This window comes from Mustela nivalis (assembly GCF_964662115.1).
Source record: "Mustela nivalis genome assembly, chromosome: 11".
NCBI lineage: Eukaryota > Metazoa > Chordata > Mammalia > Carnivora > Mustelidae > Mustela > Mustela nivalis.
The window spans coordinates 70,595,163-70,659,592 of NC_139030.1; the positions used below are offsets into that span (position 1 = coordinate 70,595,163).

At 50.2% G+C, this 64,430-nt stretch overlaps 1 protein-coding gene and 1 long non-coding RNA gene across 2 annotated transcripts; one reads left to right on the forward strand and one right to left on the reverse strand.

Moving 5' to 3' along the window:
- Positions 1-6,326: 6,326 nt before the first annotated feature.
- On the reverse strand, positions 6,327-49,602 carry RAMP1 (receptor activity modifying protein 1). The gene is made up of 3 exons (XM_082691054.1): positions 49,446-49,602; positions 32,985-33,123; positions 6,327-6,913 (listed from the first exon to the last, which is right to left on the reverse strand). The coding sequence occupies exons 1-3, from the start codon at positions 49,495-49,497 to the stop codon at positions 6,658-6,660; spliced, it is 447 nt and encodes a 148-aa protein (XP_082547180.1). The 5' UTR covers positions 49,498-49,602; the 3' UTR covers positions 6,327-6,657.
- LOC309844350 lies at positions 24,821-28,387 on the forward strand. The gene is made up of 4 exons (XR_014300626.1): positions 24,821-24,884; positions 26,724-26,928; positions 28,090-28,189; positions 28,275-28,387. It is a non-coding gene; the product is annotated as an uncharacterized lncRNA (long non-coding RNA).
- Positions 49,603-64,430: the final 14,828 nt, after the last annotated feature.

A 64,430-nucleotide genomic window follows, 5' to 3' on the forward strand; every position in this document is an offset into this window, starting at 1 on the left:
TGTTGCTGCATGTGGGTGTTACCCTTGCACCCCGGGCTCACTGGACCTGAGCATTCAGTGCCCTCGGGGGGGGGGGGGTGCTGCAGCTCCTGTTCCCCCTCCCACCCCAGAACGGATCCCCAGAGACTTTTGGTGGGGAGTGGCAGGGAGCTTCATGCCCCTCTGCTGACCAGGCCACCATGCTGTGCGCAGCAGCCTTGGGATGTCCTCCAAGGCGACCTTGGCAGGTACACGTTTCGCACACAGCTCTCTGATGGCGCTCTGGCTCCCCGCCAGCCCCTCCCTGGAGGGTGGGCTACCAAGAACAGGGATTCCAGGAACTGTTCTCAGGCCCCTGGAAACTCATTTTCCTTTAAATGTCAACTGCCTCTTCAGTAACCCTCAGAGAGGTCCCCATGCCCAGGGATGTGGGACAGAAGGGGCTGAGAGCCAGTGCTGCCTGAGGTAAACACGGAGGCCTCCTTGGCCTCAGGAAGTTGGGGCTGGGGGCCGGGATGGGCTGCCAGAGGCCTCCTCTTACCACACACAGGTGCACACCCTGCTCCCCCTCCACCCCCTGACACAGACACACATACACACATGCAGACCTGGTCCTTGGCTTTAAAAGGCAGACCCGAAGCTGCCATTACAGGTGGACTGAGACCGTCCATAGGAACAATGGCCCACACCCTAGCTTTGGGAACAAAGCATTTTTCTCAGGAGCTCCTGGGACACCCGGCCTTGCTCTGTGTTCTGATTGGTTGGGCTTTGGAGATGCTTTCGTGTCATATCATTATCAGTTCCCAAAATTGTCCCATCTTGGAGAAGTCAGGGAGAACCGAGGCCCTTGAGTTTGCCGAGTGTCCTGGATTGAACACTGGTTCCCCAATTTGTGTTCACCTGGAACCTCAGAAGTTGACCGTATTTGGAAATAGAGTCTTTGCAGATATAATTTGTTAACTTCAAATGAAGTCATAGTGGATTCAGGTGGACTCCATCTAACATGACTGGTGTCCTTAGTAAGAAGAGAAGATGGAGACAGAGAGAAGGCAGCTGGGACTAGTGGGCACAGCTATGAGCTAAGGAATGCCAAGGAAGGCCCACAAAGACCAGAAGCAGGAAGAGGTAGGAAAGATCCTCCTCAAGGGCTTCAGAGAAAGCACGGCCTGCCAGCACCTCGATGTCAGGACTCCTAGTATCCAGAACACTGGGAGAATAAATTCTGTGACTTAAGCCATCTGGTTTGGGTTCATTTGTTAAAGGCAGCCTTAAGAAATGAATAATGAGGGGCGCCTGGGTGGCTCAGTGGGTTAAGCCGCTGCCTTCGGCTCAGGTCATGATCTCAGGGTCTTGGGATCGAGTCCCGCATCGGGCTCTCTGCTCAGAGGGAGCCTGCTTCCTCCTCTCTGTCTGCCTCTCTGTCTACTTGTGATTTCTCTCTGTCAAATGGATAAATAAAATCTTAAAAAAAAAAAAGAAATGAATAATGAAAGCCTTTTGTTTTTTATTCATTTGCTTATTTATAATAAGGTCTCAATCATACTAACAATATAAAAAGTCTGCCTCTAGTCATGCAATTTAAGCACCTTATTTGCTGGCATTTGGTTTCTTGCCCTCTGCCCTTGGCCATGAATGCAGACTGGACAGGAAGTGCGCTGGCCAGGGTAGAGCTCTGCCTCCATCCAGCCACGCACCTGCTCACTGGTGACCTGCTGAGGAAACCTGAATGCTCTCTCGGGTTCCTTCCTAGCAGAACTATTTCACAGGAAGGAAACTCAGAGATCAGGTGCGCGTATACGCAAATGTACTTATAAACACACATTGCAAAGTCAAACCTAAATATTGAAAAATTATCCACCGGAGCTAAGCTATGCAATCAGCATAAATGTCCGTTGGCCGATGAAAAGTTAGCATGTGATATAAGCACACAATGGAATATCATCCATCTTTAAAAAAAAAAAAAAAGGGAATTCTCTCCACGGGGCAGCATGAAAGATAAACTTGGAAGAGATTGTGCTAAATGAAATAAGCCACCTGTATGATATATCTGAAGTTGTCCACTTCGAAGAAGCAGAGAGTAGAATGGTGGATGGTGGGCGGGGGTGGGGGCTGAGGGAGGGGGAACAGGGGGAGGAGAGAGGGGAGGTGCTAATGGATGGGCCGAAGGTGCCAGTGAAGCAAGCTGATGGGCTCCGGAGTTTTGCGGCTCGACCCCCGACCTACAGAGCACATTGTATCGTACTCTCAAAAATGTCTTAGGAGGGTAGACCTTATGTTAAGTATTCTTACGACGGTAAAAAGGAAACTAGCAAAAAGAACTTTGTCTTTAAAGTCAACACCCGGGCGCCTGGTGGCTCAGATGGTTAAGCATCTGCCTGCTACTGCCCCTCGGAACAATTTGTTACTTAAACTATAACCCCTGGAGGATTTTACTAGTTGCCAAGCACATTTAGATGTGGCCTTAAGAAAAACCTATACTGGCAACAGATCTTTGGGGAGAAGGACGATGTACGACCGCGAAGCTGGGCAGCGGGGGATGCCTGGCTCGCTCAGGGTGGAACGCCGCCCCTTCACAGAAGCCGGGCAGCCGGGAACGCCCGGTCAGCTCAGGGTGGAACGAAATACCACCTGCTTCCCTTTTTCGTGATTGCTCCTTTCTCTTCCCAGAAGCGCCCGTTGTTAGATGAGTCCTTCGAATGTGCTTGTTTAACTATAAACTTTATCCTCCTTCTTGCTTGTCCGCAAGACAGGTGACTAACGTTTGACCTTCATTGGTACTTCTGTTGGCTATTGTTTCTATCCAATAAAAGTGAGACTGTGGAGTTGCTCGTGGCAGCAGTCTTTTCGACTGTTGTCCCCTATTCCCAGTCTCTTGCAGCTGACTTTTTTGTGCCTAATTCTCCCGTTGCCGACTGGAAACGGCATCTGCCTTTGGCTCCCGTCATGATCCTAGGGCCCTGGGATCGAGTCCCGCATCGGGCTCCCTGCTCAGCGTGGAGCCTGCTTCTCCCTCTGCCTCTGCCTCGTTCTCAGTCTCTCGTGAATAAATAAATAAGTAAATACATAAAAATCTTTAAAGTCAACACCCAACTTTCGTGTACTTTAATACACGTTTCATGAAACCATCAAGATACTTAAAAATGATCCTTCTGTTCTCTTCCATTAGCTTGGATGGCTTTAAAGTGATCACACTGTTCAGTGGTGGTACTGTGAAGTGTTTCTGTCCTAACAACTGTAAACGAGGGCGCTGCCCCAGGGCCCCTGCTGCCACCAAAACCCTGTGGCCTTATCTCAGGGCAAAACATCAGGGGCTGCTCCCCAAATCTGGGCGGGTGAGGTCAAGGGAGGCCTGCTTTCCCAGGAGTCCTTTTGGCCGGTGTGCTGGCCCAGGGACCCTCTGACCCCAGGGTTCTGCCCAGCCTTCTCAGAGCACCTCCCCCACAGGGCTTCCCTCCCTGGCCTTTGCCCTGATGCCTGCAGGCACCCGGACCAGGACACATCCCGAGCTACCTCAGTACCCTTGAGGGGACACCCTGCCCTCATCCCCATTTCATGGATGAGGACATGGAGGCACAGAGGGGGCAGGAGCAGCGAGGAAGGGGGCTCACTTCTGAGGCTGAGCTCGGCCTCTTCTGCTAGGTTTATTGTAATTACTTCTTCACAGCTATGATGACAGGAAACACATTTTTTGAAGGTTTAAAAATAGGCACACAGTTATTTTTCCAGAACACCCAACATTCTGAACTTTATGAGATGTGGTAAAATCTCTGAGCAGACCTTTTAGATTCATCTGCTCTGAGAACACATTCTTACACATACAACGGGCCTCTTGACTTTTCAGTGACCGGTTCTCTTTAGTTTCCTGTTCCTGTGACGACGGCTTGTGAGGGGCTTCCTGTTAAGACGTGAGCATCAAGGGTCTGCTGTCCCATGAAAGGTTACTCTCCTCGGTCAAAGCCGAAAGATCTTATTAATCTGCAGCAACCGGCACCAGCAGAAGAGAGCATCCGCCTAGAAGAGGCGTGAGGCAGCGTTTCCACCAAGCGCAATCCCACAGCAGCCCCCTACTGCCCGGACCCAACAAACCTGCGTCTGACTCTCCCATGAAGCCACAGAAACTGGACTTATTCCTCCTGGAATGTCACCATGTTTGTTAGCACGCACACACACACACTGCGCATACCTCCCACACACCACATACCTACACCTCACACACCACACACAACATATACCTCACACACACCACACATACCTACATTTCACACGCTACACACCATACACACTATACACACCACACACACATCACATACCCTGTATGTACCACACTACCTACCTTACAACTCATACACCTCACACACACCTACACCTCACACACATCATACACCTTACACATACCACATACGCATATACATCACACACCTTATATATACCACACCACACATGCCACACACCCACACCCACCACACATATGCCCACATACACCCACCACACATACCTCACATGCACACTCACATCACACATTATCAGACAACCCACAGCACACACACTACACACATACCACACACCTCACACACATTACACACCTCACATATACCAACCCCCTCACTCCCCACCTACACATACCATGCACCCCTCACACCACATCCTCCCACACCACATACATCGCACACATAATCCCCACACACCTCACATACACCCACGCACTCACATCACACATACCACACACATACCTCATGCCAGCAAAGCACTTAGGAAGAAGAGGGGGTGCCTGTCCTTGAAGATGCCACAGCCCTAAAGCTGATTCTGGAAGGATTCCTCACTCAGCCCCGGTGAGGCAGTGGGGCTACATGGGGCGCTAATCACCTACAGGGGCCTGAGGATGATGGGGCTGCCCTGGAAGCTGGGGGCCTGGGTCCCTGTCACCAGGAGTATGATCTTGGACAAGAGGGACTCCTTGAAAGTTGCCTCTGGATCAGCACTGATGGGAGCAGGACCTGCAGGCTCGTAAGACCAGTGCCTTTAGTGGATACACACGTAACTAATGACAGGACAAATGACTAGCGAGGTCAGGCTGGGGGCTGTCCTCTTACCTCTGGTTCCTGTCACCTTTGCTCTCGGTGACGGTGTTTATGAAGACCTCCTCCAGCCCATGACACCCCCTCCTCGCCACCTCCTGCTCCTGAGGTCTCGCCCGTAGCCAAGACCCATGGACACTTGGAGCCCCAAGCTCTTCATCCACCAGCTTCCTTGCCTATAGCCTGAACCATAACCCACTCATACCATGGCTTCCTCGGGGAGGAGGCAGAGATGAAGGGACACAAAGGCCCATTTCCTTCCAGCTCGTGTGACCCCAAGTGTACAACATGTGAAGACAGAGGGAGCTGGGGCCTAACACTGCAGCCTGACCAGCCCCTCCCCGAGGTCCTCATATGTGGACATGGGGTCCCTGTTGGTTCCTGAGGTGATTATCCTGCAGTTAGGATCACTTGGGCTCCTTTCCTAGAAGGCAAGACCATGCTGGCTACCCACGGTTCAGCGCAGAAGCTTGAGAATCTCCATGAGGGGAACCATCTGCAAACCAGAAGCTTGCCTGTGCTGGGACAGCAGGTGCCCAGGAAGAGGCTAAGGGAGTCCAGTTGGGCACTAGGCTGCTGAGTGGGGTGGTGGGTGACCCCACGTGGTTGTGGGCCATTGTGCTGGACATTCTAGAGGTAAGGGCGTTGGGCCCGTGTTTGGGTGGGCTGGCCTGCAGGGCAGAGGGAGACGCTGAGGCTGAGGTGTGTGTGTGTGACATCCCATCAGTCATCCTGAGAAGGGGCAGGTCCTGGGCCAGGAGGCCCTGGAGGGCAGGGCAGGCTGGGGGCTGCAGGAGCCTCAGAGGACAGGTCAGAGCTTAGAAGACATTGGCGAGGAACAGCATGGAATCTCCCTTGGCAGATTCAGAAACTTCTGGAAGGAAGCTGTAAGCACGGGTTAGAAAGAATTGTGAATGGGAGAGCAGCAGCTGCCTGAAAACAGCCGGCAAAGCCCTTGGGGACAGAATGGAGGTGGGTACCTGGACCTGAGTGCTGGTGAGGCGTCTCTGAGGAGGGTCCTCAGCTTGGCTATGAACCGCAGTCCTCAGGGCTAGTGGTTCCAGCTCCTGTGGTGAGGGTGAGGGAGCACGGGGGCATCAGGGTCCCTCAGAAGCCTCTTTGGGGCACACAGTTCCTCAGCTGCCCATCATACCCCCACAGGGCCCTGGGATGGTCTCTTCACACAGAGGCAGAGGGAATCTGAAGGGGCTGGTGTTTCTCCAACCTTCTTCCCTCAGGGATCCATCCCCAGAAATAATAATGCTGCCCACATTTGAGGACATCCTTTTAATCACAAACTGCTTATCCAGAGTCTGGCTTGAGGTTGGGACACTGGGAGACAGAACTTGGGACCCTCCCCAGGTACAGTGATGGTAACACTCCTGCTCCCTCCTAGCACTGGGGATCCCTACCACGGTCGCTTTGACCTCCAGCCTTTCTGTGTTAATGCCTGTACTGCAACCACCCTGAAATTCTTCTTACTCTTTCTGGAGAGAAGTGAGGGGGATCGGGGGGCCTGCACTGACATTAGGGCCCCAGAAGCTCTCCCCAGGCCAGGCTGGGCCTCCCCACCTTCCCCGCCTGGCCCCCCAGGGCTGCGCGTCTACACGATGCCCTCCGGATGCTTGCTCCTCCAAACCACCAGCGCTATCACCAGCAGGGTCACCAGGATGGGCACCACGATGAAGGGACAGAGGATGTTTCGGGGCGGGTCCCGCACAGCCCTGCCAGACACAGGGCAGTTTTTGAAGTAGTGCTGGTGGATGGCCACGAAGAACATGTCCACAGCCGCGTTTGGCCAGAAGCAGTTCAGCTGGGCCGCCACATTCCTGGTGCAGTCTGTGAGCTCACTGTAGCTCCTGCAGATGGGAAAGCAGCTTATCAGCTCCTGAGTGGGCTGAGGGCCATGGGAGGACCCAGTCGCCCACCATGGTGAGCACTCCCGGAAGTCCAGGCCCAGAGGCAGCAGCCCTGGCTGTAGGAGAGGGGGGCCCCAGATGGGGGCTCCCCAGATGTCCTGCACGTGGCCAGGTCCTGGAAGGTGAGCGGGGTCTTAGGGCCATCCCTCCCTGCTTCCGGGGTGCCAGGGACTAGGATGCCACATGTAAGGGCAGCCTGAAAGGTAGGCCAGTCAGGCCCACTCAGACAGCAGCCTGGGTCAAAAGCCATCTGCACACAAATCCGCAGCTTCTCCAGCCTCTCCCCATGCCCGCCCCTCGGCTTGGAAGGCAGGGGCCTCATCTCCCAGCCCCCATCTTCCTACTCTCACTGGCATCTCCCACAGGGTCCATCACCCTTCGTTGTACAGAGAGACGTATGTATCATGTGTAAGCGCCCTGAGGACAGGGCCGGCCTGCTTTGCACACCTGTAACCCCAGAGCCTGGAAGAGCACTCAGCACATGCCCATCACCAGGCAGTTGTTACTTTCTTTCTTTCTTTTTTTATTGTGGTAAAATTTAAATAACACAATTTCATTTTACTATTTTAACCATTTGTTAAGTGCACAGTAAGGGGCTGTAAGTACATGCACGCTGTCATGTAGCCATCAGCACCATTTCCAGACCTTTCTCACCTTCCCTAACAGAAACTCTGTCCCCATGAAACATTGACTTCCCGTTCCCCCTTCCCACCCACCAAGCAGCTTTTTATCTCTGACTGTGACCGCTCTAGGGACCTTGGGTAAGTGGAATCATAAGGTATTTGTCTTTTTGTGATGGGTTTATTTCCCCAAGCAAAGCGTCCCCAAGGTTCATCATGTGGTAGCAGGTGTCAGACTCCTTCCTTTTCAAGGCTAAATCATGTTCTGCTTGCACCTACTTCATTTTGTTTATCCATTATCAATGGACAACCTGGGCTGCTTCCACGTTTAGTGACTGGGAGGAACACAGCTGCTACAAACACGGGTGGGCAAACATATCTTGAACACCGTGCTTTCAATTCTTTTGGGTATACTCCCAAGTGTGTAACTGCTGGATACGGTGGGTCTACATTTAACACTTTGGGTAAATTAAGTGAAGAGTCAATATGGGTGGAAAGGAAGATGTAGTTTCCAGAAGGGAAACCATTCTGGGCAAACATCTCTTGAACACTGTGCTTTCAATTCTTTTGGGTGTACTCCCAAGTGTGTAACTGCTGGATACGGTGGGTCTACATTTAACACTTTGGGTAAATTACTTTTTAATAAGTGAAGAGTCAATATGGGGGGAAAGGAAGATGTAGTTTCCAGAAGGGAAACCACTTCTGCTTCTGCTTATCAGGTAGAAAGCTGCAAAGTGTGTTGCTCTTACTTGAATGATAACAAAACAAACAAACAAACAAAAAAAGCCAAAGAGACTAAGAAATGGTATGTTTTCTGGAATCTGTCAGAGATCTGAGACTGCAAAGCAGTGAAGTAACTTATTTCAAGCCAGAACTGTCCCACCTGGGGCCACGCGTGGGAAAGAGACACAGCCGCCATACCAGATGCGAGAAGAAATCCACTTGTAAAAAACTGTCAAAGGCCAACTGTGGACTCGAAGGTCGGTTTGGAATTTCTGGGGCCCCAGACACACTGACTCATCACGTCTTCCCATGAGGCGCCAAAGGGCGTTCCTGAGGACTGGGGCAGGCAGGAGACTGGCTGTCACACTTGGCCAGGCACACTACATTTCTTGAATACTTCTCATGTAAGAATTGCCAGCCTTAGACCCCTGGAGGAACAGGAGGGAACAGACCCATAGCCCTTCTGACATTCCCAGGCCCTTCTCTCCCTGGGAGCAAAAGCCTGAAGCTGCTGAGGGAGGGATGGTACAGCCTGTCAGCCCTGGACACAAGAAAGATGCACAGTGGCTGAGGGAAGGATGGGGAAAAGACTGTCTTCCCTTGGGAGAGCAGCAGGAACCCATCCTGGGCCTAGGATCCTGGGTGATACCAAACAGAGGTCTTCTGCCGCTGGGAGGGAGGCAGGACTCTCCCTGCCAAGGCCCCACAGATACAGGGCAGGGTTTGGCCACCATGGGAGAGGCCCAAAGGCAGGGGCCTGTCTGAACTGAGGCTCTGCTCCCTCATATGGGCATAACACAGACTAATAAGCAGTAACCATCTGCCGCCCAGACAAGGTGGGGAGAGACCCACTGTGTGTGGCCCGGGCATGCAGGGTGGGATGTTGCACTAAGGACATGTCACCAGGCCCGACTCTGAGCCCAAGGCTGCAGCAGCCTGTTGCTAGAGGTGTAGAGGGCTGTGGTGTTCTGAAACTCTCTGTGGCAACCACAAGCCCTAAGCCCAGCCCAGTTCCTGACAAGACTGACTCAAAACCCCACCCGAACAGCCTGGCAGGAGCAGCTTACTCATTTCCAGGTAGAAACAGTAGTTGCCTCAGTCTCGGCTTTCCTATACATGAATGTTCAGTATTCAATACAGAATCACGAACTTTCATTCCAAAGAACAGAAACCAAGCAACCCCTTGTCAAGAGATACATCAATCCACAGAATCAGACTCTGAGATATCATAACTATCATGCAGTTTTCCTCAAAAGGAAAACTATGATAAAGGGTCTAAGTGGGGAAGGTAGCCAACAGACACAAACAGAGAAGTTCAGCAGAGATGCAAGGTGTAGAAAACAAACAAACAAACAAACAAACACAGCATCAGAGAGAATTCCTTTGGTGGACTCATCAACAGACCTGACATCTGAGGAGTGAACTGCTGAATCTGAAGGTAGGTCAGAAATTACTAAACAGAAACACAAAGAGAAAAAATAGAGCATGTCTGTGGCGAATTAATAACACTGCCAATGATATCAACTCCAGTTTGTAATCTGAGTCCCAGAAGGAGGAGAAGAAATGGGGCAGAGGGGCCCCTGGGTGGCTCAGTTGGTTAAGCATCTGCCTTCAGCTCAGGTCAGAGATCCCAGGGTCCTGGGATCAAGACCCACATTGGGCTCCCTGCTCAACAGGGAGCCTGCTCCTGCCTCTCCCTCTGCCCCTACCCCTGCTTGTGCTCTCTCAAATAAATAATACAATCTTAAAAAAAAAAGAAAGAAAGAAATAGGACGGGAAAAGTTTTTAAGAGATAATGGCTGAAAAATTTTCAAAATTAGTGACATATCAAATTGCAAATCCAAGAAGTCAGAGAGCCCCAAATAGAGCAAAAACCAAAGTGACAGCAACAGCCAATAAACAGCCATATAGACACATCAATTTCAAACTAGCAGCTGAAAACCAAAGATAAAGGGAAAAAAAATCCAAAAGAAAAAAATCCTAGAGCCTGTCAAGAAAAAATACACCTATGGAGGAGCAATGACAGGATGTCAGCAGACTTCTGACCTGAGTCTGTGCAGGCCAGGGGACAATGGGGTGACAAAGTGTTGGGAGTGGCAGTGGGAACACACCTCTGTCTGCCCAGAATTCCACACTCAGCAAAAATAGCTTCCACATACGAAGTTGAACTGAAGACTGAGAGAATTCACTGCCGGCAGATCTGGGTTATAAGAAACGTTTGAGATTTTCAGTCAGAGGAACATAGCAAGATGAAGAGCTCTGTGAAAAGTAAAAATGAGGATCTTTAAAAGATATATTTCTGATCTTCCTGATTTTTGATGTAGAAAGTGAGTAAAGGGAACAGAGACCACAGAGGAACTACTCAAGGAGGCTTGAAAAGGCTGCATGGAAAAGGTGTCTCCAGCCTTGAGCACCCCTCTATGTAGCTCCTTTTAGACTTGAAATCGCTAAGTCACTGTTTTGTCTTCCCTGGCTGTTCTCTGGGTCACTGCTGCGAGCGCACAGGGACCATGGGGCCCCCTCAGTCCATGTGGGAGGGCGGGGTGTGGAGGCCCCAGGAGGGGGAGAGTGGGCTGAGGCGGCAGCAGCAGACCTGCAGGGGTCTGCAGGTCTGCAGCCACCAGGGTGTGCGGTTTTCCCAAGTGAGCAAGGACTCATGTTTCAAGTAAAAACAGAAGTGGGAAGATTGGCAGGAAATCCTGACAGGCTGGGTCTCACTGGGTGAGGGAAGAAACCAGCATGCATCCAGTGGCTGGCCCGGGGCAACGCTGAATGTGTCACATATTGTAAAAGCCCCAAGTCCAGCCTTCTGGGCTGGCTGTTGGTCAGCTACAGGGTTACATGTTATAAGCGCTGGTTTAAATGACTGCCTTGTCCCCTGCCTCAGGCCCAGAAGACCCATCCAGTCAGCAGGACCAGTGACAATCCATCCTAAACATTGTTCCCCATTTTCTGTGCCTAAAGGAAAGGAGATGGGATGTCCCTACAAAGAGGGGTTGGGGTTGCCATGTCTGGGCTGGCCAACCAGGATGGGGAAGAGCTCCCAACCTAAGAGACAAGACTCGTCAGACCCCACACTGAGGCCATGCGGAGGGTGAGCCTCTGGTGGGCTATTCTGGGATCAGGCGCTTTCTCCTTGAAATGTTATCCCTCCAGTCTGCAAAGCCACCCCTGTCTAAAAATATCTCTAACATGCAGTTGGCCATCCACATCCTGTTTATTTATATAGAAGTGACAGCTGAAACTTTCAATAAATATTTTGAGCCCTGTCAGCAAGGGTGTGATAAGAGAATTCCCCTCAGAGCGCAGACATTCTTCTCTTCAGCAGAACATAGTACTGACTGAAGGGCCCAAAATAATCATGAAAAATATTCTTGCCTTAACCCTCTATTTTCAGTTCTCACGTAACAGAACAATTACTTTTTTTTTTTTTTTTTTTTTGTCTGAGTCTTTCTATTCTGGGCCCTTAAGCAAACTTTGCTTGGCATGTTTCTGAACACTATGTTGGGAGCTTCCCATATACTTGGGTCCCAAGTCAAGGGTGCCATGACTCATGGGTGTTTACTTATTGACAAGAAGGCCAATGCCCACGGATGCCCCAGACAAGTGGTGTACTCTGGGGACACTTGTGGTTGGTGTTTTCCCCAGCTAGTCCTGACCAGCCCTGATGTGTGGGGTATCTGAGTTTGAGCCCTGACACCCCACAGACCTGAATTCAAATCCCATCTCCATGACTTATCATGCGTGATCTTGGGGATCTCATGACCCCTATCAGAGTGAGCCCTGGCCTCCTTCTATTCTTTTTTTTTTTTTTTTAAGATTTTATTTATATATTTGACAGAGAGAGATCACAAGTAGGCATAGAGGCAGGCACAGAGAGAGAGGAGGAAGCAGGCTCCCTGCTGAGCAGAGAGCCCGATGCGGGACTCGATCCCAGGACCCCGAGATCATGACCTGAGCCGAAGGCAGCGGCTTAACTCACTGAGCCACCCAGGTGCCCCTCCTTCTATTCTAATGAGGAGACTACCTGTCAGGGTTACAGGGCAGATCAAGTTAAATGAGGTCAAGGGCCCAACATACAGCAGGTGCCCAATAAATGCATGTTACTTCATCGCTTCCTCCCAGACAATTGGCGTGTGACTCCTGAAGTACACGCTTCTTGTTCCATCAGCTTGAGCAAACGCTGACCAGACAACACGTGTCTCAGCCTCCAAAATCGGAGGAGGAAGTGCTTTTGGACTTAGGTTTAGCTCATCTGCCTCAGTATTTGCCTCCACCTGTCCAGGATCATGTATTGTGCAGGGTTTCCAGTGGCTCTGCAACCCCCACCCCCGTGGGGAGGGGAGGTGGTGGCCTGGCAGCCCGATTGAGGTTGGCCTGAGAGCCTGTCAGAGTGCCAGATGACACGGGGCAGGGAGGCTTTCAGGGAGTGGGAGAAGCCTGTGCGTGGGTGTGAGACACAGAGCCAGATACCCGTGACGCCCCTGGTGAGACAGCTCTTCTGGAAATCCAACAACTAATACGCATCTGTGAAGAATTTTAACCTCACTGTTTAGGGAAAAAAAAAAAAAAGTGACTCCTAGATTTAAAAATAAGACTGCACTGACGACAGTGTAGTGGAATGAGGGGAACACATACATCATCACTAATCAATAAAATGACATTTTTCTGGAAGGCAATTTGGCAGTACGTGTCAATGACCTCAGAACTGGGGATACCCTCTGACCCAAGAATTCTGATTCTGGGAATTATCCTAAAATAATACCATAAAATGTAGACACATGTCATGTAACGAGATGTTCACTGCAACTTTCTGATTGTGAAAAACAGCCAACAGTTGGACAGGGGTGAAGGAGATTGCTTCTAAAAGCTTCCCCTGTGCTCCTTCTCCTGGGGGCTCCCAGCTCCACCAACGGTCTCCACGGCCAGCTCCAGCCGCAGCCTTTCAGGAAGGCCACCAGAGGGCGCTCCTCCTAGGCACCTCCTCTTCATGGTCTCTCCTGGGGATGCTTCTCCTGACAGCCACCTCCTCCCTTGAGCCTCTCCCCTCTGTCAGCAGCCTGACCTGTCCCCACCGAGAGGCTCCCCTGTCCTTGCTACCTACCCCGTGCTGGGAGGGGTGTCCATACTCTGCAGGCTCCTTGGCTCGTGGGCCAGCTGTGATGCTCCACACCTGCATGTGAAACTCACTTCTGTCCTCATCCAGCTGTCAACACAGCTGACTTCCAGGCTATCCCTGCCTCAGCCCCATCTCCCACCACCTGAGAAACCTTGCCCAGCTCCTGAGCCGTCATGGGCTTCTCCTTACCTCCTCCAGAGGTGTCCCCCCTCTTCCTGTGTGGCTCTATCTCTAGGCCCAGGAGTAGGCAGAAGTGACTTGTCTTCATGGGTTATTACCCACCCTCAACCATGTCCTGTCCTTCTCACTGGCTACATGCTAGCTTGGCTGGCTAACATTTCTGTCTCAGGATATTTGCACATGCTGCTTGAAAGGTCTTTGCTTTCTGCATGGAAGGCTCCTAATCCCATCTTCCCAAGGCCAACCTTTTCTCATCCCTCAATGGAAGGGCGCCAAGAGCGACATTCCCACTGTGACAGTGTTCGGAGAGCTTCCTGGTGTACAGACAGCCTACAGGAGGTGTCAGAAGCACAAGATGGAGTTGACCACACCTTCAAGTCGGAGACTTTAACTCCCTTTCAGGGCTGAGCAGATTAAAATCTATATAATGTGAACAAACCACATTCACTGAAGTATTGTGATGTGCCTGGTCGGCAGAGAATCAATCACCTTTTCAAAGGTCACAGATTCTACTGCAGCAGGAAAGAACAATAACAGAAGCCCACAGCAGAAACCGTACATCAGTAGTCTTTGACTACAATATTCAAAAGTAGAAATTAGTAATAAAATGATAAGTTAAAAAAAAATCAACTGTCCAGAAATTAAAGATGACTCCTATAATCTTGAGGTCTGAGGAGAACTTGACAATTCATTTCGCACTATTAAGAAGACAATGGCAATACTATTTGTAAAAGTTAAGGGGATGAAAAAAAAAGTTAGGGGATGGCCCACAAACAATCCTGAGAAAAATCCGCTCTCCTAAACTTACTTACTAAACAAAAACATTTGAAAATACACAAAGAAAGTCTCCAAATCAAGACAGTTTAAAAAAGAACAGCAAAGTAAATTATTCCAAAGGATAAATCATTTAAATGCACTACTAATTGTTAGAAACAAATAATTAGGGATATTTTAAAAAATAGTAAAATGAATCAGCAAATTAAAATGCTGATTCTTTAGAAAAATAGTTGCAGTGAAACCAGCCATATTTCTAAATCCTATAATGTAGAAGAAAAGTAGGGGTGGGGCGCCTGGGGGGCTTAGCTGGTGAAGCATCTGCCTTCCGCTCAGGTCATGATCTCAGGGTCCTGGGATGGAGTCCCACATGCACTGGGCTCCCTGCTCAGCAGAGAACCTGCTTCTGCCTCTCCCTCAGCCGCTTCTCCTGCTTGTGCTTTCTCTGACAAATAAAAATAAATAAAATTAAAAAGAAATAAAGTAATTCTCTATTAACATTCCCATGTATCTCTCATATTTTTAAAAAGATTTTTAAAAATTATATTTATTCATTTGAGAGAGAGAACAAACAAGAGTACAAACAGGGGGAGGGTCAGAGGCAGAGGGAGAAGCAGGCTTCCTGCTGAGCAGGGAGCCCAATTCGGGGCTTGATCCCAGGACCCCAGGATCATGACCTGAGCCAAAGGCAGACGCTTAAATGACGGAGCCATCCAGGTGCCCCTCACTGATTTCTGATTTCTGATTAAAAAGAAACAACCTTGTAAAACCACAAAGAGTTTCTTTTCTTAATGTGATAAAAACTTCTCCCACAGCAAGGGCACATCCCATTCATTACTGGAACCCTGGGGGCATTTTCATCACAGGCCAGGGGGACTTCATCTTCAAGTGGTCATGTCTTCTCCCTTGTGGTTTCCGCTTCTGGGGTCAGGGCTCCGACCCACAACTGGATCGTCACGCGCAGCCTTTCCTAGGCAGGACGGGGCTGGCCACCCCTGGGGCTACTTCCTCTGGTGATGCAAAACCACACAGCGTCAGGCCTGGAGTGAGCGTGCCAGGCTGGCTCATTGCTACAAAGGGCCTCGGACCCTAGGGAGACCGGGGTCCCCCCCAGGTGGCTAACTGAGCCCACGTGGTCTCTATCTCTGTGGGCCCCCACACAAGGGGACTCAGGAGCTGGCCCTCTTGCCCGGAGGTAGCACAGGATGGGACATCTTTTGTTTTTCTTGATGCTGGGGGATGTCAAAGGAAGTCTGTGACCAGGCCCAGGGACAGGAGGCCTTGAGCATCTCTGCAGCCCAGGGCTGAGCCACAGCGCTCAGACAAGAAGGCTTTGGCGTTACTGTGACCATTGCATGCAAACACGTACTGGAAAAATGCATCTTTCCAAGGTTCCTCCCATGGTGGATCTCCTTATTTTGTAGAACGGGGACCCTGGACATCCTGGCTGACCCGTGGGCCCAGGGAGCTTGGCCCACGACTCGCAGCATTCACGGGCACAGACTCAAGGTCTCTACCAACACTCGGGCCACAAAGAACCGAAACAGCTCGACAGGCTTCATACAAAACCCTGTGAGCGGCGGAGGTAACTTCACATCATGTCAGCTCCCTGGTCAACCGTACCTCCCTGACCCCTGGGCCCTGGCCGAGGGAGGTGGGCAAGTGCCATTGCCTCAGAAAATGAAGAACATGAACAGAACAAAGAATAAACCGCCTCGGGAGGGTCCCAGGGAAGAGGGAGGCCCATGGAGACCGGCTGGCATTTTCACGCTGGCGAGGAGGCGACAGTCCCGAGAACCACTTGCCCCCCACCCGGGGTGTGCGTCAGCTGATAAATAGCAGAAGGGGGTCAGGGAAGAGCTGGAAAGACCTCACCCTGCGAGGCCACTGTGGAACACAGATGTGGGACAGCCCTCTGTGGCCTCCTCGAGCCAGTGCTCCCCCTTCCCACCCTGCTGGGCCTTTGGCTTCCCATCTCCTGGCCCGAAGCCAGTCTGGGCTCCCATCCCCAGAGACATTCCACAGGGGAAAACTGCAAGGCAGCGGTCTAGGGTCACCCCACTTCAGTCCCTGGGTGTTGGCTCAGAAAGATGCTGCCTGGGGGAGGGCAGTACCCTTTCACGCAGTACAGATGAGGTCCTGAGGGCCCTGCCCCTGGAAGTGACCCCCACACCCCCCATCCCAACGGCATGTGGGCGGTAGACACTGGGAGCCTGAACCTGGCCCCTCTCCCACGTTCTGCTTTCTGCCTGCTTCTTAAGACGCACGTACACACGACCTGCTCCATGACCCCATCCCGTGAAGAAAGGATTTCACGGTTCCTTTCCTGCAGAGGACTGGCTTCCCCCAACCCGGCTTCCACTGCAGGGTGGCAGAACAGGCCTGTGGCTCTCCTCCTGAAGCCCCCCGAGCCCCCTGCCTGTGTTCTTCTATTTCCTCTCAAGACAGGACTCAGGCCTGGTGCTTTTGGTATGCGTGCCCTGGCTGAGTGCCCTGGCCCCGTGGCGCCCCTCTCCCGCATCCCCCATACTATCCCCTGCAACCAATTGCAGTTGCCTGTCTGCTATCTGCCTCCCCACCGGACTGGGACGCTGGGAGATGGGGTGGCTCCTCTCAGGTCCCCGTGGAATCCTGGTCCCTGGGTGGGGGCACAGTAGGGCTCAGCGCACAAGGCTGATATGCTTATGACTCTGGGGCCCCCCAAAGGAACCACCTGGAGCCCTTGGTCCCCAAACCTAGGCCAGGAGGGAGAGGTGGTAGAGGGCACTGTCCCTTCCCACCTGGGCTGTCCTGGAGCTCCTTGCCTGGATACAGGGCCCGTAGGCAGGCCCAAGGCCCCTAGACCCATGTCTCAGAAGCACAGACCTGCAGTCCCTACACACAGAACTGTGTGTTCCTGTGCCAGCCCCAGAGCCCACCCTTGGGCCTGGAACCAGGAGCACACTTCAGGGGAGCAACAGGGGACTCCCTGGGAACATTTTTCAGCTCTGCAACCAGGCTGGTTGGCACCACCTGGAAGCAGTGGGTGGGGATCACATGGGAGCCGTGCGGTGCATGGGGCCCTGTGTGGAATGGGGAAGAGCGCCCCCTCCTCCAGGCAGGCCATGTGGCTTCAGCCTCCACCTTGGCTAGCCGCCCTGTGAAGGATCCAACCCACCAAGCTGCAGTGTGTCCTTGGACAAGCGACTCGGTGTCTCTGGGCTGTGGTTTCTCCATCTGAGAAGACCATCACAGGGCTGAGCTGGAGACCAGGAAGCCAATGTACCCAGAGGCCCTCATACCCCCCCAACCCATGGTGGAAGCTCCAGTCAAGGTGACCGCTGTCTGTTGAGAGGACCCCAGTGTTTTCTGTGTTTCTGGAAGATTTAATCAGAGTTTGGTGGACAATACAGCTTTGCTCTCATACCAGACAGCTCTAAGCCCAGCCCTGGTTTCCTGAGCTTGGCCCCCATCAGGCCAGAGTATGGCTTGAGCACCCTCCTCTCAGGGTCTGCAAACAGAGCAGCAGTCTGCAAACACTGGTGGGTAGGACAGGTAGGCCTAAAGGGCCTGGGGCACCACAGGGTACTGTGCTGGGAGATCAGGCTGTGGGGACCCGAGGCCACAGAGTCACAGAAGGTGGTAGAGCAGCTCTCCAGCCGCCCTGCTGGGGTTGGGCTGTGGGTTCCTGCTGGGAGCACGTGCTGCCTGGCCCTGGGGTCAGGCCAAGCCCAGTCTTTGTCCCCTGGGCGAGGGACACCCTGAAGCTAAGGAGGTCACAGGGAGCTGTGGGCATACAGAATGGGGACCCACTTAGGTTGGGGTGTCAACCACACACCTCCCCGCAGCTGAGGGCAACAGTCCCCACCCAGGACTGCAGATGCCCTGGCTCTCTGCCTTCCACAGGCTAGGAGATCCTAGGACACATTCCCACAGAATATGGGAAGTTACTCCTTGAACCAGCATTCTGAGCCTCTTCTTACAAAGTGGGCTGCGGGGGTGGCCTGTGTGGGTGACCCTGGGTGGCAGTGAAGGGGGCGCCCAGGGGTCAAACCCATGTCTGATTGGCTCCTCCATGCATGTAGCTTCCTCCTCTGCTTGGCCTCAGAAGCCCCTTTTGGGGAGGAGGCGCCCAGCTGGGGCCTGGCCTCATTTGTCTCCCTCCGCAACTCCTGCCCCGTGGCTCTGCGCCAGACAGCTTCTGGAGCCTCTGCTCACACTGGGAGGAAGCAGAGGTTTCTAAATCCATTCTTGGCCCTGTGCACAGTCTGTGCTGGCAGCAGACACAGCGCCCAGGATGCTGCCCAACCGGGCTCCCCACGGAGAGGGCCTGCTGGGCGGGCGAGGGCACAATGCCTTTTCTGAGAACAGGTTGGGGCAGGAACCAGGCTCCTGGGGTCTGGAGCTCAGGGCGATGAAACTGCACTTGTAAAATCCAGCAGGCGTCTGAGAAGCTAGGGAACTGTGACTGATCACCAAGCTGTGCCTGCTGTCACCCAGGCGTCGGTGTGAGCCCCCTCCCACCCTTGTCCTTGCTGGGACTCCTGTGGAGATCCGGGACCCCCATGCAGACACCAGGTCTAGGAAGGTGAAGCCACCACTCCCACCCTTGCTGGGATGTGGGTGTGCATGAGTCTGTGTCCCAGGATTAGGTGGACAGTGGGGCGCTATGTTTGGACACTGACACCCCAGGACATTATCCTTGTGAAGCTACGCAGGTCATGGGAGGGAAGGGCTTTTCCCTGGAGCCCATCCTTGTCCCACTGCTCTCTGTCCCACTGCCCGTCCCGCCCTGGAGCCCCTTTGTCTCTGTGATGCCACTTTCAGCTGGGACCCCACTCCGCCCACCCCCGCAGGGACACCTGTCCTGCCCTCCCGCCATGTCCCACCACTTGTGGCCTACTCGTCCAAGTGGCCCCTGCCACCTGTGCCGTCACTGTCCCAGTCTTACTGCGTTCAGAGTTTGGGGTGACACCAAATACAGGGGGAAGGGCAGGGCCATGGAACATTCCACACCACGGTATCCAGCCTGGCGGTGAGACTGAGCGCTGAGCTGTTGTGCTTTCAGCTGTCAGGGGGACGTAGCAGCTCCCAGCTAACAGCAAGTTGGGGAAACCCGCTCTGAGCTGGACACTCCCTGCACACATGGCACCTGGCCACTGGGGACCCCATAGCTGTTGGGGAGCCTCCGTCTCTGGCCTGGAATTCCTGTGAGGCCAGGCACCAACTGTCTCCCCAGAACCGGCCTGGAGGGAGTGTGCCTGAGGGAAGGAAGGAACAATCCTCTCCCTCCTGACTCTGCTGAGACCTGCCAGCACCGAGACCCTCACCCGTGGACCCTCTATCTACTCCTGGGGCTCACCCTGAGGGAGAAAGAGGGGTTTCCCAGCAGTCACCGTGTGGCAGGTGCTGAAGCCTAAACCAGTGGGGGGTGCAGCCCCAGGAGGGGGTGAAGGTCCTGCCCCTGGCTCCCCACCAGCCACAGCATGGACCCACCCCTGTGGGGTCCACAGCAGAGGCTAGCACTTAAATATCTGGTTCTGAACTCCTTCATGGTACCCGAGTGCCCTCACCTAACTCTTTAAGGAGGAACCACAACTGGGACTGGGTAAGAGCAGCCACCAGCGGCCCCTGGCCTGCCAACGCTCTGTCCCACCTCCTGGTGAGTGTGTGCTCTTCCAAGCCAGGAGGCTGAGGCTGCCCACAGTGAGACAGAAGCTTCCAGCCATCTGCCATGCTTCTCTGTGATTAGGAATCAGCCTGGGACAAGTGTGCACCTGGAGCAGCCCCAGCAGCCCAGGAGGACAAGAACACAGAGACATCAAGGTCACAAGGACCTGCAGGCCCACCTAGCTTTCTGGAGGGGGTCCTGAAGCCCCCCGGTGGCACCAGGACAAGCTGGTCCTGGTCCAAGGAGGGGAGTCAGGCGTTGGTCTGAGGATCAGTCCAGGGCCCGAGGGTCTATGTTGGACGCTGCCCAAAGGCTCCCCGAAGGCAGTCCCTAAACAGTCATGGGGCTCAGGGCCTGCCTCCTGCCTACCCTATGGCTTCACAGTCCCTTCGCAGTCCTTGCCTCTAGCAACTTGCAAGCAACCCCTCTCCCCCAACCCTGGAAAGCAGAGGTCGTGCTTACAAGATAAGAAACCATCTCTTTGCCTTCTCTGATGACATGATAAAAACCCAGAGACAATGGAACGCCCGCTACACCAACTTCAGAAAACAGGGCTGTTCATCACACTGTATTACCTGCCAAGCTGTCATTCCTGGAGAAAGGCAGCTTTTAAAGCGCCCTAGAAAATTTTTGCTTTTGAGAACGTATTAATCATACAGTTTATTCCTAGGATTTACTTCGAATAATTGCCAGAATCTAAAAGGCACATGTGAAAGGGAACGATGAGTTAAAAATAGTAAGACATGCTTGAGTTAACAGCCTATTTGCAAAGATGAGTAGCCACGAGCCGGATCAGACCAAGGGTTATTACTGACAAAAGTCAGAACCATGCAGGGTGAAAAATAAAAACAAAATAGAGAAGAGAAAGACAAAGAAAATACTAGAACATTAACCCAAATCAATGAGGAGAGAGAGAGAGAGAGAGACAAAGCAAAAGTCCAGGAATCCAAAAACCCAGAGACTCTGGGGAGGCAGGGGAGTCTTCCATGGTGCGGTGGCTGGGGGGAAAGGCCAGCGTATGCGGTCTGACCCTGTAAGAAAACGAACACAGGAATCAGAGCATCTGTGTTTCACATTTCACAGCTGGTTGAGTGAAAAGAAGTTTTCCAACAGTCAGCCTCATCAGAAAGATAAAAGAAAAGACATCACGTTTCAACAATGGGAAGAAAAAAATAAATCAGCGTAACATAAAAAATCAAGACAAAAAAAGGAGCACCTGAAGGCTGAACAGAAAGGACAAATACAAGGTCATTTCTCAGTTATGAGGCTCACGGCTCTCCCTGCGGAAGCACAAAATCCAGCAATATGCTGTTCGCAAGACACACCAGAAGAGGAAGAGGAGGTGTGAGTAAGCTTCAAGGGGCTGCAGAGTGGGGTTTCAGGGCTAATGCCAGGCCGAGATTAACACAGGCAAAAACCATCCCACGTGGCAAGAGTCGTAACCTTACGTCACAGTCGATGTCAGCAGCATAATCGTGCAGCATCTACATGCTATAGTAACAGAGCAGGATCTATGCATGCACACCTGCCGGGAGAACAATGCAGAAAAACCATGCCAGTTTGGCCAGGACTGAAGAATCCACTGCTCATTATCAAACACACAGAAAGTTTAGGAACACGGGAAGGAGCTGAGTAGCACAACAGTGCGGCGTCCGTTGCTGTTTCAGTGGGAATGAAACGAGCAGAATATGGTTCATTTTCAAGGACTGCCGGTGTGTATACAGAAGGTCGTCATGTGCAGGATCTCAAGGAAAATCTCAACAAAAATATGGAAGCAGAAACTATTTGCTCTCTGTTCTCTTATTCTGTCAAGAGAAGAAGAGAGTAAGAACCAAACAGAAATACAACATTTGAGAATGAAAATGTACTTGTCTACAGAAAAAACTGATACGACGAAAACGCAGACATCTCAAAACCAGCAGAAAGTGGTAAAGAAGGTCCAGAAGGAGAAACCACATGGCCTCATTAGGTTCAAAGAAGGTGAGGAAAAAATGATGATGCAATAAGGATCAAAATTCTATCTCGTGAAAGAAGCAAAAAAAAATTTGGGGGTGGGGGGAAGCGAAAAAGAGGGAAAAGCTAACGATGAAAGTTAAAGCCAAAAAATTTTAAAAGACACTGCGATCTAAAATCCAGCCCATTTTCTAAAGACCTTTAAGAATGGGCACAATGGGGTGCCTGGGTGGCTCAGTGGGTTAAACCGCTGCCTTCGGCTCAGTTCATGATCTCAGCGTCCTGGGATCGAGTCCCGCATCGGGCTCTCTGCTCAGCAGGGAGCCTGCTTCCCTCCCTCTCTCTCTCTGCCTCCCTCTCTGTCTACTTGTGATTTCTCTCTGTCAAATAAATAAATAAAATCTTTAAAAAAAAAAAAAAGTATGGGCACAATGAATAAAAAAATGGGCCTTGTCATCTGCCTCTGCTGACCCAGGTGGCCTCTATACAGAGAACACAAAGGGCGGGAAAAACACAAAGATTAGACAAAATTTTGAATACAGAAGATCTGAAACATTTAAGGGGATGATATGTGTCATTATGTTTTAGGGAGGAATGTGAAGAATACTGACCCAATAAACACTGATGAAATAACAAGCATGAAACAAAAAACAGCCCAAATCGAGCAACAGTGAAACTAGAAAAAGAAATCCTCCCCACCCTGCAATGTGGATCTGATGGTTTTAGTGAAGAATTCATTCACATTTGCAAGGGATGAATAATTACCACGTCAGATAAATTATTTCCCCCTGTTGACCCCAATAGTCAGCTGAGCACATATATTCCATGAGGCAACTATGACCCTAATCCTAGAACTTCCGGGAAACTTGTATGGAGGGAAATGAGGAGATGGTAAAGAAGTGAATACTTTTATACTCATTTTCCTGGGGAGGAAACAGAGGCCTATGGAGGGTAGGCAGGGACGGAATCAGCGGGGTTCCTGAACGGCAGGTCCCATTTGAGTTCTGCGCTCAGTCCACTGTGCGAGTTCTGTACTAACTGCTGAGACAACATCTGAAGGTAACAGCCAATGAGGCCAAGTAGGCCTGCCGCCATTCTTCAGGACTCGGGGGCCAAAGACGCTCGCTGTGGGAAGATCCCTGCTAGCAGATGGCTCTTCTGTAGTGGACTGCTTGGTGATGTCCATCTCAATTAGAATCTCAGTATGACCTCTGATGGAACTTGGCAGAATGGTTTTTTTTTCCCCCCCAAGATTTTGTTTATTTATTTGACAGACAGAGATCACAAGTAGGCAGAGAAGTAGGCAGAGAGAGAGGGGGAAGCAGACTCCCCACTGAGCAGAGAGCCCGATGTGGGGCTCGATCCCAGGACCTTGGGATCATGACCTGAGCTGAAGGCAGAGGCTTTAACCCACTGAGCCACCCAGGTGCCCAAGCAGAATGGTTTTTCACTCTTTTGGAAAACAGGCAGAACATATATCAAAGAAAGCAAAACGTAATATGAAATGCAATGAGAACGTACACACTAAAAGCAAATGAGATCGTCTAAACTGTAGAAAATATTACAGAGCACGGTGATGAGAAGTGAGGGTATGGCCCCAAGCCATAAATAAAAATCAACTGATGTGATCTTAATCCACACACGAATGTCTTATGTTTTAAGCTAAGCATTACCAAACAGAGGTAAGAAATACTATTTAACAAATGATGTTAGCATCATCGAAGTAGGAAGGAAATAAATTTTAATTCAGGTCTTAATGTAAACTACTCACTGTGTTAGGAAGGAGAAATGTTATTTCAAAACACGTGACAACTAAATAGAAACAGAACATAACATTGTGGCCATAGGACTCCCTCCAAATTTCGACAACTGGATTTCCAGAACAGATAGGACAGTGGCCAAGTCACAGACCTCTGAGGAGTGAGTCAGGGCACACACGTAAGCGGAATAATTAATATATCACACACGGGACACAAACAGCACCGCAGTAAACACAAGGGACATGTGAAGAGAAAACGTTTAGAACAAAACAACAACTAGCTAACTTCTACCAGGTTCAGGAGTCTGTAAAATAAGGTTAATAAAAGTCCCAGGGACTCAGAAGATAAAGTAGCTAAAGTCATGCTCAAATACTTTGAGCTTGAGAAGAAACAAACTGCAGAGAACTTCAGAAGAACAGTTCCGGCAGCCGAAGGCAGGCACAGCAGACGAGAGGCGGCTCATTTGAAACCTGCAAAACCAGGATCTCTACAAACTCAATTCTCAGGGACATGTGAGGAAATAAATAGTTTCGTGTGTTGCTGGTAATAAAAATTCGTAGAATTCTTTAAAAGGGCAGCTGGGAGGGCAGCTCTTTCTGTCCACGAGTCCCATGCTTTAATAAAACCACCTCTTTGCACCAAAAGAAAAGAAATGAAATGAAATAAATAAAATAAAATGGCAACTGGGCAAAACTTATCAAGAACCACAGAATGGGGGCTCCTGGGTGGCTCAGTCCACTAAGCATCTGCCTCCGGCTCAGGTCATGATCCCAGGGTCCTGGAATTGAGTCCCACATCAGGTTCCTTGCTTAGTGGGGAGCCTGCTTCTCCCTCTGCCTCTGCTGCTTCCCCTGCTTGTGCTCCCTCTCTCTCAAATAAATACATAGAATCTTTTAAAAAACCTACAGAATGTTCATGGCACAGGCTGTAGTAAGTCCATTTGCAAGGATTCTTAAAGAAATTAGTCAAAAAAAGAAGTAAGGCTGTATGTAGAGAAGCTCTCAGAGCTGCATCATTTACAATGCAAAAACCTGGAAATGGCCCAGCATAACAGGATTGTGAAAATCCGGATGTTAACTCGGCCTTCCTGCTACGGAGTCAGGCTGCGTCCAGCTGGCCCCCGGCAGCGAAGGTAAACCCCCCTCTTACTACTCGGAAGGAGTGTATTTTTAAGAAAATGGGTTCTCTGGCTTTTGTTTTTGTTTTTTTGGCTGAGAGAAATGGGAATGCAGACCTAAAAGGCACCTGAATGTGTCCCACAGGGCACCCTGTAAGACAGTGTCCAGGGCTGAAGTCCTGTGAGCCACTGGGGGAGAAAGTTGTCTTCATAATAAGCGTGGGGAAGGTGGTCGCCACCCTATGCCACAGCTCCCCGGGGCCCTGACAGTCGATGGAATGTTGCTGGGCCCAACCGTGCTCAAAAGACGGCCACCAACAGAATGATGGATGGACAGAGGGGTCCTGGGAGACCCTGGGGGCAGGACCAGGGCTGGGCTGAAGGTTATCAGTGGTGGGAGGGGGCAGCTGCTGCAAACCGCCCCCCCCCACCACACCTACTAGTCCTCCCCACTTCGTGCTCCCTGCCCCTCCCAGGTGCGCACAGCCCTGGGGGGCCTACCCTAGAGCAGGCTCAGGGGAGATCTTTGTGAGCGAGCCTGCACCCCTCCCTGACAGCAAACTCCTGTGCTCACAACCTGGAAGTCTCTGAGGCCTTCCTGGGGCGGGGGGGCGCGGTGTGCGGGGAGTCACACAGCAGCATCTCCAAGGCGGGAGCAGAAGGCACATTGCCACAAGTCCCCATCACTAGGATCTGCCCCACCTGCCTGCTCCTGTGACCCCAGCCAGGATCTGCTCAGTGTTGCTCCATAGCTGACCTCCCACACTGTGACTTCATCCCCAGACCAAGGAGGTGGGGAAGAGGGCAGTGCATCCCGTAATGGAAACAGATATCAAAGCAGGCTTGGTGCTACGGTGCTACGTGGTCACCGCCGTGTCTCGGAAGCATCCGTGCCCGCTGTTGCCACCAGTGGACAGGAAGGAGGGTCAAGGATGAGGTGGTGGCCCAGGGACATGGAGGAATAAGGGCCGGTGGTCCTCCTCCATGGCTCCCAGCGTCCCCCCGCCACATGGGACTGCTCGGTTTCTGGCCTCTGTAGACACGTTTTGGGAGCTTTCTCAAGGACGGAGTGGGGTTCTTCCTCCCCACTCCCTGAAAGCTTCCAGTCCAGCAGGTAGCCATCCATAGACCCTCTGTGATCACCTGAGAACCGCCCCCACCCCCCCACCCCCCCACCCACCCCGCCGGAGCAGGCACACAGATGAGGCAACCCCAGCCCGACATGCTACTGCTGCCCCTGAGGGCTTCCCACCCCCAACATGCAGACAGCAGCTCTGCCTGCTGGGGCACAGCCAGAGGGCTACCTTGTGGGGGAGCAAAGACCCACTGGTGGGGGCAGGGTGGGGCCAGGAGCCACCGTCGGAGGCTCTCCCCAAGGGGTCCTTAGACTCTTTCCCACATCTGTCTGCCCAGGGCTGACTCTAGGTGCACACTGGGGGAAAGTGGATTTCCAGAACCTTCTGCTCCCCCCCCCCCCGCTTGCCTGTGAACACAGATCTGGGTGCACAAAGCCTGAGAAGACAGCCTTCCTCAGCCTGCCCTGCTGCTCCATGGTTGGTCCCATTGCCCCAGCCTCCATCTGCTACCACAGGTCGGCTGTGGCGGAGCTCCTGACACAGGGTGGATGGGCCTAACCGGCCGTGACCTTGCCGCCTGCATGGATACCCCACTCACGACAGCGCCCCCCCCCTTGCTGCTGTGGGGTCCTGGTGGTGCGTGTGGTACACTTCTCTTCAAGATGCCACCTTGGTGCTGACTTTCTAGAAGCTGGATTCTAGAGGGTGGAGGAAAAGGGCCCCCCTTTTCTCTGCCTGCCCACCGAACTCTGATTCCCACAATGCCTCTCTGTCACAGCTTCGGCCTAACAAACTCCAAAGGTGGCTGCTGGGAGCTCCGGGTCCAGCTCAGGGGTCCTTCCTCTCTGCGGACCCCAGCAATGGAAGAACACCCACCCTCCATGGCTGCACACCTGGAGCACTGGAGGGGGAGCCTAGACGCGTGGAGAGCTGTGGAGGACCACCGCAGACACCCTCACCCAAGGGCACCCACCCTGGCGCTGGTAGGCGGTGTCCACACCTTTTCCCACGGGGCTGGAGCCCTGCAATGAGGCCCTGGGGCTGGGGCGCAGGAGGAAATGGCCTCAGGAGAAGGAGTCTGGCTCCAAAGGCAGGCTGGGTCACTTTCCTGGGACAGCCCCTCTCCTCCCTGAAGGCCTCCAGAGGTCAGGATCCCTGTGCGCCTGGGCTCTGCAGACACTAGAAGGACTCCCCCCAAGCCAGGTGGGCAGAGGGGCAGGGGGTGGACACCTGTGCTAGGGCCTGCCAATGAGCAGGGGGGCCGAGCCTTCGTGAGCATGGCGCAGGTTCCGGAGGCGGAGGCCTTACAGACCCACCATGGCGCTGAAGCCAGCCCTGGAGCCAGCCACGCTCGCAGCCTGGTGGGACGTCCCCATGGGGACAGGCGTCCCATTCCAGGTGGCCCGCAGGCTCCAGAGAATGGCGTGGAGCACCCTGGATGTGTTCCAACCCGAGGTCTCGGCCACATAGCCGGGTGCAGCCAGAGTCCCTGGAGGACACAGCCACTGCCCTGGGGAGACCTCTGCACCTGGAGAAAGATGCCTCCCTTTCAGTTCCTGTTGGGATTCTTAAGAAGAGCAGCTGCTCCGGCCTGCTGCCCCGCCAGAACTCCCTGACTTGACTCTGAAGGGAGACACAGAAGAAGAAAGGCTCCTTGTGCAGCAAAGAGTAGATCCCGAGGGGGGCCAAGGTGCCCTGTTCTGGCCTGCAGTCCCTGGGGAATGGGAGCTTGGGGTCTATGCTCCTGAATGAGGACACAGCACGGCAGCCTGTCCCCTAGAGCCCCGCTCTCTGTCCTTCCCTTGACACACCAGGCTGCCCCCCACTCCCCAGGGTGGGAGAGCCCTCCTCGGAATGGTGCTCTTTGGTCCGGGCTGGAGGGCTCTCCACACCCTGCACAGGGTCCGCACACGGTAAGGGACTGCAGGGAGGCAGACCAGGCCGCCTGCTCTGGGATACCGTGTTAGGGAGCTGCTGGGCACTGAGCCGGACCCGGTCAGCAGTGACAAACCTAGAAGCTTCCAGACAGAGACAGGAGGGGTGCCTTGACTGGTGTGAAGGTGAAGTTGGGTTCTCTGGCGGCTGGTCATGGAAGGTGGTGACCCACTCCCTGGGGACCCCTCTGACATCTTCCCCTGTCCAAGGTGACACCTGGGAGCCAGTGACGGGAGGGGAAGGCAGCAGCAGCAGCACCTCCTGAAGCCCCCCAGCACTTTCCATGTTGGGGAGGAGATCCATATACAGGTAAATCAAACTGCTTGAGTTCCTCACATTCGAGATTCTTCTCCTTATCTGTTCTGCTCTTTCTCTCCCCCCCAAAAACCCGCAGGAACATCTCTGGAGATGAGAATTTCTGATGACACATTTTCCCATGTTCTCTGTAGCTCCCTCAATTAGATTATACTCCCAGTTAATACATTAAATGACCTTTCATTTCCACTAGCATGCCAGGCCTGCTGTTTAACAAGCTAACCCCTGGGGAATCATGGGCTGGGCTTGGATCCTGGGGGGTGGGGTGGGGGAGGGGGCAGGGCAGTCTGTCCTGCTGAGCACATTTGCCCTGAGGAGACCTGGGACCAGGACAGGTCAGAAACCTGGGGAATCTGAGAAATCCAAGGCATCCCTAGACAAGAAAGGACTCAGGAGCAGCCCCCAAGTCACCCTCAGATGAAGAGAAGGGTCAGGGTCCAAGGCCATGGACTGATTGAAATGCAGAACCATGCTGGACAGCTAAGGTCCCAGGATAAGCTCCCTTACAACTCTTGAAATGCAAAAACAAAAAGACCCACAGTCCCAGGGCAGGTCATTGTCCTCTTGCTGGAACACGGCCCAAATGCTCTTGTTAGCCCTCTGCTTTCTCTCCAGATCTCTCTCTCTGAGCAGTGATGCACGCTGCTGCTGAGAAGTACTTTGGAAAGAACCCAATGTTTCCATCCAGTGTCCTAAGGGAAGCAGGGCAAATGAGCCCCCTCTCAGTCTGCCGCGACGCAGGAGGTGGCACTGCGAGCCTGGGAGCCAGAGGGCCAGAGGGCATGAGCAGGCCCCCATGTGCCCCACAGAGGATTTTCTCCCCATCTCCTCCAGAGCATGCATCCTAAGGAAGGCTGGCGGGCTCCCATTTGTCACTTGGAAGGAGGGGAAGTTCCCTCTGCCATGCGGCTGTTTTAAATCCTCTGACTTCAGAGTATGATCCAGAACGTCCCTCGGCCATGTTGAAGCCACCTGCAGGCCCAGCCCAGTTGCTAGGACAGCCATCACCCCGAGCAGCAGGCATCGGGGGTCCTCTGGCCTTGAACTCCCTTTGGATTTCTCCACCCGCAGCATTAGCCTGGGGGCTCGATCCCAGGCTCCAGTGAGTTCCCAGGTCTGCTCTCAAGGCACTGCCTGCACCCCAGCAACAGGCCCTGGCTGCACTTGGTTCAGGGAGGGGGTCTGTCCCAGTACCTGCACCCTTTGTCAGACCCCTGCCCTGTCTGCTATCCCCTGGCTCCACTGCCCCTACTGCTCCAGGAGACTCCGGAAAGTCTGCTTTTGGCCCGAGTACCAGGCTTGGTAGCCCACTGCAAGCGGGCCCCACCAGGCCCCCTGGACATTGGCAGAAGCCGAGATGGCCACTGAAGGCCATCAACCACCTCCCTGGGGCGTCTCCACACTCCCCAGAGAATCAGGAGGGGGCCATCTTGTACCCCTGGGGAATGTCATGAGTTGAGACTCTGGACCCAAAGAGACCTTGTGAGCTGTGCCCCTGGGCAGATAAGGCAGGGATTATGACTGTCCTACCACCTTCTGAAGTTGCTGCTTACTTACTTGAGATGATGGAGTCTGAGGGATTGGCACAATGCTGAGCTCACAGTAGGTGCTTAATAAGTGCTAGCTATAATAACGAACTCTTTTCTTGAAATGGTGTGAGTGATAAGTAAGCCTTCGGTAGGCAGTGAAGACCGACTGTCCTGGAGGAGAATTCAGGCTGTAGATGGAGGTAATAGGAGAAGGCTTGAAACACGGAGTGTTGATGAAGGTGTGGGCAAAGCGTGGAGGGAGATGACACAGGACAAAGGGCCATCACAACCCGCGGTGGGCAGAGATGGGTTCAGGAATGAACAGGACAACCGGGCAGCTCGTGCGGAAGAAGACAGAGCGTGCTTCCTGGCGTGCCTTCCATCAGAATGAAGCGCAGAGGCACCAGTGTCAGAGATGTGTCCCCCAAACCACACGGACTTGAGAGGAAAGCAGGGGTGGATCCTCTGGAACCCTGGTGTGGGGAGAGGCCATGCAGCTGTGACTCGGATCCGGGGGGATGACACGCTGATGTGCATGGTTACGTGAAAACGTAACCCTTTCTGCCATTCCTGTGGCAGCAGGAATGGCAAAAAGGGAGTCAAAAGACAGTGCTTGAGTTGGGAGAGCACTTCTCAGGCGCGGCAGACAAGGGTCTGAATTCACCTCTATGGGGGCACCCAGCTGGTGTGTTCAGTGGACAGGGCCGTGACTCTTGGTCTCGGGATTGTGAGTTCTAGCCCCATGTAGAGGGTAGAGATTACTTAAAAATAAAATCTTAGGGAAAAAAAAAAAAAAACTCTTTAAAAAGGATCAGAAACCTGACAGAAAAGGGGGAAAGACACAAACATTCACAGAAAAGAGAACAGAAGAGGAACTTGTCACTGGAGAAACCCAAAACATACCAGGGAGACACTGTTTCTGACTGAGCAGGCAGCAAAGACTCAAGCCTGACAGTGGGGTGTGTGGGCGGGTGGTGGGAAATGGCTCCTTCATGCTGCGGGTGGGGCTGCCCACTCCTGGTCCTCCTGGAGGGCAAGAAGGTGTGCTCAGCACGGCATGCTCCCACCTCACACCTGGGAGCCCTGCACCCAGGGCATCACAGCAGGGACACAGATCCCACAACATGAGCATGACTATGCACATACACAGGTCATTCCCTTCAACATTCCCTGAAATTCGGAAATACTGGGAAAACCAAATCCGTCCTGCTGGGAAAGTGCTTGGAAAATTATGCACAGAGCAACGTTATTCAGCTGCAAAACTGCATGCTGCAGCTCTCTATGCACTGATTAGAATGGGTTTCCAGCATAGACCGGTAGGTGAAAACAAAATGCCAAAGAATATCTGTATAAAGGGCTAGTATCCAAAACATACAAAGAACTTATGAAGCTCAATACCCAGAAAACAAATAGCCCAATCAAGAAATGGACAACAGACATGAAAAGACATTTCTCCAAAGACATACACATGGCCAACAGACCCATGAAAAAATGCTCAATATCACTGGGCATCAGGGAAATATAAATTAAAAGTACACTGAGATACCACCTCACACCCATCAGAATAGCTAAAATTAGCAACTTGGGAAGCCACAGATGTTGGTGAGGATGCGGAGAAAGGGAACCCCCTTACACTGTTACTGGGAATGCAAGGTGGTGCAGCCACTCTGGAAAAGAGTATGGAGTTTCCTCAAAAAGTTGAAAATAGAGCTACCCTATTACCTGGCAATTTATAAAAAAAAAATTATTTATTTATTTGACAGACAGGGATCACAAGTAGGCAGAGAGGCAGGCAGGGAGAGAGGAAGAAGCAGGCTCTCTGCTCAGCAGAGAGCCTGATGCGGGGCTTGATCCCAGGACCCTGGGATCATGACCTGAGCCGAAGGCAGAGGCTTAACCCACTGACCCATCCTTGCACCACTGACCCAGCAATTGTAATACTAGGTATTTAACCAAAGGGTACAAAAATGCTGATCTGAAGGGGTCCCTGCACCCCAATGTTTATAGCAGAATGTCCACAATAGCCAAATTACGGAAAGAGCCCAGACATCAATCGACAGATGAATGGATAAAGAAGAGGTAGTGTGCATATGCATGCACACACACACATACATGCACACACACACACATACACACACACACTGGAATATTACTCAGCCTTCAAGATGAATGAAATCTTGCCATTTACAATGACATGGATGGAGCTAGAGAGTATTATGCTGAGTGAAATAAATCAACTGGTGAAAGACAAATACTATATGGTCTCATTCATATGTGGAATTTAAGAAACAAAACAGAATGAGTGTAGAGGAAGGGAAGGAAAAATAAGATAAGAGAAAAACAGAGAGGGAGGGAAACCACAAGAGCCTCTTAACTATAGGAAACAAACTGAGGGTTGCTGGAGGGGAGAGACGCTAGGGTGATGGGGTCACTGGGGCACGGGCATTCAGGAGGGCACGGGATGTGATGAGCACTGGCTGTTATATGCAACTGATAAATCCCTGACCTCTACCTCTGAAGCTATTAATATGGAATATGTTAACTTAATTGAATTTAAAGATTTAAAAATTTAAAAAGGCTTAAAAATATCTATTGTATAGATTTAAAGATATCTATTGTATAGCACCAGAAATAATCTGTAGTATAAGATAAGGACATAGCATAGCAAAGTTAAAGAATATCTTTATTTATTTATGATGGCCAGGTCTCTGTGTCAGCCTGCCGGCCAGCAATACTACCTATACATGCCTACCCTACAGATTTTGGACTTTCCAGAACCCCAAGCCGTATAAACCAATTCCTTGAAGGAAATACTGATGTGATACCAACAGCCTTCCCCTACACTGACCACGGGGACCAAGGGAACCAGCAGAGACACCCCTCTAAGTGGGGGCATCTGTCACGGAGACTCAGCCCTGTGGGCACTAGACCATCCCCCACCTACCTGCACTGGGATGGGCCACACGCGTCTCACAGGAACATGGCCCACACGGAACCTTCCAGCCACAGAGGCGTGGCTGGACATGGCCCGGCATCCCCCCTGCCCCCAGGCCATCATGGACATAGCCTCCTCTATCCACACTCACTTGCTCCTGGCATCCTCCTTCACCCTAAGACTGTCCCCGCCCGTGGCCATGTTCTGTCACCCCAGACCATGGAGTAGAACCCCTCACGGTGGCCTTGAGTGGACTCCTCACACCAGGCCTAGGGCCCCCACCCCAGCCATGCCCACCCCCAAACAGGGGACACACGAGACTCACCTGATGGTCTTGCCCCAGTCACACCACAGCGTCTTCCCGATGGCGTCCATGCTCACCTGGAACTGGCTGAGGCAGAGCTCCTGGAGGAGAGGGCCGTAGCTGGCGTCCTGACAGGCTGTGGCCATAAGTAGGGGGTACACTGCAACGAGAGTGTCCAGGGACCATCAGCCGACCCCCACCCACCCTCCCTCCTCTACCTCTCCTGTGCACCCACGAGAGGCCTGGCCCAGAGCCCACTTCCCCCTGATCTGTGGAGAGGAAGCCTGGGGCTCACTGATCCAGCACAACTCAGCCAAAGCCCTGCTTGCTGCCTGCGGGCCAGACGGCGCCTCCCAGAGCTCCGAGTGCACAGGGCCAGGGGATCGCAACTCCCCTCGCAGCCACTGACCGCCAGGCGCAGGAAGCCCAGCAGCCCAGTAGGGTCTGACACTCAGGCACCACTCCATCCTCACTCCAACCCCCGACACAGCCCCCAGCACCCCCCCTTCACATGTGGGGAAACTAAGGACCCCTGGGATTGCAAACAGTCTCCTCCCCCTGGATGCCACCAGGCCTCTGGCCGATTTGGGCCAGAACATGGGGTCCAGGCTCTGGCTCTCAGTCCCAGGGACAGCCCACCTGCCTTGAGGAGCCCCAGCTCATGACGCTGAGGTCTGGATACTTACTGGCTACAAAGCACACCCACAAACAGATGTGAAACCTGCTCTATCCCCCAACTTGATATATACGAGCTCAAAAAGGTAAGGAAGGCACTGCACAAACCAAAATTCACTCCCTTCCCCCCTAAGCCCAAAACTGGCTCAGGTGGCTGCTGGCAGGTGAGGAAGGTTTCCCCCTGGGTCCCCACCCCTAGGCCTCCCTGCTCTTCCTTTTCAGGCTGGACATCAGCCTCCTCTGCCTGTCTACAGGACCAGGTAGGGCCAGGGGCAGTGGGGGTCCTTCACAATCCCTCCTCAAGGCCTGGCCCACCTACTGCCCCTCAGGCTATCTTGGCTCTCTGCCCACAGGACCCCTACCCTCATGGCCTTTCCAGATTCCTGGATGAGGCCTGGAGCTGGGAAGCCAGGGCTACCCCAGGAATTCTTGGACTCCACGCCGGGCCTCATGGGCATGTGTGGACACCCAGCTGCTCCTTGCAGCTCTTGGGTCTGGGAAGCCCACAAGGCAGTAGGTGGGATGGCCCACCCAAGGGGAGGGTGGTGGCCCTCCAGGCACTCAGACTATGCTGGGAGCTCTGGGGTCTGACTCTGAAACACGGCCTAGAAGGTGGTGTGTATGTGAGTGGGCTTGTCCCACAGCCCCTCAGACTCTTGCCCACCCCCCCCATGTGACTCCATCTTCCAGGAGCAAAATGCGGAGGAACTGGTACTCCAGCCCCTACAATACATGAGCCTACTCAAAGCTCTCTACATGTACTCAGATCGTGCAGGCAGGTCCTACTGTGATCATGAACTTACTAGATGGGGAAACAGAGGCTTTGGGGTGCAGAAGTGGGCCTAAGTTCCCAGCCCAGAAAAGGTATAGGCTTGACTGAATTTGTCTCACCGGCCTTAGGCCCCTCACTCAACCAATTCCCGGTCCCAAGAGGCTGAGGGCTAGACAAGGAGCTGGGCAGTGCAGTGGAGGGCCTGACCTATCTTTTGCTGCAGACCTGGGGAGAGGGCAGACGATGAAGGGGCAGGCTGTGAAGTGCCATTCTAGAATGCAACTCCTGGGGGCTCGATGGCTAGTTACTGGAGGGCAAGTGGGTAGGTGGATGGGTAGATAAGTAGGTGCACAGAAGGGAGGGTGCATGGGTGGGTGGGTGGATGAAAGAATGGAGGGATGGATGACTGGATGGATGGATGGATGGATGACTGGATGATGGATGGATGGATGGATGATGGATGACTGGAGGGATGGATGGATGGATGACTGGATGATGGATGGATGGATGACTGGATGGATGGATGGATGGATGGAGGGATGGATGGATGACTAGAGGGATGGATGACTGGATGGATGGATGGATGGATGGAGGGATGGATGGATGACTAGAGGGATGGATGACTGGATGGATGGATGGATGGATGACTGGATGGATGACTAGATGGATGGATGGATGGATAGATGGATGGATGGATGGATGACTAGAGGAATGGATGACTGGATGGATGGATGGGTGGATGACTGGAGGGATGGATGGGTAGATGACAGAGGGATGGATAAATGGATGACTGGATGGATGGGTAGATGGATGGATGGGTGGAAGGATGTATAGATGACCGGATGGATGGATGACTGGATGGAAGATCTGTTGGATGATTAGATGGATGGATGGAGGGAAGGAGAGAAGGAGGGGCGGATGGATAGATGGATGATTAGATGGATGGATGGATGACTAGATTAGATGGATGGATGGATGGATGGGTGGATGGAAAGATAGGTAGGTAAATGGATGGGTGAGTGGGAGGATGAATGAATTCCACACATGGCAGACCAGGGCTCTGACCCAGCCCATAACCATGCCAGAATGGAGTGTTGAATGGGAAGCCAAAGCCCTTGATGGGGTGGAGGTGACGACTGGCTCACAAGGTAAGGTGCCAAATCAGGAGAGGAAGAGATAAAGTACAGTCTCGGTTACAGGTAACAGAGCCGACTGGCAGGCTTCAACATAAGGGCAGCCTGACACTGAGGACCTGGAGGGCAGGCCAGCCAGAGGCCACCTGCAGGGGAGCACTGACCGCAAAGCTCTGAAGTTGCTCTCAGGTGTATCCTCCCTGTGCCCTCCCAGAGCCCCCGGAGAGGGAGGTGGTGCGGGACTGATGGAGGCTAGGCAGCAGGCCCATGTCTGACCCTGTGTTTCTGGAAGACAGGCCAAGATGTCACAAATGGGCAAGAGCTGTCCCCTCAGGAACATGGCAGCTCTCAGGAAGGGGACAGGTGACCATCCCCAAGCATGCAACCACACGCTGTGCCTCACAGTCAGAGAAGGACTGCAGTCCGAGGGAACTGATAGCCTGGGGCTTCCAGAAAGAGATAGAGGGAAACCCAGCAGTGGCTGGGGGCTCTGTGGGCTTTCAGAGGATTTACATGAAGGCCCCAAGGCCCACCGATCCCACCGGGACATGAGATGAGCTTGGGAGAAAAAACGAATTCGTTGAACTAAGGAAGGGACACAGTCCCGGCGGCACACACCTGCATAGGGCGGCTGAAGCCACCACAGTGAAATCTCATAGCAACGAAAGAAAAAGAGAAACCCAGACAAAACACACAGCAAGCCCCATGACACACGGAGGTAGAGGGGAGGTCCAGCCTTCCCTGTGCCCACCGCACTGCAGGGCGTCCCCGGGGGATGGGTCCCACTGAGGCTGGCAGGGCACCTGGAAGGCTCCTGGGCTTTTGGCCTGAGAAGCTAGGGAGAAGGCGCAGGTGGGGAGGGCAGAGAAGAAAGGCTGGCATGTGGGGAAAGCTTCTTGGAGGGTCTCCTGAGGTGAGGACCCACAGGCGGGCGAGGTGACCCATCCCTCGACATCGTGGAGGGAGCACCCTCCTCCCCCATCCCAGAGAGTGCAGCAGAGGAGGCTGGCAGGGCAGAGCACATCCCTGGGGCCCTTCAGGATCTCTTGGGGGCCTGGGAGCCAGAAGGCTCCCCTGGCCTCAGGGGCCACATACCCACCCTCATTCTTGCTACTTCCCGACAGCCCAGGTGTGTGTCCCATGGAGCCCACATGGGCACGGGGCGGCGGGGGGTGCGCCCCAAGGACCAGCTGTGGCTGACCCCTAGTGTTGTCCGGGCAGGCTCAGGGAAGGAGTGACTTGAAAGTCTGTCTGCTGTGGACAGGCGCAGTGCTGGGGCTCACAGGGAGCTCGGGGGTGGGGGAGGGCTCAGACACCTACTCATGGGAGGAGTCCCAAGTTGCCCATCCCAACTTCCTTCCAAGGGTCACCCCTCTGTTCGTCCCCACTGCCTCTCTGCCCCAAGCACGTGCCTGTCTCCCTGCTAAGAACAGCCTTCCCCAGACAACCCCAGGCCTGAATGTGGCTTTTCTGTGGCCATCACCTCCTCCTCCTCCGAGGGTCCCAGCCACTTACCCCAGAGCCCCCCACCCCCCATCCACGTCCTCAGCCTCACTCAGGGGCTAGAGTGGTTTCCTCTTCTCAGAGCAACGTTGGCCGCCTCTCCTCCACCAGCCTTTCCAACATGCGTGCGTACCCTCCCTGGCACGCAGCTGCTCTGCACGTTCCTATCATCCCATGTTGCATCACTGACCCCAGCAGAATATCACAGACGTTCTGCGTGGGAGTGGAGCGAGGGCGCTTCCCACTGTTGGCTCCTCTCCTGCTCTGGAATGGTCAGACTCAGGGTGGATGAGGACGATCGTGCCTATCAGTCAGGATGCTCTGGCAACAGAAAACCACGTGGGCTCATGTGAGCACCAAAAGACTCTAGGGGCTCACAGCAGGAGAAACAGAGACCATCCCAGGGGGTACAGGGTGCCACCTCCCCCGCGGGGCGTCCGCAGCCGAGAGTACAGTGCAGGGACACGTCCTCAGCCTACAGACCCTCTTGTTGTGGTGTCCCTGCCTGGGTACATTCAGGCCCATCTCCTATTGTCCCCTGGGCTACAGAGAACAGCCCTCCAGTCCCACCTCCCCTGGCCGGCCCTGTCTGGTTGGTCCAACAGTGATGCCAGACTCCAGTGGGCACTACCCCCACTGCACAAGCCTCCCCATGGCCTTGACCCTGGCTGGCCTCTGAGCTAGTCCCCTGGATGCTGCTGCTCCCCACCTCTCTGTGAGACACCTGCTGCCTCCCCAGGTTAGGATCCGGCTCTCTGGGCTCAAAGACCCCTCCCCACACGCCCTTTGCTCTTGTCCTGGGGGAGCCCTGAGCCTTGGGTTATTCCACAGCGGGGACCAGCTGGGGTGGGCTGTCTGGGAGAATCTGGAAACTAGGTTCATTTTTTAGGTACTGGAGAACGGCGCTTAATGTTTTTCTTAAACCAGCCTGGTGGGATTTCTTTCATTGGAATGACAGTACCTAATGGTTTTAAAACTGACTCGAACTACCAAAAGTTTTAAAACCAGCTGTGTGGGCCAAATGGGTCCCATTCCTGCCCGGCTGGCAGCGTCATCCCTCGAACGTAAGTTGGGTCTTTAAAAGGCCACATGTGGGGGCCGTGAGCAGCCTGTGTTCCATCCTCGGCATGTTCGCGCAGGAACTTTCCTTGGCATGGGCGTTATTTAGGAATTAGGTGTCCTTTTAGGGAGAGTTCAAAGCAACAGCTCCCTCTCTCCACAGCAGAAAAACACCGGACAGGAGGCCGCACAGAGGCTGCAGACCTCTCAGGGCAAAGGGACCAGGGGCCACAAAGATGGGGCGGGCGGGTTCCTGGCAGGGAGCAGGACCATCCCGTGGAGTCCCTTGGTTTGGGTTTTCAAATGAGCAATGAGCGACCCAGAAGTGTGAACCCGATGGGTCCTGTTTTATGGGTCCTTGGTCTGTGCCTGCTCGCCTGGCAGGAAGGGTCTATCTGCAGACAGAGAAGCCTAGACCCTACACTGTCCTGAACCCTGGGGTCCGGGACAGTGGGGGTGATGGGGGGTTGCTGGGCTGTGGGAAGGGGAACAGCTGGGGGCCAAGTCGAGCTCCCCATGTCAAGTTGAGGTACCCATGAGCTGGGGGAGGGGTCTCCAGAGATCTCAGATAGAGACGGCCTGGCCTGGAGCGTGGACAGGCTCCCTCACCCCTCGGACTGTGAAGTGGGAACCTCCTGTTCCAGGTGGGCCACCGGGACTGTGTTCCATAGGATGTGCTGTTCCCAGAAGCCCTCCTACCTCAGAACAAGCAGCCCACCTCTGCGGGCTACTTTCAACACGAGCCACACTTAGCAACTCATGGGACACTCGAGGCTGGACCCTGGTGGCCAGCATGGGTAATGGGGAGGGACATGGGGAGGGGCAGGAGGGGGAGATGACAAAGGCCAGGACACTTTCAGGGGTGAGGGGGATATATGCTCAGTCTTGGGTCCACGAAGGTGTTAACAAATGCCAGAACCGTCCAAACTGTGAATGTTAAATACAATCCGTTTATTCTGCGTCCGTCAGACTTCAGTGATGCTGCTTTACATAATAAACGCAAAGGAAATGCCAGGATCTCTGAGCCGTGTGGTTCTAGAAGATCTTGGTTTTTTTCCCTCATGCTCCTTTATATTTTCCACAGGTTAAACAAGCATATAACTGATGAAATGTGATCTCTTTGCTCTCTGCAGATCTGCCAAGAGCTGTCAGAAAAGCTCTCGCTCAGCCGGTTCTCGGGGTGGCTATGAATCATTTCTTGCTCACAGGCCCAGTGGGGAGAGAGCCGCCCGCTTCCAGGACTCCCCTGATTCTATCCCCCAGGGAGCCATATCCCCAGGAAGAGACATGCCTGGGCTGTCACCGAGTGCCCCAGGACACGACGTACCCAGAATTTGGTTTGAACATGTTGCCCTCAACTGTCCTCAGCCTTTTTGGGAAAATAAAAACAAAACAACAACAAACTGAAAAGATTAGAATTCTTGTGTGCCTGGTAAAAAGTCCTACTCAGCCCTCAAGGCCCCAGGAGCTATCACATCCTTGGGCCTGCCCAGCACACAGCCCTGCTCTGACCCCATCATAACTGCCAGCAAGAGCCTGTCCTGAGCCGCCGACTGCAGGACCCTGGGGCCTGCATCTCACCCGGACATAGCGCCTGCCCCCCAGGCTTCTCGCAGTATGGGGCCTGACAGCACCAGAAGTGAAGGAGTGTGGGGAGGCGTCTCGATCCTGCCCTGTGACAACCCCCTTCACTTCTCAGGACTCTTCTGCCTTCTGGAAAGCCCCACGTGGGTCGGGCCTCACCCTTTCCTCAGCCAGGGTCTCCTGAGATGGTTTTCCCTTCTCTCCTCTGAGATACTCTTCCTCCTGTCTCTCCCAGTGCTCCGTGACACCATGTCATGGGCAGGCATCTTGGGACACCTATGTCTCTGTCTGGAGGCCCCATCTGTGTTCTTTTTGGAAGCAAGCTGGGTGTCAACAGATAAAATGTAGATCTGGCTCTAGGTTGGTCCCCCCCAGCTCTGGAGGACTCCCTGCTTCCCCTCCCACCACTGCCTGCCGGGGATGTCCGCCCTAGGGTGACAACCCACCTCACGTGGCCTGAGTCTGTCCTAAGCCCTCCACAGGCATTCGCTGACTCAGTCCTCACAAGCATCTGGTCAGGACCACATTATTATTCTCTTATTTTACAGAGTGGGTCAGAGGGGCCCAGAGAGGTTCAGTGACCTGCCCAGACATACACAGCCCAGGAGTGGAGGAGCCAGCTCTTGGCACGCTCATCTCAGAACACACGGGAGAGACAGTGAGGGTGACTCCCTCAGCGCCAGAGACTGCAGCCCCGAGGCCTGTGGATGACTGACATCCACTGAGACCCCCGACGGGAGGCACCTTGGGGCCATTTTCCCCACGGGGGGTCGAGAGGGGTTTTGCTCCAGAGGTGGGAGGCCCATGCGACGGATGGCCATGTGGCCAGGCGACACCAAAGCCTGGCAGTATACAGCTTCCCCAGGAATGCGGGTGAAGGACACCCCCCACCCTCACAGGGAGGACCCCTCCTGCAGAGGAGCAGTAGAGCAAGGTCAAGTGGAGACCAGCCCAGGGCCCTCCGAGTCCTGTGGGTGTGGCCATGCAAACGCAAGCCCATCGTCCTCACCAAGACCACAGGCGTCCTGCAGGGGCGTGTGAAGCTGCCACAGGAGGGCAAAAGGTTTCTATGATTTTATAAACTTGTTTTCACAGCTCACCAGTTGAAGAAGCTGATCTGGACTAGGTCTGATAATATGCTGGGCAGCGGCACAGGCCAAGATCCCTATGCGGGGGCTCACTGATGGGTCAGGACCAGGAGGCCCTGGACACGACTCTTTCAGAGGATTAGGTGCCCAGGCCCCCCGGCACGGGGATGGGGGGGGTTCCCGCTGGTCAGAGCAGCTGCTCCTGCCTCCCTCATGCCAGCTCTGGTTCTCCTGTGCCTGGCCCCGCGTGGCTGCTGTGCTCCCCTCTGAAGCACACCGACCCCCCTCCAGCAGTCTTTCTGCCCCTGAGATGCTCCCTATCCCCCGCAGGAGGAATTCCCGCTCCCGACCCCACTCGGAGCAGCCAATCAAGGGAAAGAGGAAGTTCCCTTGCAGGCCCATGGACCCTTTCATTTCCTGTTCAAACAGCAGCTCACGCCGGTGGAGCCTTCATCAGGCAGATTTGCTGCTCGTCGTCTGACTGGGACCCTCCTGACACACCCCTGCCGTGGCCTAAAGAACCTGTTCCCTCATTGGGGAGGGTATGTGCTTTGGTGAGTGCTGTGAAGTGTGTAAACCCGGTGATTCACAGACCTGTACCCCTAGGGATAAAAATATATGTTTATAAAAAAAAAAAAATTAAAAAACAAAAAAAAAGAACCTGTTCCCCTCTGCCCCTCCCTTCCTTGAAGTGCCGCTCTGTTCTGTGCTGCACATGGGGCACCGTTCCCATGTCCCCAGAATCCATGAGAAAATGGGATGCTCGATCAAGCTAAAACGCTAAGTGACGCAGAACAATGTTCGGAGGGAGTGAGACACCACACTGGCATCCCCCACAAAGTCAGGTTCCACCTGCGAAGCACCGATGGGCACCTCAAACGTGTTGGGATGGCCACCGTCAGGACCCGGACAAGAACGAGCATCAGGGAGTGTGCCGAGAGCCCCCGCACGTTGCTGGTGGGAATGCAGTCGTGGCCAGAAACCGTGAACAGAGCTACCCTGTGACCCAGTCTGCAACAGGGACGTGCGCACCTGGGCCCTGCATAGCATTAGTCACAGCGGCCGGCAGTGCGAGCAACCTGACGGCCAGCAACACCTGAATGGAAGAATGAAATGGTCCAGCCTCGGATGGGAAGGACCACCATCACATGCTACATGGGGACGAATCTTGCAGTCACAAAGACACAGATCCTGCTGGGTTCTACTCACCTCAAGTACCTTTCGCAGCCACTTCACAGACAGAGAGTGGAAGGGTGGGAGTCGGGGCTAGAGGCACCAAGGTTCACCAGGGTGGGAGTCTGGTGGGAGTTACAGGCCGGGGAGATGGGAAAGTTCTGGAGATGATGGCCGTGGTGCATTTACAGCGATGTGAATGGCCTCCATGCCCCAGACAGCAGGGAGGATAAGTTTTATGTTATATATATTTTAGCACAATTAAAAATACAACAGTGAGGGGCACCTGGGTGGCTCAGTGGGTTAAGCCGCTGCCTTCGGCTCAGGTCATGATCTCAGGGTCCTGGGATCGAGTCCCGCATCGGGCTCTCTGCTTAGCAGGGAGCCTGCTTCCTCCTCTCTCTCTCTCTCTCTGCCTGCCTCTCTGCCTACTTGTGATCTCTGTCTGTCAAATAAAATAAATAAAATCTTTAAAAAAAAAATACAACAGTGAAATGGAAGGAGAAAGGAGGGGGCTGTGGAGGACGTGGCCTGCCGGGCTGGGTGCATGAGTACCCCATGGTCTTCACCGGCCCAGAGAGCACAGCCTCTCCACCAGGGAGCCCTCCCGGGTCCCCAGAGATTCCCCACAGCTCTTGGCCCCAGACAGCGCAGGGAGACTGCAGTCAACAAGGACACCTCAGTAACAGAGTTCACTGTGAAGACTGGAGGGGACACCCAAGACCTCCTGCTCTTCTTCTGGGCTTCTGGGCCATTTACAGAAGGAAAATCTTGTAAGGTCAAGAAGGAACCCTGATGCACACAGGGGTGGTCTGTGACCCACTCCCCGAGCTCAACACAATAGAAGCAGCGATCCCTGGGGAAAATCCAAAGAGCCTGAGCTGCTGGGATTTTTAAAAACTTGCTTCCAAATAATTCATATGGTAGAGAGGAAATTAAAACCACAAACACAGAAACTCTAGAAAATATTACTGATGGCCAGAGGACAGAAAATCCCAGGAGACAGCCCAGAGGCCAAGCAGAGGAGTGACAGGACTAATTTCATGGCTAAGCAGGAAGAACGAAAGCGAACACATCTGGCACCGAAGGAAAAAGATCTGGTTCTTTGGGGTGGGGCTTGAGGATGCCTAACAGAGCTACGCAGCCATCCTCTTGGACCAACGAACACAAAGTCACCTGTCCATAGCGCTGGGCTGAAAAGGGCGAATGTCCATGAAAGACAGTTAGGACAATAAGATAATTATCTCTATAATTATGTTAGATAAAATGGACAAGTTCACAGAAAATGTGAAACAGACTTACCGCTCTAAGAAATAGGAAACCCATGAAAGGTGCCCGCCCCCCATTATCTTCACAGCCAGAAAGTGTCCCGCCCAGACGCCTCTGCAGGTGGACACGAAGACCCCTTGGCTCCTGGGGGACCTCTCACTGGCACCGAGCGAACCGCCCCAACCCAGAACGGAGGTTCATGCGTGTCTTTGGGGAGGAGAACCCAGGCCCTATCCCGGAATGCGCCGAAGACTCCTGACTCCATGATCACAAGCACAACTCAAAATGAGCAGCGGTTCTCAGACTCCCAGGCCCCAGGAGACTCCATTTGTCCCAGAAACGCAGGGAGACTCCTGACGCAGACCTCTCCACCTATGCCCCCAGCCCACCTGTGTCCCCATGCCGCCAGTCGCCAAGGGGCTGCACACAGGCCGGTGTTCAAGGATTCTTCCTTCCCATCATAAAAACGGACCTCGTGCATGGGAAGAAGGCTCATCCTCACTCCCTCCTCCCCTCCCACCTGGCAGAGACAGAATTAAGTAAGAAGCATCTGGTCCAAAGCAGAGAGAACGAAGGTTGGAGGCATGGCTGCCGTCAGCAGGGGGCAAAGGGAGGCAGCTGCTGTCACCCACCCCACCCACCCCAGCAGCAGGGTCTCCGGCCCAGTGGGAGCAGAAAACAAAATGAATGGTCCCAACTGGGAGGAGGTGACCAGAACAGCCTTCCTGAGATGAGCTATGGATCTGCTGCAGAAGTCAAGGCTGGGGGGCGGGGGGGTGGAGGGAGAATGAAAACAAAGCCAGAAGACAGTGTTGCTGGGACACGGAGTGGAGGAACACGTTCACGGACACAGCCAGCCACACCTCAAATGCACAAAACAGATCTTCTTCATACCCCAGCAGCGGCTGGGTAGAAATAAATTGTGGCAAGTAACCCATCCGTTGGTGTTTTTTTTCCAAGTGGGCTCCATGCCTGATGTGGAGCCCAACACAGGGCCTGAACTCACAACCCTGAGATCAACAGCTGAGCTGTGATCAAGAATCGGACGCTCAACTGACTGAGCCACTCAGGGTCCCCAAAGTCTTCCCTCTGTAGTGACTGCTAGGCCTCTGCAGGAGAAACGAGTTCCTGCCAGAGGGTAGAGGCACTGACTGCTGCTTGGTAACCAGGCGGTCCTGGTGTTAATCCCATCTGGCGGTAAATCAGGGCAACTGCTCTTCAAATGGCGACAGGTACTTTGCGGGCGCAGACGCATCGTCAGATGAACCAGAAGTCTGCATATTTAACACCAGGGCACACAGGGAAGCGTGAGGAGGACAGGTGCTCCGGCTGACCTTTGCACCCCTTCCAGGGGGAGCTAGCTGGTCACACCCACACAGCACCCCACCTCGGCCACCCTCCCCACCAGCCCATGGACATGGGCCCTGTCAAAGTGCCCTGTGGCACCCAGCAGCCCTGTCTCTATCCACCCATCGCCTTGGCTTCTGATCCCCAGCCTGCACCCCTTCTGCACCCCTTCTGTCTGTGGCTCTCACACCTTCCCAACTCTGAGGCTACCCCAGATGTGTCTCCTGGCCAGAGCTTTCGGCTGTGTCCTGGGCTCGCGTGGACACCTGCCTGCCCTTGTCCCCTGAGTGTTCAAGGGGACACCTAACCCAATGCGACTGCTGGGGTGCGGGCTGCCGGGTTTAGCAAACACAGGACGCCCAGTCCCGCGTGAGCGTCAGATAAACAAGTATGTAAGTACTGCCCGCGACATATTTACACCAAAGCAATTTGTTGTTTATCCAACATTTGAATTCAACTGGGGACCACGTGCTTTCCTGGGGAGCCGGCTGTGGAGCTCCAGTTCCCTACCCTCCAACGCCTTCCTGCATCCCCGTGGCTCACCCCCACCCCCACAGTGCGTCCCTCACCTTGGGGACTCTCTGGGGCCCCTCACTCCTGCTGTCTCAAGCCTCGCCCTCACCTCTATCCTACCAGCGCTCCCTGGTCCCCTGCCTCCAACTGGAGGCAGTGCACGGCCCAAGGTTGCCCACTGCCCTGGGGTAAAATCTGAACATCTTACCTTTGCCCACAGGACTGACCAGGTCCTCCTTCAACACCAGCCTTGCTCTAAGCCCTCTTCTCTGCAAGCTTCAGCCATAAAGGCTTCCAGAAAATTCCAAGATTTGGGGCCTTTCCATAACCATCCTGGGGAACTGGAGTGCTCTTCCTAAACTGCTCGGGGGTCCATGGACATTCGTGCTGGGCGTTCTTGTGGGGCCGAGGGGTTGTCCCAGGCTGAAGAGGGCAGCCTCCAGCAGTGGGCTATTGACCAATGTCCCTGGTGTCCACCTACTAGAAACCCCTCCCAGTCATGACCTTACATGTCCTACTTGTGTGTAGGACAGATAGAAGTTTCCAGGAGAAATAGCTTTCCCCCAAAGCTCCCTGATCTTTCCATCTACCCAGCCAGCAGCCATCTTTCCTCTCACAAACAGACCCACAGAGTCTTCTAGAAGAAATAAACACGCAAAGAGAAAGCCAGCCTTGGGTATTGGTGTCACCAGGTTTCTGCCTGAGCGATTCTGCTTCCTGGACCTCTTACCCCCTGACATAGGGTTTTGCTTTTATTTGTGTTGATAACTGGCCAGAGTATGTGACCCTATGGCAGAGTCATCAGTACCCAACTGCTTGGGTCAGCTGCTGCCTTTTGCCCTCCCGGGCATGTGTGGCTCAGGAGACTCCTTGCTGGTGGCCCTCGTGGGCCTGGGGTGCAAAGCCCAGGAGAGCACGGGTGGGCGCTGGCCAGGTCCACTGTACCCCAGCTCTAGCTCCTGTGAGTGACCCAGTGGGAGGAGGGTCACCCATCCCAGGGATGGGGGGCAGGGATGGCCAGGGAAGGCTTCCTGAGGCTGGCAGTCCCCTTTGAGGAACAAAGGAAGCCAGACCTGGCTGTGGGGTTCAGACCAGGGGTGCCTGATACCCCGGACCCCAGCGGAGTCCTGGCCGGCATGCCTCTGGGGACCCCCTGCTCACAGTCCGGGCTTCCAGGGATGATGAGAGTCAGGTCCTTCCATGTCAAAGAAAATACTAAGATAAACCAATCTCAGGGGAAAAAAAAAATCTTCCATGGACAACAGTAACTTCATTATGTGAACGTGAACGAGGCCTTGTTTAGGTTGGGAGCCCTCCTGTTGCTGCCCTGTTGACATAACCCTCCTCGCTAAGAACAAGGGAGCTCTCCAGAAACAGGACTTGCCCGAGAGGTCACCCTGTCAGGGAGGGTGGGAAGACTGGTGAAGAGGCCACAGCAGCTTTGTCTCCCCCCGGTCCCGGGGGACGCCGTGGGCAGAGGCCGGCCAACACAGGGACTGGCGCAGGTGAAGCCACCACGGCCGCCTCTGCCTGCTGCCCCTCTCCCCTTTTCCCCACCCCTGCTCGCTCCTCTCAGCTCAGCACTGCCTCTCCGGACAGCTTCCCTGCATCCCACTGGACAAGAGGTCCTGGGGCAGGTTTTCAGGCCCCCAGGACTGCCTGCCACCCGCTGTCCTGTAAAGGTGGTGGGGGTCACAGGGTGGAGCTCCATCTGGCTCAAAGGTGTCTGGAGAGCTCTGTCTCTGTCTTGTCCTGGTCGCCCCAACCCCGCCCGTGGCTCCCACGAGGGATGTGATGAGACAGGTTTTCCCTTGGCTCCAGCAAACAGACGGTTTAACCCCAGGGTTCCCTGCCCTCCCTCAGGCAAGCCTGTGCACAGGCCTGAGTTGGGGCCCACAGGGAGGACAGCTCACCTTGCCAGGGGGCACCCCCAGGAAGGGCAGGCTCTGCCCCCACTGGCAGGGGACGCTGGCAGCCAAGCCTGGGGGTTCCATGCTTGGGGGTGCCGCATTTTCAGTAGAATTCATACTACGACCTGGAACCTCTTCACACACTCTGCCAGACCCAAATTTCAACTAATGAGAAGCCGTGAAACTGATTGATTCTGGGAGAAAAAAATCAGGAGGAACAGAGCAGCTCTTTGCTGGAAGGGTCCCAACTAACACATTTCCTTGGAGAATTGCTCACGACCACTTCCAATGTGGACATAAGTGCCACTCAACAGCTCTGGCCTGGGACTGGCTGGACCTGTACTGACGGGCAAGCGCCTATGGAAGGGACACAAAAATTCAGAAACTTCTCCCTGCGGTTAAATGCACAGGGAACAGTAAACAAACACACAGGAGGTAATTGACAAATAAGAATCCTTCAGCTTTGGATTCCAGGGTGAGAACTGCCTCCAGATTCAAACCAGCACGACGATCTGATCACATATGCTGCATTTCCTGAGACACCCCAGCCCATCCCAGTTATACTTGTGCCGATACGGAGTCCCTTATTTCAACAAATACAACCGCCTTGCAAGAATGTCCTCATTCTTGCACGTGCCTGTGCAGCCGGCACACCCGGCTCCCAGGACAGCGTCAGCCAGCGCTCCTGAGCAGAGGTGTGCGCCACACAGAATTGACAACGGACCCGGCCATCACAGAATAACCCTGGGTGTTCTGCAAACGTCCTTCTTTGCTGATGGATGAAAACATTTCAGTGGCCATATATGAAATTTGTAAGATGTACGTGGTACTGTCAGGGTCTTCTGTAAACATAAGAGTATGCACAAAGCACAGGTTTACAATAGCTTGATTGTAAGACTGTTACAGAGAAGTTCTTGAGCCAATGGACCAGCACATAAAAAAAAAAAAAAGAAAGAAAGAAATTCCACATTGCTATTTTGGGAAGCTAAGTCTGCATCGCCAAGGAGATCTGGCTTCTGCTACAACTCGGGAAGAAAACAGTGTGTGCTCCATGATTCTACTAATAACCGCTGGGCTCTGATGACATGAATTTACTGATAACCTCACAGAGTTGTGTTTATTTGGAAAAATAAAGCTATAACATTAGCCAGAGCGCTCAGACTAATGTTAAGATTATAGGACTCTGGACTTCCACCATTACGTGTGTTATTTTCACAGTAAACAAGGAAGGTCTTTAGGCACTCCTGCCTGAGTTTTTATTTACACAGTCTTTAGAAGGTGCAGTTTCTGGAATCCAGTAAGGAGCATTTCTTTAGTCAGTTATGTTAAAAAAAAAAAAAAAAAGTGACACAACCCAGCTTCCTGCTCTGTTAGCAGAAAAATGTTCATTTCTTAGGAGATTAAAACAGTAAATTCCATGTCAAGCCAAAGGGATCTTAACACAAAAGGAGAGAATACTACTGCAAGATTTTGCTTTACAGGTAACTTCAGCCAAAAGAGTTTAAGGGGCAAGATCAGTCTTCTGATCACACTTCAGGCTGGTGGGGGCTAAGGGTTTTATGCAGAGGGACTCCTTGGCCCCTGGCCACCAAAGGGTTGCTAGGTGGTCCTAAGCCCCGCTCCTCCAGGTGCCCTGGGCCATCTCTCCTGAGGAGCCACACGCCCCCAGCTGCCACCCCGCTAGGAAGCCAGCACAGCCCTCAGCCCTCCACCAGTACCAGCACTTGGGGCACCTGTGCAGGTGTTCCTGACCCACATCACCTGTTCCAGGGAAAGCCCACAAGTACCAGTGGCAGTTGGATTCTGCCATTTAAGTGCCCTATTTTTTTTTTTTTTTTAAAGTAACTGCATACAGGAGATGAATCAGTGGCTAAAAGAGTTTAGAAAGTCTTCTTAGCTTTGCCTCAGGAAAGCCGTGAGGATAATTTCAGGGTAAATTATGCTAAGTCTGGTGCACGGTCCTGTTGCCCCTGGGTTTCAGTTATAAACTCTCTGAAAACAGAAAGCAGAGTATATTCTGTCTCCTCACCAAGAGTCCCTCTTTGAACTTCTTTTAGCCAGAAGGCCAAGTTCACAAACAAACAAACAAAAAAACTGTGGAAAGGAGGGAGAAGGCTAGTCTCATGTTTGCAAAGGGCATCCTAGGGAGGTTTGTTTGCAAATCAGCCACTGCGGCACATGGCAGTCGTCTTCTCAGCTTTGATTTCTGGACCCGTGGGCCGAAAATCCGAGTCCCCGGTGGTACGGCTGGCTGCAAGGTGCCTCCAACGCCACGCGAGAGCCCCAGGACGCCTGCACCCGCGGGGGCCGCCGCGCGGGGCCTGGAGCACAGGTGCGGGGCAGCGCGTTCCCGGACGTGCGCGGGAAAGATGCCCCTGTCTCCGCGCACTCCCGCGCCCCCCCCCGTGCCCCCCTTCGGAGACCCTTCTCCCCCGAGGGACCCGAGCCCTACTCACCTAGGAGCAGCCAGAGGCCGCGCCGTGGGAGGCCAAGCAGGCTTCGGGCCATGGCGCGCCTCCGAGCCGGGTCGCCCGCAAGCACTGAGCCCGCCGCGGCGCCGGGGGCGGGAGCGGGCGCGGAGGGAAGCGGCGGCGCGCGCCTGGCCCTGCCCACAGCGGCTCCGCCGTGGGGTGGGGGCGGCGGGCAGGTCGCCGGGACCGGGAGGGGCGGCACCTGCAGGCCGGACGCGCGAGACGAGGCGACCCCACAACGAGCAGCGCGCGCGGCGAGGAGCGAGCTCGGGGTCGCCGGGACCCTTCCTGGGGGACGCGCGCTCGGGCTTCGAGTGGTGGGGGATAGGGAGAGTCTGCGCCGCGACCGCTGCCGGGGTTGCTTCCGAAATGTTTGCCTAAAGGCGAGTGTTTAAGTTAGGTAGGACCTCCTAGACAGGGCATGGCAGTCTCAACAGGGGCACCATGCTCTTCCTCTCGCTTCTGCCCCCGGGGGGTCTGCTTTGCGAAAGGCCAAGACTACATCTCTCTTCCCCAAGGTGCGGGCACTGGGGCACCCGCGGGGACAAAACCAGCCCCGGAACCTGGGGAGACTCCTACTAATCAGAAGAGGGCACACAATGAGGAACTAGAATAAATTCAGGATAAGCAATGGCGTGGGCGCAGGGGAGGAGGGTAATGTCAGGGGTACCCAAAGGCCCTGGAAGTCCTGGATTGCTGCCTAGGATGGCTGACGAGAGACAGAGGAGGCTGGAGAACCTGCCCCCGGAGCTCACCAGACTCCCAACTCCAGCAGAAAGAGGACAGCATTAGACTTGCCTTGGAAGGCAGTCACTCTGGGCTTTTGCGGGCCTGGAGAACTCACAGGGGGAGGGGACGAGAAGCCTGGGCAAACTTCTTATAGAATGATCAGAGAAGGGCTCCTAGGGATGCATAGGAGAGCCCTGGGGAAGGAGGTTTCCCCGTGCAGAGGCATGAGTGAGAGACATAAGAAAGCTCTCCTGGTGGCTGGATCTCACCAGGGGTTCCTTCCTGTAACATCCTATTCCAAGGAAAACTCTGAGAAATTAACTTATGCTCACCCAAGGCGGGAGCGGGGGAATCCCTACTTGGAGGGCAATGGCCACACTGGCTCCATGCACTTAGCAGTGTCTGGCCCAGGTCTGCAGTGAAGGACTGGCTCCTAGCTAAATGAAAGGGAGCAGAGCCACCTGCTGTCTGCTCAGAGAACAGGAGGCAGCTGATGGTGGATGGTGGTCATTTTCTGAATACAGGCTGGGAGGCGCTCAGGGCCAGCATGCCTACAACCGGGGACCCCAAATGGTCCTAGGAGTGAGGGGTTCGCATCAGATGGCGGGGCAGGGCACACGCTCTCTTGACTTAATTAGCCCCTCTTCCTGAACCTTAAGAAAGTACACCTTACTGGGCGGCCTGTCTTCCCCCACTTTACTCATTTAGTAGACAACAGAGCCCGTACTGTGAGCAAGACTGTGCTAGGTAAACATTGCAGGTCCTGCCCTCGGGTTTGTAATCTAATGGGCAAATTAAAACTCTCGATAACAACCCAAAAGCCAAGATACAGGAACTGAACATACGGGATGCAGGACACGGGGCCCGAGTGTAGTGCAGGGAAATTTGAGGGCTGGCCAGCGGGAGTGCAGGAGAGGGATTGCAAGCCAGCGGGAAGGGAACGGTGAGGATCGGAGCCCTGGGCCAGCTGCACTGTGAGCCCTGAGCTAGGGTACATCTGCCACCAGGAGGGCCAAGGGCATGCATCGCTGGGCTATCAGACTTGCCCTACGCTCATAGACGGCACAGCACTTCCCACTCTTGGCTCGTGAACCTCTCTGTGACCTCTCCTCATCAGGCCCTTTGGGACTCCTGTACTCTCATCAGGAGGCTGAGCAGGAAACATTTTTTGGCAATATTTTCTCTGAAACTCAACAGCAACCGGACGCAAGGTCAGGGTAAGGGGGGCCATTTGTCACTTCCTCTCTCCATGTGCCTACACATACCCCCTAACAGACACATACACCTAAAAAAACAAGCTGTACTTCTCAAGCTCATGAACTGTGTAGGTTCACAGTTCTCTTGAGAGTACTAGTGTGTGTGTGTGTGTGAGTGTGTATGTGTGTGTGTTGTGTGTATGTGGGTGTGCTGCAGACACCCTGGGGTCTCCATGTCTGCATTGGGGAGTCTGGGCAAGAGATATCCAGTAATTACAACAGGTTCCCTCTTCTGCATGGGTGGGAACGCAAGCAATCTCCACGCTTGCCCCACAGCCATGGCACACAAGAGGCGGTGACTCTGCCATGGCTAGATTCTGTCAGAAGCATGTGGACTTCTAGTAGGGAGCACGGAAAACCATCCTACTCCCAGGCACCTCCAGCTAGATGGACATGAAAGTGCACAAAGAAAGAGTTGAGAAAATGGCCAGATGCTTGGCTGTGTGTGCAGCTAGGTTAGAAACACAACCTTGAGGGGTCAAGAACTGCTGAACATTACTAAAAATTCAAATTTAATATAAGAAGACCTCTGCTTCCAGCCACGCTGAAGTAACAGGAACCGGATTTACCATCCCCATTTATATGAAAACACTGGACAGTGAGCAAAACATTTTAAGAGAAACAGGTGTTTTCATACTGACAAAGAGCTCTCTCAATTGTAAAGGAAAAATTGTAACTCTATGCTGAAACCCAGTAGAGGCCACCATAACCAACTGAAGTGCATGACCTGTAAGAGACCTATAACGTACCCCCAGCTGGGAGGTACTGATGATACAGCACTCCTGTGGCACTCTTCAAAAAATGCATAACCTCAGTCTAGTCAGGAGAAAACAGCTGATCAACTATAATTAAGAGGCATTCTACCAAGTAGTCAAGCAATGCTCATCAAAAGCATCAAACTATGAAAGACAAGAAAATACATAGGAACTGACCTAGGCTAGAAGGGGTACAGAAAACAGTAACTAAATGCATGACATACTGGATTGATTGGGTCTTGAACAAAAAAAGAACATCAGGATTTCTGCAAAGAAGACATCCAGATGGCCAACAGACACATGAAAAAGTGCTCCATATCACTCGGCATCAGGGAAATACAAATCAAAACCACAATGAGATATCACCTCACACCAGTCAGAATGGCTAAAATCAACAAGTCAGGAAATGACAGATGCTGGCGAGGATGTGGAGAAAGGGGAACCCTCCTACACTGTTGGTGGGAATGCAAGCTGGTGCAGCCACTCTGGAAAACAGCATGGAGGTTCCTCAGAATGTTGAAAATAGAACTGCCCTATGACCCAGCAATTGCACTATTGGGTATTTACCCTAAAGATACAAATGTAGTGATCCAAAGGGGCACATGCACCCGAATGTTTATAGCAGCAATGTCCACAATAGCCAAACTATGGAAAGAACCTAGATGTCCATCCACAGATGAATGGATCAAGAAGATGTGGTATATATACACAATGGAATACTATGCAGCCATCAAAAGAAATGAAATCTTGCCATTTGCGACAACATGGATGGAACTAGAGCGTATCATGCTTAGCGAAATAAGTCAAGCAGAGAAAGACAACTATCATATGATCTCCCTGATATGAGGAAGTGGTGATGCAACATGGAGGCTTAAGTGGGTAGGAGAAGAATAAATGAAACAAGATGGGATTGGGAGGGAGACAAACCATAAGTGACTCTTAATCTCACAAAACAAACTGAGGGTTGCTGGGGGGAGGGGGTTTGGGAGAAGGGGGTGGGATTATGGACATTGGGGAGTGTATGTGCTTTGGTGAGTGCTGTGAAGTGTGTAAACCTGGTGATTCACAGACCTGTACCCCTGGGGATAAAAATATATGTTTATTAAAAAAAAAAAGAAAGGACAAATACCCAACTTTTGTAGCAGCATGGATGGGACTGGAAGAGATTATTATGCTGAGTGAAATAAGTCAAGCAGAGAGAGTCAATTATCATATGGTTTCACTTATTTGTGGAGCATAACAAATAGCATGGAGGACATGGGGAGTTAGAGAGGAGAAGGGAGTTGGGGGAAATTGGAAGGGGAGGTGAACCATGAGAGACTATGGACTCTGAAAAACAATCTGAGGATTTTGAAGGGGTGGGGGGTGGGAGTTTGGGGTACTAGGTGGTGGGTATTATAAAGGGCACGAATTGCATGGAGCACTGGGTGTGGTGAAAAATAATGAATACTGTTATGCTGAAAATAAAAAATAAATTAAAGGAAAAAAAAAAAAAAAAAAAAAAAAAGAACATCAGGGGCGCAACTGGTGCAATCCGAGTAAGGTTTGCGGCAGCAGTACTGTGCCAATGTTAATGTCCTGGTTTTGATTACTTTGCTATGGTTCTATAAATTGTGAACTCTGTGCTATTGCTGCAACTGCTTTGTAAGTCTAAGTGTTGATAAATAGAAGTTAAACAGCTCTATACCAAGTATTCAATTCCCAGAAGTTCTTGGTGAACACTGTAACCATTCCTAATTATTTCAGGATTGTGTGTGTGATAGACATAGAGAGATGAAGACAGAAGCCTCTTGATCCAGCCACACCTGAATTCATTTCTGGAGTTGTCAACTATAAGCTGATTTTCCTTTTTTTTCTTCAGCTTTTGTTCGGGTTGTGTTTTTATAATTTGTCCTCAATTAGCCTCTAACTAATATACTATTATGGTCTGCTTTGTTCTAAGGAATATTGAGTCAGGTTACAGACAGTCATAGAAGAGAAAAAAATAAAGTAAAATCAAAATAGAACAGCAGGAAGATACAACAAAGTTACTACACAAAGAGAGGCATTATTGAACTCCACTAGCTGACAGTACCACCATCAGCAGCACACTCTGACTGAAGGCTATTTTATTAGAACAAATACTGTGTTCTACTTTATGCCATACTGATAAGGGAAGATACTTGCCTCCATTTTACACACCAGACAACTGAGGCACAGGGAAGTTATCTAACTTGTCCAAGGCTAAACAGCTAAGGAAGTTGGAATGGGAATTTGAACCCAGGGAACCTAGCTTCAGAGCCTACATTCTTAAACAGTGTGCTACCAGGCTTTCTACTTCCTGGCAATAAAAGCAGTGATTTATAGCAATCATGCCCATAATACATATCATGATATTCTCTGATCAGGAGACTATCAGACCTAATCATCATGCAGTTATTAAGATATAAGTTCTATATAAATAGTAGCAATTGAGGGGTTCCACAGCACTCATAGCTCACACAGAACTGTTTCCCCCGAGAGTCAAAATTCAGGTAAAGATACACAGAACCTGTAAACTTCCATCGTCTGCATTCATTTCCTAACGCTCATGTAACACATTACCGCAGACTTGGTGATTTAAACAATACAAATTCATTATCTTATACTTCTGGAGATCAGAAGTCAGACACAGGTCTCACTAGGCTAAAATCAAGATGTCAGCAGGGCCATGCTCCTTCTAGTGACTCTAGGGAACAATCTGTTTCCTTGCCTTTTCCAACTTTCAGAGGCAACCCTCACTCCTTTGCTCCTGGCTCCCTTCTTCCATCTTCACAGCCAGCAACAACAGGTAGAGATGCTTCTAGAAATGCTATTTCTCTGGCTTTCTCTTTTGCCCACCCAGCTAAGCCAGGGTCATCTTCCAGGTCAGCTGTTTAGCAATCTTATTTACTTCTGCAACTTAACTGCCTTTGCCAAGTGACACATCCACATGCTTGGATTGGGGAGATGAGGACAGGATGGGCTGGCGGTCATTACTCTGCTGACCAGAAGAGCTAATATTTACTGAACATTTTATGTGGAGGTAAATACGTGATAATTAACAATGATAATAGTGAAAAAGCAGTGAAGTTAATACACACAGAACACTGGCTGGAGAACTTTTCCTTTGAAAAGAGACTACTGATTATACTGGGTTGCTCAGTTACACACATTATCTCCTTGGACCAGAATTGACATTGGTATCAGGCAGAACCAACTGAGAACTTTGGTCCCACTTTTTAGTGATAGTCTTAAGGGTATCAACAACATTCCAGATCTCTGGTGTTCTCTAAACATAATTACTTGTATATTTGAGTTGATATAGCTAAAATGTTGTTCATTGTCCCAATAATACAGTATGAAAAAAAAGTGATTCTGAGCAATAACATGTTCTGCTAAAATTATCTAAAACTTTGCTAATTTAAGATATTTGGAAACTTGGATAATTTGATCAGTCTTTAGAATTCTACCAGAGTTTTATATAATTAACTAATGTCAAATTAAAGATTTTAGAGTAAGCTAAGTATTGATTTTTTACTTGAATTCCAAGAGATTCACCAATTACTCCAGTTGTTATATTTAACTTGGGAAGCTTCATATCAGTACTCAATTTACTGGTATTAACTTTTTGATCTACTAAAGTTATCTGAGCTTTACCTTTAGTTTTTGAATACGACATCTTTAAGAAACCCGAGACTATAATGTCAAATGATCCTTTGTATATTTTCCCCAAATTGAATGCAGTAACTTGGTCTGTTTGTATTCTAAAAGGGGATTTCACTTCATCAAAGCCTTTTGGAACCCAATGACTAGCAGTATGCTTCTTATTGTTGCTAGCATGTTGAAAATAATGTTTAGTCCATGTTTCAACTTTACTCAATGTTAACTCTGAATGAGCACTCTTTTCATATAAATAACTATATAATTTAACATATGGGAAAAAATTTCCACAATCCTTGGATTTGATGTATGACCAAAAAGCAAGAATTCTCAAGTTTCACTTAAGAATCCTTAAAAAAAAGAATTTTTTTCCCACCCTGACCCAATTCCTGGTAGAATATCTGGGGTGGATCTGGTAATATCTGGAGACAAATTAATAACCAAAAATCCCTTAAAGGATGAAAATTTTGAAATCCAGGAGTTGGATAGTTAGCCTTCCTTCCCATCCATGTGTATTCCACATAAACACTCGTAGGCTCATTCACACCTGGAAAATGCCATTAAACCTGCAGAAAGTATTAAATTTAAACTTGTACTACAGATTCTGCCTTTATTAAATACAAATACATCAAATATAAATGTTGACTAACTTTTAATCAAATGATACCAACTATTGAATGCTCTAAACATTTTAAACATTTGAAGAAAATGCATATTTAAATGTTCATCTTAATATTAGCAAAACTGTAATTTTAAACTTTAAAGAAGTTAAAGAAGAAACTTTTAAAAAGTAATCCATTAAAGAAATTAATAGGATATAAAATTAGGCTTTGAAAATTATTGCAATTTACAATTTAATCTAATCTAACAGAACTTACTAAAAAAACAAAATAAACAATATGGTGACTAGTATTTTACCAAAGCACACGTGGATTTACTCTTCTTAGGGAAAATACAGCTTAATGTTTTATACTGTAAAATATATATATATTATACACACACACACACTAAAGTCAAAAATACATTAAATGTATCAGAGCTTCAATATAACTGTCTAGGAAGCTTAAAAATATACACATTCCAAAATGTTATGTATCTGTGAATTCCCATTCAGTTTATCTGTTATCCCGTGGTCCAATTAAGTCTTAAGATTACTGAAAACTGGAACTAAGAACTTTAGGTAAATTATATTTTTCATGGATGGAAATCACTTAATGGACTCTGAAACAATAAACCCGGTCTTGGTCACTATTTTTAAAAACCAACTTAACAAAATTTTTAAAAGTAGACACAACCATTTTTTTCTAATCCAAAATATGCAGCTTGAAGTCTTTAAGTAACAAGTTTGAAATATAAAGTTTATAAACATTAAAATTATTTTTTTATTTTTAATATAGAGAAGATGGTAATACTGTAGAAACAACAGCTGCTAGATGTGAAGGGAAGGCTATAAAGTACAATATACACAGCTAAATCCGCTTATTAATATTTAATCACGGCATCTTGCTATTGCCACAATTTCTTCCTAAGTGTTGTAGAACATTCTCTGTAGGAGGGAACTCATGCTTTCCAAGGAAATTCTATACAGATCAAGAAAAGAAGGGAGAAATCAACCACAGAACATATTGATTTAAATCCAATATTCCACAGAAGTATATACAGAAGTATATACAGAATTCCCCCGTTTTCTGCACTCTTCCTTCCGCCTGCAGTCGGCTGGGGTCCAGGAGCAGGAGCAGAGGGCCCTCCTGAAGTACTGTCACAAGGTCAGTGGGAGTCTAATGCTATGTCACCTCCTACGTCACTCATCTCGCCACGGGAGCATTTTACCATCTCACACCATCATGAGAAAGCTAGGGACAGTGTATTTTGAGAGAAACACCACATTCACATGACCTTTATTATACTACATGGTTATAATTGTTTTATTAGTTACTGTTGTTACTTTCTTACTGTGCCTGATTTGAAGATTAAGCATTATCACAGATTTGCGTGTATAGGAAAACCACAGTATATATGTAAGGTCTGGTACAATCTGTTGGTTTCAGGCACCCACTGGGAATCTTGGAAGTTATCCCCTGAAGATGGGGAGGGTACTACTGTACTGTACTGTATTTATCAGTACACTCTACTACAAAACCAGTCATTATCATTAAACTCATTTTTCATATTACGAATATCAAAAATACTCACATTAAATTCTATCCCTTGACTAAGCATATCACTAAATTCTACTACTATGTCAAAATAGAAACAGGCCACTAGATATTATACATATAGAGGACTGTTTTGACTATTTCCACAGAGAAAACCAGATTGTCATCATGGTAAAAATGTGGCAATGTCTGGAACAGAAATCACTTAAGTGACATATGAAGTCTACTTTCTTCACTGGGAAGCACCATGGCTCGTATGATACAGACTCACAAACCGGTTTATTAATGAACACCTACGATTACTTTAAAGACAAATATATCGAGTATAATACAGATGTCTCCCTCTATGACAAAGGTCTGGTGGATCTGCCTGCAGCCTTGTAATAAAATATTTGGGTTTCCTAAGCATGGGGCTCTTCCTGTAATGTACTCTGCTGGATATGTGGTTGTCAGCTGGCTCTCACTGGGTTGCCCTAGGAGCACTGTGGCTTGAGGAACAAGGCAAGAAAATAATATTCTGGCTACTGCTATCGCTGTGGGAACAAACTCTTTTATCTCTGTCCCAGGAGGCTCATGCCTTTTGACAGCATTAATGAAATTATGGCACATTAACTTGTTAGTGTGAATATAAAATAAAAAGACCCTGAGATTTCTCATGAAGAAAAGATTTGACATTTTATTTCTTGCTTGTTCAGAATTTTACCATGTATGGGTGGTAAATTTTATCTACTTCTGTATCTACTGAAATAAGGTGATTTTTTTCTCCATTGTTCTCTACATAGGGTAAATTATATTGACTTTCAAATTTAAATGAATCTTTCATTCTTGAAATAGTAAGTTTGGCCATAAAGTATTATTCTTTTTACAAACTGTGGGATTCAGTCTGCTGATATTTCTTTTCTTTTTTTTTTTTTTTTAAGATTTTATTTATTTATTTGACAGACAGAGATCACAAGTAGGCAGAAAGGCAGGCAGAGAGAGAGAGAGAGAGGAGGAAAGTAGGCTCCCCGCTGAGCAGAGAGCCAGAAGCGGTGCTCGATCCCAGGACCCTGGGATCATGACCTTTAACCCACTGAGCCACCCAGGGACCCCAGTCTGCTGATATTTCTAAAAGAATTTTTGCATGGTCTGGTTTTGGTATCATGACTATACTGATTTCTCTGGGAAACTTCAGACTGATATTCCTTCTTCCTTAAATGTTTGGGGAATTCATTAATATAGCCATCTGAGCCTGGATTTTATTTTGTGGGAAGAGTTTTATTTATGATACAATTTCTTTAATAAATACAAGATTAGTAAGATTTTCTATACTTTCTAGTGTCTGTTAAGTTGAATCTTCCTAGGAAGATTTAATAAAGAACTTGAATACATTAAAGTCATTGACAATGTCCTCTCATCTTTGTAATGACTAAGATTTGTGATATTTCCTTTGTGAAAAATATTACCTTGCTGGTATCTTCACTTTTTTGCTTTATCAGTCTCATCAGGGGTCTATCAACTTTATTTTTTCTCTTCCAGAATCAAATTTATTGATCCTTACTGTTTGTTATTTCAGTAGTTTTCATACCTCTTATACTTCCTCTGGGTTATTACTTTTGTTTTTTTCTTCTAACTTCTTGAGTTATATACTCTGCTCATTAATTTTGTATCATTGTTATGACATAGGAATTCAAGGCTATCCATTTCTGTTTACAAAGCTCTACCAGCATCCCTCAGGTTTTGATGTGGAGGATTTTCATTATCATCCTTTAACTAAAACCTATGTTCTAGTTTTCATTATATGATTTCTTCTCCTAGTCCCTGGTTATTTAGACATTTATTTCCACCATGGAGATTTCCTATTTATCTTTCCATTGCTGATTTGTGGGTTATTTGGATTGTAACCAGAGAACACACTCTTTTCAATCTTGTAGTTTTTACTGAGATTTATTTTATGGCCTACCATATGGCCAAGTTTTGCAAATATTTCAAATGACCTGAAGAGACTTTGCAGTTGTGATGTGTCTTACATTCTACATAATGTCCAATAAGTCAAACTGCTTATTTGGACTGTTCATATCATTAATACCACTACTGATTTTTTTTTTTTTTTTTTTTGCTGCTTCTACCAGAGGTATAATCTCTCATTATAATTATAAACTTGCCAATTTCTCCTAACGGTTCTGGAAATATTTCCATTTTATATCTTAAGGTGTTTTATTAGATGCATACAAATTTCAAATTGTTATTTATTCTTGGTAAATTAAATATTTTTTCTTCAGTAATTTTACTGCTCTAGCATTTACTCTAATGTTAATATAATGTAGCTCTTTTTCCATCCTTTTATCTTTTAATATCCTGATGTTTTTAGGATGTGTTTCTAGAGATTCTATATAATTGGTTTTTAAAAACCCAATATGACAATCTGAGTCATATTTTGGAATATAGGAATATTTTGTTCATTCACAGTAATATTTAATTATTGACATAACTGGATTTTCCTCATCTTACTAAATATTTGTCCTGCCTATTTTATGTGTTCTTTTTACTCTTCTTTACAACCTACTTTTGTAGGTTAAAAAAAAAACTTTTTATTAATCCATATCCTCTATATTAGCATTGGAATCATAAGCTTTTAAACACTGTGCTTAAAATATATATAAGATCTACCATTTTTAAGTGTACAGTTCTATGACACTAAGTATATTCACATTGTTCTGTAATCATCCCCATCCAGAACTTTCTCATCTTCCTAAACAGAAACTCTTACCATTAAACAGTTACACCATTCTCCCCCTCCACCAGGCCCTAGCAACCATCATTCCACTTTCTGTCTTTATGAATCTGACTACTACGGTAGGTATGTTGTGTAAGTGGTATCATACAGTACTGGTTCTTTAGCGACTGGCTTATTTCACTAATCTTATCTTCAAGGTTCATCTATGTTGCACCATGGGTCAGAATTTCATTCAAGAATGAATAATATTCCATTGTATGCCTAGATCTCATTTTTTCTATCACTCCACTGATGGATCTTTGGGTTGCTGCTACCTTTTTAGTTCTTATAAATAATGCTACTTTGAACATGGGTGTACAAATTATCCATTTGTGTCCCTGCTTTCAGTTCTTCCAGTTACTCAGAAGTGGAATTGCTGGATCATATGGTAATTCTATGTTTAATGTTTTGAGGAAGTGCCATACCATCTTCTACAGTGGCTGCACTACATCTACCAGCAATTTACAACACTTCTAATTTCTCCCCATCCTCATCAACATTTGCCATTTTCTGTTTGGGGTTTTTTGGTGTTTTGCCCACTTAAAATTTATGGTGTTTTTTTAATTGTTGTTGAGTTATAGATATTCTTTATATATTTTTGGATAGTGACCCTTATCAGATAAATGATTTTCAAGTACTTTCATTCTGTGCACTGCCTCTATTGATGGTATCCTTTGATACACATTTTTAATTTTGATGAAGTCTAATTTATCTTTTTGTATCCAAGAAATCATTGCCAAATCCAGTGTTGTGAAGCTTTTCCTCTGTTTTCTTCTAAGAGTTTTATAGTTTTAGCTCTTATGTTTAGGTCTTTGATCCATTTTGAATTAGTTTTTGTATATGCATAAGGTAAGGTTCCAACTTCATTTTGTGTATTCTCTTAAAAATTGTTCTTTTAGTAATTACCCTAAAGATGACAACATGCATCCTTTACTTATTATCAAAGTCTGGTATCAGCCGGTTTATGTGTAAAAGGAGAGTTAACATAGCAGGATCGGGACTACTCTCCTTACAAAAAGACCTGCTAACAAAGTTGGCCCTCAGCTAGAGTCTAGAAACCTGGATTTTGAAGAGTTTTCACCAATCCCAGAGTGGCTCACTGTACCAAAACTTGTAAGAACAATGTGGTTTATACCAAACAGCTGCTTTCCTTCTCAGTGTCTGGAACTTTAGTATGTACTAGGCAAGTGGGTCCTATGTGACCAGGCCCCAATAAAAATATTGATATTGGTTCTCTAATGAGCTTTCTTGGCATACAACATTCCATACGTATTGTCATAACTCATTACTGGAGGAAACAAGCACACCTTGTCTTGTGTGACTCTAATGGGAAAGGACTCTTGGAAGCCTATGCCTGGTCCTCTCTAGATAGCACCATATGTGGCTTTTCCCTTTGTTGATTTTGCTTTGTATCATTGTGTTGTCAGAAATTGAAGCCATGAGTACAGCCATATACTGAGTCATGTGAGTTTTCCAAGTGAATAACAGGCTGGGGAGAGGTAGTAATGGGGACCCCCAATACAGTACATTTTACCCTCTTTCCAACCTACAAGGTATATAGAATAGTAAGTGCCTAATTTCTTTATGCTACTATTGTCATATATTTTTTATCGGACCTGTAAAATACCACTATTCTTGTTTTATATAGTCAATACCAATTGATATATTATACATTTTCATCTTTACTTCTCCTACATCTCTAACCTTTCATCTAAAATCACTTTCCTTCTTCCTAGAGAACACTCTTTAGTATTTTCTTTACTATAAATGAATCTTTTAAGTAACAAATTATCTTAGTTTTTGAGTAAAGATATATTTATTTCCCATTTATTCCTGAAGGCTTTTTAGAACCCAAAGTTTGTAGAATTATTTGATGGCTTCTGTTAAGAATCAGATGTCAATCTAATTGTTGTACTCTTGAGGTAAAAAATTCTTTTTTCTCTGGATGCTTTATAGATTTTATCTTTATTTTTTTCTCTGATATACTGATGTCTTTTTACTTTTCCTGTTTGAGGTTTGAAAGGGTTTACTGAATTTATGGCTTGATGTTTTTCATCATTTAAAGAATACTTCAGCCATTTTGTTTCCAAAAAATTTTTCTGCTCGATTTCTCTCCCTTCTTTTTGTTAAAGCTTTGTTACATCCATAGATGGTCTCACTCTCCCTCTCTCTCACCTTCTCTCAGGTTTTCTATCTTTTCTTTCTCTGTGTTTCATTCCATAGTTTCTTCTGACCTACTTTTCTTTTTTCCTAACCTAATTCTCACTTCAACTATTTGTCTAATATGTTATAGAAACTATTAACTGAGTTATTAAATTAAATTTCTTTTTTTTCATTAGTGGGATTTCCATTTTTAAAGTATTTTCAGTTCTATATTGAAATCCTCAATCTTGTCCTTTGTCCCCCTGAATATAGCACATCTGAATCAGTTAGCTTTTCTTGTGCAGTAAATTACCTTTAAAACTTAGTAGCTTAAAACAATGGCTATCTATTTAAGCTTATAATTCTGCCCATTAGCAATGGGCTAGACTCAGGTAGGTGAGGGATTTTTCACATCTTGGTTGGGCTTGCTCATGGCTCTGTGGAGAGCTGCCAGGTTGGGAGGTTGGGGTTGATGTCCAATCTATGCCAGATTCTATCACGTGTTTAGGAGCAGCTGGCTATAGGCTAGAATGCCTTGGCTATCCTCCATGTAATTTTTTGTCCTCTAATAGACTGGGCTTTTTCCTGTGGCTGCAACACATTTCCAAGAGAGCAGACTAATCAAGTCCTTTTGAAGACAAGGCTTGGAAATGGCACAACTTGTCAAAGTAATTCAAAAGGCTAGTCTAGATTCAAGTGGGTGTCAAAACAGATTCCACATCTTGATGAAAGGAGCTTCAAAGTCACATTGCAAAGGTCCACAAATGCAGGGAAGAGAATAATTATGGCCATTTTTAGAAATGGTCTATCACTTATAAGGATATATTCTTTAAGGGTGTCTGGTAACTGAAATATATGGAGTCCCTGTGGCTATACTGTATTATTGTATTCTATTATGTAGTGTTTATTATCCAGTAGTTTTCATTTGTGTTATTTTGGATTGTGCACTCTTATTTACAAAATAACAAGTATGTATAAAATTGTGCGTAGAAATAATCTGAAGCCTAAAATGATATTACTTTATTCCAGAGAATTCCTATCTTCATTTCTTCTACATGCATGTCAGAAATAACCCCACTATCATTTCAATCCAACTCAGGGAATAAATTTTGAAGCTGAGTTATAGTCCCTCTGAAGAACTATGTATTTCTGGTTCATAGTTACTAGTAGGGTACAACCTGCTGGGGTTCCAACCCAGTGCTGAGTGTTCACCAAGGCCCATCTCCCTGGCTTCAAAGTTATCAGAAGTGTCCTTTAAACTAGCTACCCCTCTACAAATAACACTAGGGGACATGTGGTCCCAAACATTGGGTATATTTTCCTGAGATTCATCTCTGTACCTTGGCCCACTAATTCATGACTAGGTGGTAGTTCCCCAGTGCCTTGTTTATACAGGTACTCTTTACTTTTATTCAACTTTTCTAGCTGTTCACCGTAGAAAGCTGGCTTTAATCACTAGACAGCTCTAACTGAAAACAAATCCCCATTCGTTATTTTATAACAAAGAATCCCATGTT

Bases quoted from the DNA above. Each gene is read 5' to 3' on its own strand.
- RAMP1 (XM_082691054.1), bottom strand. From the start codon at position 49,497: ATGGCCCGAAGCCTGCTTGGCCTCCCACGGCGCGGCCTCTGGCTGCTC. The intron at 33,124-49,445 runs GTGAGTAGGGCT...CTCTCGTTGCAG, and splicing joins CGGCCTCTGGCTGCTCCTAG to TGTACCCCCTACTTATGGCC. The intron at 6,914-32,984 runs GTGAGTCTCGTG...TCCCATCTGCAG, and splicing joins GACTGGGGCAAGACCATCAG to GAGCTACAGTGAGCTCACAG.